Source organism: Arvicola amphibius, chromosome 3 (assembly GCF_903992535.2).
Source record: "Arvicola amphibius chromosome 3, mArvAmp1.2, whole genome shotgun sequence".
Classification (NCBI taxonomy): domain Eukaryota; kingdom Metazoa; phylum Chordata; class Mammalia; order Rodentia; family Cricetidae; genus Arvicola; species Arvicola amphibius.
Window position 1 is genome coordinate 35,519,005 of NC_052049.1, and position 71,802 is coordinate 35,590,806.

Sequence of the window (71,802 nt, forward strand, 5' to 3'; positions counted from 1 at the left end):
ATAAGAGACCAGAGAGATGCAGTGGGGTGGGGGGTGGAGGGAGGGAGGGTGCAAGGGAGGATGTCATCCTGTAAAGTACCATTCCGTTCCTGAAGTGGGAGCTGCTCTTCCCTCCGCCCACCAAAGAAACCCTCTCCAATTCTTTGCCTCGTCCCTGGTCTGTTTCTGGTAGGTGAGAATTCCTCTTGTGTCTGCAGCTCCAATGGTCAACTATATTCTCAGGCAAATCCACACACGGTACTTAGAAAACCACGATTTCTTGTAACCAGCCTCAGTGATGTCCAGCATCATTTCCCAGCTTATTGCTTGCGGCAGAGCAGAAAGACGTCTCTCCTGGAGCCACTTCACTGACCTAAAACCCCAATTTTTAGAGAGCTTTAAGAAGTTATAATTTTACAGATTATCAAGATTTTTTTTCTTTCTTGTAAGGGTGAGACCAACACTCTTTCCAACTTTCTAACTCCCAAACACAAATCAGGTCTGATTTATGTTTTAACCTATTTTACATTTCTCTCTCTCTCTCTCTCTCTCTCTCTCTCTCTGTGTGTGTGTGTGTGTGTGTGTGTGTGTGTGTGTGTGTGTGTGTGTACATAACATAACAGCATACATGTAGTTGTTTCTTTCCCTTTACCACATGGGTCCTAGGGGTAGAACTCAGGTCATCAGTCTTGACAGCAGGTATCTTTACCCATTGAGCAATCTCATCAGCCTTGATTTTTTTAAATGATCAAGAGCATCATCATTAATGGGCAGGGCAGGAGCAAAATAACCTTTAGCTATTTCAGCTTCTAAACAAAAGATGGAGGTGACGTGAACCAGTAATGCAGGAGCAAATAATATCACAAGTGATTTCGGTCTGAATGCATTTTTATGAAAATGAATGAGATTTCCAGATAGCTGGAATGTGTGTTTTCATTCCCAAAAGGATCACATAACACAAAATGAAATGGAGGTAACAAGAGAAAGGGCTCTTTGGACAGAAATCCAATGGTTTAATTTCAGAGATGTTATATTGGAACTATTTGGTAGACTTCTGGGTAGAAATGTCAAATAGGAATGAGGTCTATAGGGCTGGGGATATAACTAAGTTGACAGTCTTTACCTAGGATGCATGAAACTGGAAAATGAGTTTGTCCATATGCTCAGAAAAGAATAACACAAATATTAGCCAACATAAGCAGTAAGTGTCTGTGTGGCCTTGACAATATCAGTTTTGTGGAATGATGGAGCAAAACCCTGATTGGAATGGATTTAGGGGAGAACTAGAGTAGATAGATTGGAGTCAGGGAGCAAAATAGCATAAAGGAAAAATGCTAGCATAAAGAAGATGAGTTCACGGAATTGAGAGGCCAGGGCACTGCACAGTTACTGAATCACCTAAGACAAGACAGAAATAGTGTGTAAAATTCTAACTCAGGGTCTACAGTTTTTTATAAATGAAGGAGATCCTATAAAAACACTAAGTGGCGTGAATATATGGCCCAGCAATTTCCTCCTGCATGCACACAAAGAAAATAATGGCAGGGACCAAAACAGATTCTTGTCAAGTATTAGCTATATCCAGAAGGTGAGGACAACCCAACACCATTAGCAGGTGACTGGACACACAGCAGAGCATTATTCAGCCATAAGAGAGAGCGACATTCTCATACGTGCTATGACAAGAATGAGCCTTAAAGAGATTGCGCCAGGTGGAAGAAATCAGTCAAAAGGAAAAGTATATGATTCGGCTTATTTGAAATATTTAAATATGAAAACTCACTGGGACAGATTGATTGGAGGTTACCAGGTGCTGAGGGGAAGAGAGAATGGGAAGGCATTGCCTAACCATTATAGGGTTTCTGCTATGAAGTAATGAAAAAGATTTGAAATGTAGTAGTGAGAATTTAAAACATTATGTAATATTATTGAATTATATTACTAATACACCCGAAATAACATTTTTATAAAACATCCAGTATTTAGTAATCCTTTAATTACACGTTAAATGGGCAAATTGTTTGGTCTATGTCTTCATGCAGTGACTAAACAAATTTAGAAATGCATAACTGTCCCAGCAGGCAGAGCAGGTGAAGCAGCTTGCAAGGCAACTAGTGGTTTAGGTGGTGACTTGAAGAGACGTACTGAGGTGTGCTGGGAACCTGGGGAGGGCCGTCCATTACCTAGAAAACCCACCACACAGAAACTTTTGACCTAGACCACATCTAACCAAACTCTAACCAAATGAATTTGGTGAGAACCCCATCAAAGTCTGTTCTCATGTCAGGGTTCAATCTGAATCCCCCATTCAGAAGGTCAGTGAATTACAGTGGACTCTTTTCCCCTCTCCGTCCTTTATTGAAGGACAGAAAAGAGCAGCTCTAACCTCAGCTCTGGCAGAAGCACAGGGGTCCATGGCCTTGGGCATCCTCTCCTCCAGTCCATGCCTTCCTGACCTGCACTCCCTGCCCTCATCCTCCTTGCCTACTTTACGGAAAGTCATCATCACTAAGTAAATGTACTCTAACATCTGTAATATATTCCTTCCCGCTCTGTATTCAGGCGCTCTGTAAACTCAGACCCAAACAATACTTTCCTAACTGGTTATGTCTGTAGCTGGGAAGTTTGCAGCCTCTCCCCTAGTGTGAGTTTCTGCCCTCCATTTCAACAGGCATCCATCCTTAGCAAGTTTCCACTCTAGGTTAGAATTGAGTATTGTTATGAACATGCTACTCTGAGACCGTGTCTAACCTCCCTCACACCTTGAAGCAGATTTCTGCCCTTTAAATCTTGTATATGCAGACACTCTGGAGTTGCCACTGTCTCTATATTGCTGCCAGAAGAAATCCCTCTTTACCAAATACAGATCTTTTGCCTGTGAAAAACCTTAACTGACTGGTATTGACAATTACCTTTCTTCTCTGTAAGTGGGCAAAATACCTTCCAGCACTACAAATGCTAGCCAGTAGGGGTGAGGCTTCTAGTTGGGCACCTGCTCAATTTTTCCATGCTCAGTTACAGAAGTGACATCTTCAGCAATAGGGCGTAACCTTCAGGCTGTGGAGGGTAACCAAAGCCTTTGCAATAGCTTGTGATATTTAGGGAGTCTATAGGACCCCTTTGGCCAATGACTCAACAAGATTTCTAGCATAGGCATGGAGGACAGAGTGTACTTGGTTGCATTAGATATCTAGTTAGGGCATTTGTCTCCCCCATTACATGGTGACTCCACTTAAATTCATTCTTAATATGTATATATTTATGAAGTATATGTAATAGTAGGCTTCCATATAGATTTTCAAAAGGCCTTTAGTGTTAGTTGTTCCTCCACATATTCTTACCTTCAACCTGTCTTCCAATTTAATCCTCCTATTCTAGTTTCTCCTTTTATTTATCATAAAATGTTCTATCTCCTATTGGAGGAGGAAAGTAATCAACAAGATATACTGGTACAGTCGTAGCATAAATGTTAGGGAGTAAACAACTACTTTTTAAAAATTGGATTTAAAGTCCACTTTGTGAGATGGAACCCATATAACACTGCTGAAGTGGCCAAGAACCTGAATTGGATATATCATGGGACCTGGGGGGCACCTAATACTATTATTCTGCTAAAATAACGTAGCAATTAGATTATTCCTAATGATATGTTGCTATATTCATAGATCAGCGCATTTCTTGACCCTCATCAGAGAAACTTCTTATAGTAGATAATAATTAACACAGGGACCCAAAACTACACAACCTGCAGAAAGTGAGAAGTTTTGGAGCACTCAGCTCTAAATGGGATTTCTTTATCAAACACCTCCCCTCAAAGTTTGGAGGTCTTTGTGGAAGAGGAATCAAAAAGATTGTAAAAATCAGACGTAGATGACTCCAAAGAAATAGCATCTTCCAGAAACAACGGGGCTGATACACGTAATGATACAGAGACTTGACTGCACATGCAGGACTGGTACAAGTTCAAACCAGACAGAATCCCAGGGTGGAGATGGAGAAATAGACGCAAAGTCCCACCTCTGACCAAGAAGCTCTTGGGAATTACCTGCTGGGGAAGGGAAATACCCGCTTTCTGCAGTGCAGTGTCAGCCACACTCCAGGGTCCCCATGCCCAGGAATGACATGCCAGGCCAATACAAATTAACTTCATGGTTTTTGTGTACTTTTTGCTTTGCTTTGTCTTATTGGGTTTTTGCTTTGTTTTTATTTTTGTCTTAGTTTTTTTGAGAGATAGAAAGAAGATAAAGTTGGGTATGTAGGGAGGCAAGGGGGATTTATTGAGGGAGGGTAAAGATTATGATCAAAATATATGAAAAAAATTAAGTTTTTTTTTCTAAGCCATGGTCTCATTATCCTTGGCTAGCCTGGATGTGTGGAGCAGCCTGGCCATGAACTCACAAAGCTCTGCCTGCCTCTGCCTCTCAAGTACTGGGATTAAAGGTGTTCACCAAAACACCTGGATGATGCCTACATTCTAAAAGAAAGACTGGCAAAATAGAATAAATACCATTTAGAAAAAAAAATAGTCATTAATGTTTGGTTTAAACAATTTTTTTTATTTTAATAATAATTCTGTCCTTAGAAATTCACTACAAAATACTAAAAATATAATTTTGTAAATAATAAAATCGTTCATCTTCTGTAACTCTTTTTACTACCTGGAATTAAAATACATTCTTTTCTTTGTACATTTAGGTTTGTTTTTATTTGTTCTGTGTGTATGCAGGCCACAATGCACATATGAAGGTCAGATGTCCCACAGGAGTTGGCTTTCTTCTTCCCCAACGTGTGTCCCAGGGAACTGAACTTGTCACCAGGTTTGGAAACAAAGGGCTTAACTTGCTGAACCATCTCCCCAGCTCTAAAATATATTCTTATATTGTCACTTCTTGCATGCATTGCCTAACACAGATAAAACGAGAATACTGGAAAACGTTATTTTGGCAATGGCCTCTGCAAAAAAAGGGTCGCAGAAAAATCTCAGCTGCTACTGTGTTATTAGGTGGGGTGAGCCAGAGCAGCAAGGTAGAAACTCAAAGGGGTGAAGGCCAGTCTCTGCAGGGTTCACTGCCACCTCAGTCACCTCCAGAGGGGGTGGAGCTACTTTCTAGGTTCCTTTGCAAATCAGTTTTGCTTAATCTACGTGGGACAAGCAAAGGAGAAGTCTTACACTGGATCTGTGTGCATTGATCAGATTTTCCTCAGCAGGCATTTCCTGGCCTTATCCCTCGTTCTGGATCTTCCAAGAAAATCTTTCAACCTCTCACACCCAATGGCAATGGGAGTAGTCAGAAATGCAAGATGAGAAATACCTTGTGAGGGATTAAGTTAAGGGAATGTTGGGTGGATCTATGCAAAACTGCTCTCAGCCCGTGCAGAGCTGGTTACCATGGTAACAGCTGGGCGCAAAGGAGACATAAGCACAGGAGGCAGAGATTCCCTGAGGAATCTCACTGATGTATGATACAGGTTCTTAGCCAGGCCTCCCGTGATAAAGGGCCTCTACAATGCACATGGCGCCTCCATTTCTGTGTGTGAGAGAGATGAAGCTCCCCACAGGTACACATCTATTTAGGCAGGGTCCTCTCCAGCTTTGTGGGTGAACAATCTCTAAAGAGACTTGAGTAGGAAAAGTTACAGTCTCAACCACTACCAATCTCACGTTGAAATGTTTTCTCAGCTACACATTCCAGGGTTTTCCAGCATTGGCCAGCAGTTTGGTTGTCTTAGCTTATGGCTGAGTTGCCATGACTTTGAGTCTAAGTCCATCATTGCCTTGCGATTGTCAGGCCATGGTTACCACAACTGCTCCATAACCTCTGTCCTTGGGCACAAGGACAGACGATTCCAGGGCACCCCTGGGATCCACATATTCTTCCTCCCTCATCAGCTCGTGCTCCTCTAATTTCTTTGTAGCATGTGGACCAATTACTCTCATCCTGCCCTGTGCAGCTAATCTGTTCTTTGCTTGCTTGCTAAAAGGACTAAACAGACCCCATTCCCCCCCCCCATGCCCATTCATTGCAGTTCTTGCTATTTTACTTTAGAGACAAACCCGTCCTCTCCCTTCCTAAACCCTCCAGACCTACTAGCATAAGGATATGAGAAACAAATTGTGCACACCAGTCATGAGGAGTCTTTGTGGGAGGTACCATTGATTCGTTGATGAGCGATCCAGGTTTATTCCCTATCGTAGCATGTATGACTAGAGCTACCATAAGAATGGACATGTAACTATCCCTGGTTTTTTTAAGACTTTGATTTTTTTTAATTTATGAGCATATGTTTATATGTTTATGTGTATATGTCCACATGTATGTGCATATGCATTTGGGTATCCAAGGAAGCCAGGAGAAGACATCAGATCCCCAGGAGCTGGAGTCACAGGCAGTCATAAGCTGCCCCACATGGGCACCTAGGAATTGAAATCTAATCCTATGTAAGAGCAGCAAATGCTCTTAATCACTGAGCCATCTCTTTGGCCCCTATAAGTAGCTCTTTGATATAAGAATTTCATGAGGAGCAAAAGGAGGGAGATCATGAGCAAGAAAGTCAGGACCGTGAGGAGTGCGTTTACCCATTGAGACAGTGGGACAGATCTAACGGGAGACCACCAAGTCCAGTTGGAATGGGACTGATGGAACAGGGGACCAAACCGGACTCTCTGAATGTGGCTGACAGTGGAGGAGGACTGAGAAACCAAGGACAACGGCAATGAACGTGAACTCTACAGCATGGACAGGCTCACTATGAGCTTTGTCAGTTTGGTTGCTCACCTTCCTGGACTTAGGGGGAGCTGGGAGGACCTTGGACTTAACATAGTGAAGGGAACCCTGATGGCTCTTTGTCTTGGAGAGGGGTGGAGTGGGGGTATGGGTGGAAGGGACGGGAGGGAAGGGGGAGGCGGAGGGAAGGAGATGGAAATCTTTAATAAAAAAAATGAGGAAAAAAATACAAAAAAAAAGGAATTTCATCTCCTTTGGACATACACACTCAGCAGTGGGACTGCGGGATCCTATAATAGATCTGTTTTTAGTTTTAAGGGATCCCACACTGTTTCCACAAAGCCTGTTCTAATCTGCATTCCCATTAACAGAGACAAAAGTGACTCTAACATGTTATTCTTGATGACAGCCATTCTAATTGATTTACACTTCCCTGGTGATTCCTGCATCTGCTCCTTGGCTACCACAGACTTCTCTAAAGAAGTATCTCTTCAGATTTGGCCCATTTTTATTGGATGACTTCCTTTTAAGCACAGTTTTCTTTCTAATATTTTTTTTCTTAATTAGCATAGTCCCATGACTTCACATTTGCCCTTTTAGATAGGAAACACCTAACCCCAAAGGAAATAAATGCAGCTTATGAAACAAGTAAGTAACCACACCACAGGTAAAATAAGACTTAACTTTCCAGTAATAAAACACCAATAGCTTCTGCATAACACAGGGGAGAGAGGGCAGGAGCCGGTGGGAAAGAGCTCTGTGTCTTCTGTGTTACTGAAGCCAGCTCCTACAATAGCACTCTCCAGATGTAGATGGACACTGGAAGCAGCAGGATGCTTCCTGCCTCCTTCCTCCCCACGGCCATCATTTTCCTTCTCATTTCTGGAGGTAAGACATACTTTTGTATGCTTTTGTCCTTTTGCTCATGAGAAAATAGAACTCTATATTGATTTAAATTATGTTAAATGTTATATAAAAGGGGAAAGAAAATGATAATGCCCCAATCATTTTTAATGAACCCTTTGTCTTTGCTATCTAAAAGGCACACAGCTATAGATAGATAGATGATAGATGACAGACAGACAGACAGACAGACAGACAGATAGATAGACAGATAGACAGATAGATGTGTCCTAAGTGTCTGAGGCCATAATATGAAAGCATCAGCCACATCTAGTGACTCCTACGAATCCAGACCTCTACCAAGCAAGGTCTTTAAGTGAAAAACTGCCTTAAAGTGGGGATGTACAGGCTGTTTTCACTGGCCTGCCAATTATGTAAGTACAACTGAATGCTCTCAGGTTTAGGTTCAAGATTTTTGTTTGTAGCTGTGTTCATGCCCAGTAGTGGGATGATGAAGAAAATAACAGTATCAGTGTAAAATAATCTTAACTTTATACACACATGTATGCAAACATGCACACACACACATATGCACACATATGAATGCACATGAACAAATGCCTGTCCTTAATAAAACTCATTACAAAAAATAGCAGTATATTACCTGGCTCACAGACACTGGCTCATGAACACTACATTGGGCATCTAGTGTCTGTGATGTCGTCATCTCCATTTCACACTTGGGAAACCAAGACCAGAAAGGTTCCCAAATGACCTGAACACGCAGCTGGTTAGTAGAAGTGCTGGGCTTAAGCTCTGATTTCAGGTCCCATCACACCTGCAGAACTGGAACACCAGCACAGGATCTGAGCGAGTGTATTCAAGACCATGCTTAGACATCAGAAAGTCCGTGGCTGTCCCAACGTTATATGTAAAAATTTAAATTGCATGTGTATGTCTTTTTTCCTTTTTATTTATTTATTTATTTATTATGTATACAATATTCTGTCTGTGTGTATGCCTGGAGGCTAGAAGATGGCACCAGATCCCATTACAGATGGTTGTGAGCCACCATGTGGTTGCTGGGAATTGAACTCAGGACCTTTGGAAGAGCAGACAATGCTCTTAACCTCTGAGCCATCTCTCCAGCCCGCATGTGTATGTCTTGTTCCATTAGATTCTCATAACTTTGTAAAAAGAAAGAAAAGACTATGTAAGAAGCCACGACTGGAGAGGACTGTGCTTCACAGTGGGAAAATATGGGCTTGCACTATGTGGGACTGTGTTAGGACAATGCTTTGACATTATCAGTGGTGTGAACTTGGGTGTTTAAAGTTCATTCTTATCTTATCTACCTGGAAAAATACCCCCCATCTTCCATTGTAATTAACATTATGAGTCAGTTATGAATGTGTGCCTGAGAGTCATGGATGCTCCATTACTACTGTCACTATAGCTTCTGAATGTTTTCTTTACTTTTAATATGTTTACTAAAACTGCCATACAGTTAATAAACTTGTTATAATAGTGTGAGTTTTTAAGGCCAATACTCCAGTGCCCTACCTGTAGGGGGCGCCAACGCCCAGAAAAGAGACTTCCTCCCCACTCTAACCTCCCTGCACCCTGAGGTTCAGTTCCCACCACCCACATGGTGGCTCACTACCATCAAAACTCCAGTTCCTGGGGATCCGATGCTTTCTTCTGGCCTCCACGGACATACATGCAGGCTAAACACTCATACACATAAAGAAGTCTAACATGAGACTTAGAAAACTAAATCAGTGGGCTGAACGTCTTTATAGGCAGATTAACACAACAAATAACTTTTCCTGTCCAGGCATTAAAATGCTAAGGCTTTTTATTTGTTTGTTTGTTTGTTTTTACTTACATGGGTATGTATTTTACTAATAATAGATTTTTTTTAAATCTATGACAATTCAAGAAGGCTCTCTATATCTTTGCTTCTGCATAAGAGAGTAGGGAGTTAGTTTCCATGCAAACTGAGTAGCAGAAAGTCTGTTTGAGGCTAGAGCCAAGTCCTGGGAGGTTCAATCAAGGATGCTGCCAACTCAATCTTCCTTACTCCCTTCCAGCTCTCCAGCTTCTGGCCACTTGGTGATCTGGGATGTCTACCGTGTATCTAAAGACTCTCTGTGAGATGCCATCTGCTGGTGATAATAGGCCACAGCGTCACAATTAGGATCAGTCACTTCTTTCCTAGACACATCAACAGTCCTCTGCGGCTCAGGGGACCACCTGCATCAGAATCAAGATGCTTATTTAACACATAAGTTTCCTGGTCCCAAACCATCCCCTCAAGTGGGTCTATGGAATGTATCATTTAAATATGGGCTATAAGTTATTACCATGACAATAAAGTCTGACACCTATCACGCAGAAAGAAAGACATTCTACATATTTGTCATTTAATCATAATGAGAAAAAAGGATAATAAAAGAAGGGGCAAGAAAAAAAGGTAAAAAAGAATAAACGGGTACCAAGAAGTGGAAAGAAGAGAGACTAGGGTAGGGAGAAACAGGAGAGAGAGGGGAAAAAGAGACAGAGCGTATCAATTTAGGCACATGGCATAGAAAGTAAAAGTAGGGATGTTGGCTTATAATAAAAATTAAAGCTAAACTCAAGTCTGACGTGGTGCATGGCTGCAATCCTGGCATTTGTGGGGGAGCAAGGTGGGAGACAACCAAACAAGTTTGAGGCTAGCCTGGGTTACATGACTCAAACAAACAACTTAACAACAAAGCCAAGCACCCAGCTGAGTTTGAGCCAGTGCTGTCAGGCACGCGTGTGTGTGTGTGTGTGTGTGTGTGTGTGTGTGTGTGTGTGGTATGTGTGTATGTGTGTAAGTGTGTGTGTGGCTGGGAACACAGCCATGGGGCAGATGCTCCAGCAGCAAGCACTAGCCAAGCCTGGGAGCTTGACCCACTCTGTTCCCTGGCACAGGACACACAACTAAAAATTTGCAGTGTAATTTTTTTTTTCAGCCAAACTTTCCTGGGGCAAAGGATGATTACATAAGCAAGGATTTCACTCTCTATCAATCTATTAGTTTTTCCAGAATCCTGTAAGGGAATTATAGGAGGAAATGAGGTCCCATCCCACGCCAGACGCTATATGGCTCTCATCAAAGGACTGGAAATCTGCGCAGGGGCTTTGATCAATGAAAACTGGGTCCTGACCGCTGCTCACTGTGACCTGTAAGTCTTCCCAGCTCCTCTCACTCCCAGTGTTGACTCAGAGCTACCCAGTCCAAAGCCACAATTAGTGTGGAATGGAGAAAAAAGTGGGTACACATAACCAACACCGTATCCTGTTGTGATATTTGCCTCACAAACAAGGGCCAGATAGTATTAAGACTAAAATGCACAATACTAATATAAATAACAGGATTAGAACTGGAAAAGACAGGGACACAACAGCACCCAGTTAACTCACCCGGTCTGATCACCTCCACACAATCTCTGTCAGTATTCTGTTCCCTGTTCGGTTCATAAGCACCTTTACACAGTCAGTGTCAATCCCATTGAGTGTGTCCTATGGCTACGGCTGATTTGTTCCCTGTCGCTGGTCTTTCCCCACCTTAATAGGGGATTCTAGAGTGATCCCAGGAAATTACTACTCCTTGATTATGTGAAAAAAATACTAGTACCCTATAACGTTCACTAAAGGTTTGAGTCATTATTTTCAAGACAGAGCCATATTTATCACGAGGAACTACTGTTCTTTTACTGATACCTGTTGCTAATAAGCACTGCCTGATATGCCCTGATATTCAGGGACAAATTGCCTGCAGCAAAGGTTCAGCTTAAAATTATATATGAAGTTGTGCTGTGGTACGAAATAAAATTTGTCAAGTAAAAGCATCATCACAATTTATGCAAACGAGAAAGCTAGACACTGACAAATTCATTAATTGTCAGGACCAAATGATCACAAGTTGACCCAACAAGCTGGGATACAGTTTTTCTCATCTCTCATTGGTTCATGAACTAGATTAGGAGTTAGCTCCAGTTCTGTTTGTTTGTGTGTTTGTGTTTGGTTGGAGGAGGTGAGTCTCCGTGTGGGTCTATGTACATGTCCATATGTGAGGCAGCAGGGTCTAGGTGAAGAAAGGGTGGTGTGTGTGTGTGTGTGTGTGTGTGTGTGTGTGTGTGTGTGTGTGTGTGTTTATAGGAGGGCTGTCCATGTTCATCTGCATGTGGGTGTGAAATTCTTGATTTCACAGTTTCACTGAAAAAGCATCTCTTCCTTCCAGCTCCTAAAAGCAGGCCTTGGACCACCCTTCCTATTTTGAATACAACAGCAAAGTTCATTATTTTTTCTGGAGAACACAAAGTTAACCCCGTACTATGCCTTTGGGTTGGCTCTTTCCACTGGGTGTCATCCACCCAGAAGGCCACTACAGACTTTGCCGCACAAATCCGAAGCAGGTGAAAACACAAGAAGCTCCTCCTTTACTCCAGCAGAGCCCAGGTCCTCCAGCCCAGCTACCCAGGGCCATGGCGCCTGTCCAGGGATACCCTGCTCCCCACCTCTCCAGGCTATCCCAACTCAAGTTTATTTTTCCTAAGTCGGAGACTCCCTGGTTGCTTTCTCCTTGAAAACACATGGCAACTGGACTGCATCCTAACACATGTTGGGAGTCTTAGGTAGAAGACACCAAAACACCAAAAAGAGTTCTATAAGCCCTGGCCCCATTTTGTGCTTGTTTCTAACTCTGATGCCAGCTGCAAACACTGAGGACATTAAATCCGGAGCTGAGCTTTCTCTGTTCTCTTACTTAAATGTTGTATGATTTTCTTTTCAGGAGAGGCAAGCCTCAAGTTATCCTTGGTGCCCACTCTGTAGCTCAGAAAGAGAAACTTGAACAGATGTTTTCCATTAAGAGGGCAATTTCCTACCCGTGCTATGACCCTGAGACATTTCAAGGAGATCTGCAACTCCTTCAGGTAAATATGCTTGGATTTTTTTTGTCTTTCTCTTGTAACTTTTAGTAAACAGTGTAACCTGAAACCAACTTCTACATGAGAAAGTGTGAGCGCATGCACACACCACAAACCAGTCCTCACAAGTTGGATTCCAAGTGTGAGGATCCTCAGGAGGGCAGGGATGCAGCACTTGGCCACTGGTGTTCCTTCAACTCAGCAGTTTCTCATAAGTTGTTACCGTTGCAGCACCAGGTTGTCTACAGTGTTGATGCTCACCCACCAAAGGCCGCCAGGAGTCCCCCACAGTGAGACATGTCTGTGCTGACCCTCAACAGGGGAGATGGCCTCTCTGGGAAACTACCAGGGTAGACTCCCTGAGAGGACAAGCAGGAGGCCCTCCAGCTCGGCCTGGAAGCCTGGTAGAGCTCTGAAGAACTGAGAGTCTGCTCTGAATGGAGCACTGTCAGCAAGTGGGCTAGCTCCATGATGAAGTTTCTTTACAGTCTCACCTAGGAAGCAGAAGGGAAAGAGCCAGTGTTGTGATTGTAAGGACACGGCCACTGTGAATTTTAGCCAATGGTCTTTGGCCATTTTGGGAATGTGGACAATGACATCAGTTTTGTCCCTACTCAAACTTGACTACAGAGCCACCCTGTGATTGTTCCCTTCATTGGACCCGCCTTATCTGATACTGACAGTCTGTGAGGAAGCTGAGAGCTATCAGGAGGGTGGAGGCCCCCTGCTCAGTGGTGAGTGCAGTCTGCCTACCTCTTTTACAGAAGACACGTTGTAAGTGGGACTTCCCCTGAAGGCATTCAGTCCACAGAGAGGCAGACAGATAAATACTGGCTCTGAGCTGACAGTGTTCTGCTTATCCACAACCAAGACAACATGGGAGCACCAGGGAAGAGCAGATGGTCGGGGAAGCCTGCTGGGTACTAGGAAGAGCCTGGAGGAAGAGGAAAGAAAAGGAGTTAGGATGAGATTTGAAATTGAGGGGGAAAGTGGGACACAGACTACAAAGGTGGGCTTTGTGCGCCTTGGCTAGAATTCGAACATTTAGGGGAGTGATTTAAGCAGGATGTGGCCAGGCTCATTAAGAGTGATGTAGAATGTAGGATGAAGCAAGAAGGGACCAGAAAAGAGTGACAGGAGAAGGGGCTCACAGTTTCTCACAAAACTGCAAGCGTTGATGGTGAACTTCATAGCAAGAATAAGACTGAGCCCAGGGGTTCTGAATCCTCACCCCGGGGGTAAGGAGAGAGAGTCTCAAGCCTCTGACAGGACCTTCACCTTCCTTGTCCCCATTCTTCCAGCCTGATTCCTCTCGCTATTTTCCTAGAGATCACCAGCCCTGGCTTTCCCTGGGTCGCCTCTCAGCCCTATGCTAATTCCTGCCTTGCTTCCTGGATGGTGAAAAGTAGCTCCATCCCCACCCCTTGGTACTCAACCTCCTCGGTTACACTTCAGGTTGTGTTTCTTCCTCTGCCTGTGATGTTCGCGAGGCCATAAGCAACTCTGTGTTTTCAGCTGGATGGTAAAGCAGCTATCACCAAAGCGGTGGGAATCCTTCGCCTCCCGGCAAGAGGCGAGGATGTGAAACCCCACACCAAGTGTCATGTGGCTGGATGGGGGAGCACCAAAAGAGATTCTTGCAAGGTTTCCAACATCTTGAGAGAAGTCAATGTCACCGTGATCGACCGAAGAGTCTGCAACAACCCAAAGCATTACGCTTTCAAACAGTTGGTGGACAACAGCATGCTTTGTGCAGGCGGCAGGAAAGGGGAAGACGATTCGTGCAGTGTACGTAAATTAGAATATCTAACTGTCCTTTGACTCTGGGGAATGAAAGGTGTAGAGGGATCTTCTAGAAAGACCATTGTGAACAGTTGTCTTTCCCTTTTATGTCTAAGGACCCCTGCTTGTCCCTTGGGTGGTGGCACCATTCTCCATTCCTCGATAGACCCCCTCGGGGAGTGGTCTCTATTTTCTAATGGTCATTTTCAGTAAACAGCCAGAAATAAGGTGAAATGAGAACTTACAAATTCCCGGAAAAAAAAATAACCTAAACATTGTTTGAGATATCAAAACCTGCCCTTCTGTCTAAGATGACTTATCTAGTGTCCTCCTTAGAAAAGGGTATATTTGGGACCCCAGCTCAAGCTTTCTAATTGTCCCTACATGTTTTCCTCTGACATACTGGTCAAGGGAGAAAACATATAATTTTTAAAATTTCTTTTAAAGGGACAAGAATGTAAATCAGTGGTAAAGTGCTTGCTGCCACATCTGAATTTGATCCCCAGATTCCACATGGAAGAGAGAATCAACTCACACAAGTTGTCCTCTGACCTCCACACTGTGGCACAGGAACATATATACATATATACAGAGAGACGGGGACAGGGAGAGAGAGAGATGGATATAATAATTGTTGATTGTTATTAATTACTAATATCAATAATTATTATTATTTAATTTTAGAAGAGGGCACAAGCCAATGAAAGGAGACTTGCATTCTCTTCTTGTCTTACCGATAGAAGTGATTCTGCACTGCTGCAGAGTCGCTCTTCTCAAAGACAAGCAACCGGAAAACATAGAGGCCCGTGAACCAAAAAGCCCACGCGTGGATGTTAAGGGCTGACAAGAGAGGGAGAAGACTTTTGTTTTGTTTTTCAATTTGAGAATCTCTTCCACTTGATTTGTTTTCTCATTCTGGTGTGAAGAATAATGGGTTTTATCATGAAATTTTCATTCACACACAGATACGCACATGCACACACGTGTGTGCACACACACACACACCTACCTTGTATTAGCCATACATACTGTGTTGACCTCTCTGCTCTCCCCTACCTGCCTGCCATTCCCCTTCCTCTTTCAAACTCTCCTCTCCTTACCATCATGTTATTCTGTCCCTTCGATTTAGTTTTTGTTTCTAAGACAAGGACTTATATTGTAGCCCAGGCTAGCCTGAAACTCACAATAATCCTCCTGTCTCAGCCTCTCATTCTCAATTTTTAATCTAGTTTTTACATATAAGAAAAATGTGCTATTTGTCTTTCTGAGTCTTGTTTATCATTCCATGATTATTTCTAGTTAAAGGAAATTTAAAATTTGCTTTTAAATCAGGAAAGAGAAATAAAAGGGATGGATGGATGGATGGATGGATGGATGGATGGATGGATGGTTGGATGGATGGTTGGATGGATAAAATTATTAGTAAGTATCTTGGAAATGCATCATACTTAAAACACATGTCTTTCTGTTCCAGGGGGATTCTGGAAGTCCTCTAATATGTGATAACATTTTCAGGGGTGTCACTTCCTTTGGGAAATGTGGTGACCCCAAGAAGCCTGGTGTCTACATTCTTCTTACAAACAAATATCTCAACTGGATACAGAAAACCATTGCGGGAGTTATGTAACACCATGCCTTCAAAGCAAACCCCCGAGGTTACCACTGGAAGAGATCAAGCAAAAGGGTCTGGCTTCACTTATCCCAAGAAGCACTTCTTCCTAACTGTGCCAGCCATGGCCTGTCTGGTATGATCACCAGTCACCAGCTTGCACTGCCCTGTTAGTCACTAAGACTGCAGCTTAGCATTTAACTCTTTCTGTGGCAAGAGAGAGCCCTGAGAAAAGGGTCAGGCTGATGCTTTCTTTGTGTCAATTAAAAGAAACCAGTAGTCCTGAGGAAAACTAAAATATTCTTCACTCTCCCAAATACAACTCTCAAATACCTGTGGCATTTAGAGAATACCTGTGGTATGTGAGAGAGAGCTTTTATTGAAAATAGATTCTTCTCTCATACAACACACCCAACCAGAGTATCCCCTCCCTCCACTCATCCTAGCTCCTCCTCTCTCCCCAGACCCATACCCCCTCCACATCCTCTTCAGAAAAGAGCAGGCTTCCAAGAGACAACAGTTACATGGGACAAGAGCCCTCATATTTGGGCTGGACAAGGCAACCCAATAGGAGGAAAAGAGTCTCAAGAGCAGGCAAAAGAGTTAGAGACACACCCACTCCTGGTGTTAGAAATACCACAAGAACATCAAGCTAACAGCCACAGCATACACACAGAAGACCTGGTGTAGACCCACACGGGCCCTGTGATTGCCATTTCAGTCTCTGTGAGCCCAGATGCACTCTGCTTAGTTGATTCAGTGGGCCGTGTTTTCCTCGTGTCCTCGGTCCCCTCTGACTCCTAGTTTTTCCTCACCCTCTTCTGTGGTGTTCCCCAATCTCCTGGAGGAGGGGGGAAACACAATGGAATCTACCAATTTAGACTTTCTCTCCACATAATGTCTGGCTGCGGGTCTCCGCACCCGCTCCTATCTGTTGCCAGATCAAGCCTCTCTGATGATGACTGGACAAGGTCCTGATCTATGAGTATAGCAGAATATCATTAGAAATAATTTTATTGATTTTATATTTCATTTCATTTCATTTTTTGGTTCTGCCCTAGGTCTCTGGGCTATTCAGTCTCCAGTTTCTTGCCATCCAGGGATGGCATGGGCTCCCTCTAGGTGAAAGTTGTGGACAATGAACTCCCCCCTCATCAGTTTCAGAGGGCGATCGTCTGTCCCAGCACCAGCCTGGATTGTTTAGAGATCTCCATGGGACCTCCTTAGTCAATAACTTAATCAAATGTAACCCAGACCCACCACTGGAAGCCTTGCCAGGCTACAAAAGAGGGCCAGTTTCAGACTCTGTATCCACCATTACTAGGAGTCCTCACTAGGGTCACCCTCACAGATTCCTAGAACTTTCCACTGAACTTGGTCTTCACACTGCTCTCAAAAGCCCCCCAATTCCAGCTGTCTCTCTATACCACTCTCCCCCACCCCCCAAAATCTAGCCACTTCCCAACCTCAATTGAACATCAAGTAGCCCCTTCCCCTGGCCCAAGATCCTCCCTCTTAAATCTGTTTCAACCCTGGTTTTTCCATTTCTAGAAAACTCCCCTATTAAGCTAACATCATGGCTTAATATGCCCAGCCTCCTCCAAAATATTCTGTGATGTCAGTACACACCTCACCCTCATCCCCTCAGACAAATTTGCTGCCCCCTTACCTTGACCTGTATATGTATGTGTATGTTCTCTCTCTCTCTCTGTGTGTGTACACACACACACACACACACACACACACACACACACACATATCCTAGCCTGTTACCTTGGTGATAGTGTCTCTTCCCACTAGTGTATGAGTTCCATGAAGACAGGACAGGAACTGGTGTATTTTTCAGTATCTATATATTCAATACATGAATGAAATGGAGCTTAACTGCTGTCCTGTTAACAGAGGACTACATACCAAACTCTCTGAATATCTAATCACCTTTATCCAAAAAATAACCCTGACCCCAACTTCTAACATCAGAGTAAGAATTTTCCTAAGCATTGGGTGATGGTTGCCTTTGTATAACCACCCCTGCCAGGCATGCTGTTGCCTTTATATAACCACCCCTGCAATGCATGTCATCATCTTTGTATAACCACTCCTGCCATGCATGTTTTTGTGTGAATTGATTCTTTTTTGGAACAGTACATTTGTGAGATTCAACCATGATGTGACTATACCACCAGGTGCCTGTCCCATCTGTGTCTGCCAGTACTTGGAAAGTTTCAGCTTGGCATTGTTTCAAATTGGGGCTCCAGAATTGAACCCTTGCAGAAACAGTCTTGATTTCATAAGAAGGTGCTCCCAGGGTAATGGGGGTAAACTAGCAGTGCAGTTGGGAAAGTGAGGCACAAAAGGGCACAATTCACCTACAGTCCCAACAATGCCCCCTCTGGGGAACTGTGAAGTGTAAATGCGGAGTGAATGAGCCTTCATTCTCACCAGCTGAAGGACTTTCCTTAGTTCTTGTCTCCTAGAAGGCACAGATTCAGCCAAGATGCAGAGAGGCAGAAGCAGAAGCTAGTTATGAAATTAAAGAGGAAAACACACTCCAGACTCTCTTGAAAAGGACTTTGGCTGTCTCAATCAATCAGTATATCTCCCTCCCTCTTTTCCCCAACTCCACTCTCCCTTTCCCATCTTCATTTATTCAAAATATGACCATTGGTTTGGGTATCAGGGTAATTGTAGTAGCCTCACAAAAAGAGTTTGGCAATGTTTTGTTTCTAAAGAATTACAGAGCAATCTCGCTCATGAACATTGATGCAAAAATACTCAATAAAATACTGACAAATCAAATCTAAAAACACACAAAAAATTATCCACCATTATCAAGTAGGCTTCATTCATCCCAGAGATGCAGGGATGGTTCAACATATGAAAATCTGTCAACATAATTCATCACATAAACAAACTGAAAAATAAAAACCACATGATCATCTCATTAGATACTGAAAAGGCTTTCGACAAAATACAACGTCCCTTCATGATAAAGGTCTTGGAGAGAGGAGGGATACAAGGAACATACCTAAACATAATAAAGGCAATAAACAGCAAGCCAACATCAAACTAAATGGAGAGAAACTCAAAGCGATCCCACCGAAATTAAGAACAAGACAAAGTTGTCCACTCTCTCCATATCTATTCAATATAGTTCTTGAGGTCCTAGCTAGAGCAATAAGACAACAAAAAGATATCAAGGGGATACAAATTGGAAAAGAAGAAATCAAACTCTCACTATTTGCTCATGATATGGGTTCGATGGACTGGCTGGAAAAAAAACAAGCTTATGATAAGGGTCTCAGGGAGGGCCCAGTGTGGTCTCTGGCCACACAGATAGCACAATAGGGCAGAGGTCATCAGGCTAGAATGCATATCTGCTCCCAGCCTTCTGGATAGATAGCAAGTATATCGTTCCTTCCCTTGAAGGAACACTCCTGTGTGCTAACATCCCACATTCCCCTGGTGCATGTCTGTGGGCACAAGGACCTCCATGCCTCCTACAGTGTCGTGTATTCTAAACGAGTCTCTGACTGACATTTTAATTAAATCAAACTAATAAAAATCATTTTTATTAGCTGCTGAATAAAAAAGTTAAATTGAAATGAAAATAGCCATTGATTGAAAATAGATGAGACGCAGTGGAAACATGAAAATATATTTAGTAACTGCCTGACTCAGATTCAACATGGAAGACAAGGGCCTCATTCAGTCTCTCTCCAGAGGCAGACCAGGCTCTGATCCGGAAAGAGCGGATCTTGAGCAGAGTATCTCTTCACACTGAAGAGTATCTCTTCACTGTCTGGAGGACAGAGCAACCTTCACTCATGGAAACACAGCAGCTTGCAAAAGCCCATGCCAAAGGATGCCAAGTAGTCAAATGGCAGCTTCAGAACATCCTCAGAAAGCCCAGGGCTTTAGCTCCATCGCTGCATGGGGAATGCTGATGACTGATAAACTTCAGAAGCCTCAATTATCTGAAAATGGCCCCATCACTTGAAAGCATTTATGTAGTCAAACTATAAATGACAAAGGAGGAAACGCCCTGCAGCCCAACCAACAATACCTCATTTGCTGAGCCCTGTGCTGGGTGGGCATGGGCACCTGTTGTCATGTGACCCTGTAACAAACAGGTTATCAGTTTCCCCCTCAGGATTTTGGAAAAGATGGAAAGGTGGCAAAAACAAGGGTGGTAATAACAGCTTTTTTCTAGGGTTCTCTGAAACGCTATGAGATAATCCTTAAAAGAGACCTAGTAAATGCCAGTTTTCCTTCTCTTTCCCTTCTTGGGTAAAATTCCTTCTTAGGTAAACAGAGCATAGACCTCCCTGTGAATAGCCAATGAGTTAATGTCACAGGAAGGCAAGTTACGTGCACAGCCCCTTGGTCTGATTGTGGTTCCTGTTAAGCAGGAAGGGCAGAATGTGAGGTTATCTCTTCTCTATCCAACAGAAACTAGCTAAAGATACACCTTGTCTCTGCAGCCTGGGATGGAAGAGTGAGAAGCCACAGACTGGGCCCAGAAGTGCTGACTGCCTCCATCCCTGACTCTCTGTGGAACTCAGATGAGGCCATCCAAATTCCCTGAGCCCCATTGCCAAGTTCCCGCAAGTTGTCAGCGAGAGCGTAACCAGAAGTATCTTCCAATTTTAATTATTTCCCAAATAAGCCAGGCAGTCATTCCACTCACCTACACACACACACACACACACACACACACACACACACACACACACCAGGTTCCACCCCAGTGTGGGCTTTTGCACTCCCATACACAGCCACCACACAGATATGCACACAGGCATTCTCAACCCCACAGGCATACACTCGCCCACAAATTAGGGGCTTCTTTACATCCTGCAGGCAATTGCTCAGAAAATCCTCTTCTGGTCACCCTTTACCTCACATACCACTACTATTTTCCATTCTAGCACTCAACTGTTTTCTTTTATAATATTTAACAACTTAAAATTCTTACATATATATAAAACTTCTTCCTCACTAGGAGCTGGGAGCCATAATGGCAATGCTAAGTTTAACACTTTCGCTTCTTGTCCTTGACATCTAACATCGTATCTGACACATACACACGTTCAGTCAATACTTGTGTGACTGTTTAATCATTATTATTTTAATGACTTTCCCCAATAGTAAATTTACTACTCTGCTACAAGGAGTAGATCTGCATGTTCAAACACACATAGAAACATGCTCTGACATTGTGGAAAATATCAATTCACCGAGCTCTACATAGTTCCCAAAGGTTTCCCTACATGAAATTAAATTAAATTAAAGTTATTAATACCTCTACCATTCCATCAGGAGTCTTTGAGGGTTACAAAGATGTTAAAGTCCTGAATCACAGGCATGAGCTTTCGAGTCTTTCACATAAAAGGTCTAGTTTTAGCACTGGCTACGAAAATGGGCGAAACTGTTCTCTTTATGGAGGCAGGCTGCTCCTCTCACACTGTGCAATGGCCCCCTTGCATATCGTACTAAACAGGCATTCGCTACAGATTTATCCCTGAAGTTAAAATATCTTAGTGTTTCTACTGCTGAGCAAGGACATTCCTGAGAGAATTTGTTTGTAGTTGTTTGTGTTTCCTGAGAGTTCCTGGCAGTGAAGAATGTGGTAGTACCGGAGCAGTTTGGCTAACTGCACTGGTGTGTTCTAAAGCCCTGGAATTGTGAACCATCAATGATTTTGTACAATCAGTAAAGTTGTCAATGTAATAGCCAAAGGCCAACATCTTAGTATTATTATGAAAATAGCTTGGAGAGATTGCTCAGTGGTTACAGAGCTTGTAGCATAAGCATGAGGACCCAAGTCCAAGTCCCAGAAATTCCCATAAATGCCAGGTGGGTAATACGGCCCACTTGTAAGTCCAGCTTCAAAAGATGGAGACAGGGACTCCCTGAAGAAAACTGGTTTGTAGTCAGAGGCTACCCATTTGTTTCATGGCTGCCCAGACCCGAAATAATCACAAAAAAATGTACCGGCTGCCGGCGGTCGGAGGGGTTAGGAAATAACCAAGATAGTCCTTTTATAATAAATCAGTTTTAATAAAAGGGGAAATAAGGGAACTTACAGAACCTAGGGTCCAGCGGAGCAGCAGGTACACAGGGGAGAGCTAAAAACGGGCTCCTCCCGGCACCCCGATCCTATTTAAGGGGTATGCTACTCCGCTGGGGCAGCCACGCCCCTGAACGCAGGGATTGGGCCAGCTGCCCCAACATCTCCCCTTTTGTCTAAATAAGACAGATTTAGAAACCAAATACAACTATATACAATGGGAACAGATCATATAAAATTATAAGAAGTAAACAATATCAGGCGAGGAGTATATAACAAAGAAAATATTTTTAATCACTCTACTTTGGGAAGTCTAAATAATCTAGAAGGTAGCTACCATTATCTAATCTTTAACCCCATCAAAGATCTGAGAAGGAGAGTAAAATTACCAAAGCAACCAGGAAGCACAAACGAGAAACTTCCAAAATGTGCAACAGAAGACAGAGACAATTGACTACCTGGGCAACCACACGAAGTCTTGATAGCAATGTTGAGGCAACCAACTTTGGCTGAGGCCTGAAAAAACCTGACATACCATTATACAACGGCAAGGAACCTTTAGTAGAACAATCCTATCCTGTCTTGGCAAGATAAGACAATTTTGTTTTATCCACTTATGGATATTTTGTAGTTTAGTCAGTAATGGAGGTATGGGCTTTTTTTTTTTTTTTTTTTTTTTCTGCCAAGTAGAAGACAAACTCCCAGTGGAGTGTCTTTGGTGCTCAACGTTCTCTCGGGAGTAGAGCATTGTTGTCAGGAGTGATTGTGTCTCATAAATACAAAACTCTAGGTTAGATTAAAGGCCATGTTCTACAGCTCTTTAAAGAGGTTGAAGATTATGCTATCTATACTAAATACAACCTCTATGTGTCTAAAAAACCTGATTGTCCTAAATATAAATATGACCAACATATAATTATTAACACTTATGTAACTGTATGACTAATAGAATAGACAACTGTGCAATAAATGAAGACAATGATTTCCAAATGTAAACAGGGTCATTACATAAATAATATCTGAGGTGGAAATGTACATTGCAATATAGTAAACAATGTCATTACATAAATAGTATCAGAGGTAGAGATGTACATTGCAATATAATAAACAATGTCAATATAACAATTGTTTTAAACAGAGGTAGTATCATACTCTCATACAATGTTCAATATATCAATATACAAGAATCAACACTCATATAGTTTTTTAAAAAACAATAACTCAATTGCAATACTGTTTGGCCAATAGCTTAAGCTTATTTCTAGCTAGCTCTTACATCTTAAATTAACCCATTTCCATTATTTTATAGTTGACCACGAGGCTCATGGCCTACAGATAAGGTTCTGGCTGGCTGTCTCTGTAACATGAAGGCTGGGCTTGGTGGGGTTTCTGTCCTGCCCAGTTCCCACAGTAAATGGAAGCCCCTAAAATCTTGGGTTAGCGGATGACTTTTTAAATATGACATCCAAAACATAAGTGATAAAGAGGTCTGATTAGTGGAGCTTCACCACAATGTAAGAACTTTATGCTTCAAAGTGCAGCAGCAAGAAAGAGAAGAGACAGTGGATGTAGAGAAAATATTCACAAATCCTACTTACTATGAGGGACTTGTATTTGGAATATTTGAATGCTTCCTTCATTAATAAAAAAGTAATTTTAAAACAGGCAGAGGATGTAAATCGACATTTTGGCAAAGACATATGAATGACACATGAGAAGCTCAATATCACTAGTCAAAGGAGAAATGCAAATCAAAACCACAACGAGGTGCTATTTCACACCAACTACAAAAGAAATTATCAAAATAGTAACAATATTAGCAATGATGCAGATAAGTTAGAGCCCTTGTTGTTTTACTGGTGAAAGTCTAGCATGGTGCCTTCACTTCAGAAAAATCGCTTTAAAGTTCCTAAAAAGCTAAGCCCTCAGTTACTATGCAAGTATTCATTACTTAATAATGCACTAATGGGTAGATCCTCAAGAAGTGAAAATAGGAGTTCACATTTAAAAACTATACATGTGTTCACAGTCACAGAGTCAAGAGTAGGAAGAGCCAAGTAGCCATCAACTAATGAATAAATAAACAAATCCTGGTTTACCTATATAGTGTGAAATATTATTGACAATAAAAGACTGGCAGGCATTACAATATGAACTCTCAAAAGCATTGTACTAAGTGAAAACAATTAGTTGCAACAGCAACCCAAAAAAAACTTCTTTATGTTATATTATGATGCTTACCCGAAATGCCCAGAACAGACAAATCTATGGAGACAGAAAGTAGATTAGAGGGGACCTGATGGAGCATAAAGGGTTCTTGGGGAAAATAAAAATGTCTTACAGTCAGATTATAATGGTGACTATACAACTCTGGAAGGATACGTTAAATGAGGGGGAGTAACAGTACATGAATTACACCTTACCAGGCAATTAAAAGCCAAACTAAATGGAAAAACCACAACCACAGTTATTTAAAGTCAGGGACCAGCCCAGTCAAAAACCATTTCTCATACCGGAGTGGAGGTGTGGAAAGAAAACACAACTCACACGACTGTATCGGGAGGGAGTTTCAGTGATCCTTCAAGAAATCCTGAATTCACATCCTGAAAATCACCCGGTTTATTCTCCAAACAGCTTTTATATCAAAACATAAACTGAGGGGGAAGTTCATTAGTATTCTCTTTCCTAGGTAGCGGTTGGTGTGGGGGGGTGGGATTACTTAGGTCATGTCTTGCCTATCTATGCCTAGTCTGTCAGGTAGACTGAAAAAACCTCCTAAATAAAAGGAGCAGAATGACATTATCATATCCTAAGCACTTGCTTAGGGTGGCATCAGGCTGTCTCACTATCAAAAGGCTAGAAGACCACCTTCTGTGTGGCAGGCACAACTTATGACTTGAAGGTCACTCAGAATTCTGACCACCAGACAATGTAAGAATATAGGCCTGTATAATTCGGCTCCTACAATTTAGAAACAAAATTAACACTGTCTCCTTTATCATTTGGTGCAAGTGTGACTTTGAAAAAAAAAAAAAGTGAGAAGAGAACTCTTCGCCAAAACCAGAAAAATGGTGTCTCACTGCTGTTACTGAAAATGATAAACCCTGGTACACTCTGAGATCTGGGGAAAAGAACCACAGGTGTCTCAGCAGGGGTCCTTTCTAACATCACTGGCTGGGTCTGAAGTCACGAGGGTGTTAACTGTGGGGCTGTGTGGTTTAACACCAGTTGTCCTAGTAAAACATATGGCATGGGCCTCACTGTCAAGACCACTTCCTCAGCTCAGACTGAGAGCTCAAGACATTCTTCTAGAAACTGAGCCAGCACTGTCCTCCCAAGACTGGACATGTGTTCCGTCTGTTTTAGGAAAGCAACATATCCCAGTGTTGGGACGAAACAACCTAGCTTCTGCTTTCCTTTGAAATGGAGGCGGGAACCTTGTAAATCTTCCTCTGCACCTCCACTTAGGATTTTCTTATCAACCCTTAAAACCCAAGAAAATAGCTAAAAAGAAATGTGTCTGGTGATCAGTTTAAAAACTTTAAGAGTGTGTGTGTGTGTGTGTACGTGTGTGTGTGTGTGTGTGTGTGTGTGTGTGTGTGTGTGTGTGTGTGCATATATGTGAAGAGACGGGAGGTTGACCCTGGACATCTTCTGCAAGCACTTCCCATTATTCTTTGAGACAGGGTCTCTCACTAAACCTGCAACTAGATCTCCCTGTCTTGACTTTCCAGTTCTGGGATTACGGGCACCCACTGCTGCATCCAGATTGGGGGTCCATGCTTGAGTCCTCGTGTTTATATGACAAGTACTTGACCATCTGGTGTACCTCCCCAACACCTAAAACTCCAATCAGCCTCCTCCCCACCATGCTCCCCTTCCAGTCCCTCTCACCCATTCCCCTCCTCCCACCCCGCATTCCCCTCCACTTCAGCCTCCATCCAGAAAAGGGCAGGTCTCCTATGAGTGTCAATAAAATGTAGCATATCAAGTTGCAGTAAGACAAAGCACCTCCCCTTAAGGCTGGACCTATTAAGGCTGGACAAGGAGATCCAGTGTGAGAAGGGTCCCAAAAGCCAGCAAAAGAGTCAGAGACGGCCCCTGCTCCTACCATTAGGAGTTGCACAAGAGGACCAAACTGCACAGCTGTAGCACATATACAGAGGGCCTAGGTCAGTCTCATGCATGCTCCCTGGTTGTGGTTCAGTCTCTGGGAGCCCCTATGAGCCCAGGTTAGTTGATTGTGTGTGAGCCTTACCATGGTGTCCTTGACCCATCTGGATGCTACACTCCTTTCTCCTTCTCCTCCACAAGGATTCCTGAAGTCCACCTAATGTTTGCCTGTAGGTCTCTCTGTACCTGCCTCTATCAGTTGCTAGATGAGGCCTCTCTGATGGCAATCTGGTCACAGGAGAGGCTAGTTCAGGCTACTTATCCACTATTTCTAGGTGTCTAAACTGGGGTCCTCCCCATAGACTCCTGGAAGATTCCCCTGAGCCAGGCCTCCGTCCAACCCCAAAATGCCCCCTCTCAGTACATCCCCCCCATCCCAGTGCCTCCCTTATCTGATTGCTCATGTAAAACTCTGATTTTGAAGTTTTCAAAGGACTTCTACTAATGGATACCAACAATAATACCGCTGGTGATGAGAATATTCCAACAGAGTCATTTCTAGTCCCTTCCTATGAACTATATTCTAACGGCAACAAGGTTCCCTTTCCTCAGCTATCAGGTAGGAGGACAGGGCCTTCTCCACCCCTCAGCACTCACGCAGTCAAACACGCACACCCTCTTCCCCATCCCCCAGCCTCCCCCACCCCTGATGAGGGATCACGTCTGCTTTCCTCTTGTTTAGTTTCATTTTCCAACTCTACAACTAGAAATTTGAAAGAGAAGAATGAAACCACATCCTTTGTACTCTCATATATATAGTGGAAAGAAACAAATTCAGAGCTCCCTGTTGATTGATGTGGGGAGAGCCGCAATGAAGACCTTCTGTGCTCCCTGGGTGTCTTCTCTCGCTACTATCATTTCCCTTCTGCTAATTCCTGAAGGTAAGACAGGCTCAAACCATTTCCATCATAACCATTATAGAGTGGATTTTTGTGATGTTTTAACAATGATGCCTTATTTATAATATTATTATAATAGTTATTTATAGAATACCCAAAGCTTGGGGGTGGTTAGCATTTGCCTTACAATCAAATTCATTTTAGAAGAAAAAAAATGTTTATTTGTGATTTCTTTCCAAAGATTAACAAAACCACCAATTGGTGGTGGCTGCCAATTTATAGCTTGAATTTTGCTTTAAAAGATAATGAGAAAATGAGCAAACAAATGATTGACATGCCCTTGAGTTGGAAAATCAAGCTCTACCTTTCAAGAAAGGAGGTAGTGGTAGGGCTTATGTTCTTTCTCCAATATTATACAGACAGCTTTGAAAAGCTAAGCTGAGTCAGAGTTAGACATTGGCAGAAGCCAATGAGGACTGGTAGATAGTTTCTCACTAGTTCTCTTTGTTAGTGTTTGCCTGACAAGTCTTCCGGACTCTGGGGAATACCTCTCACTGATTCCTCAGGAGAACTGTAGTATTTTCTCTGGCTGTTCCTTCCACTTAGTAAGTAGGAACCAATATTCCTGTCTGAGTGGACGCACCATGCACCCATGCAGACACCATCACATCTCTTGCCCTGACACTGGGAGAACTTCTCCAGGTTCCCTGAAGAACCCACTAGGAGAAAATGGGGGTAAAAAGTGGGAAATGGCTGGCAAACACAGAGGCAGCCATGATTTCTCCTAGGACCCATAAGCTTTTAGGGGTAGAAGTGGTGGGCAGGAATTCGAAAAGAAGTTCCAGAGGCAGCCTTATACCCAGCAATGAAGAGAATTTTTAAAAAAGGCTGAAAATGTTTGGTAACAAAACTGGTCACAAGGCTAGCACAGCACAACCCCAGTCAGGGCACTCAGTCATGTCAAATCACCCAAACCATGAGATTAAAACAGATATTCTTTTTCTTTATTTCTTTCTAATCGAATTTTGTCTTTTTAAATCCAATTATATATATTCTGCAAGGGAAAGCATAAAAGCAGCTTTTTCCTATTACACTTTGTTTTCTGTGTTCAGAAAGAGCTGTGTACCAAAAAGGTAAGAAACAAGAAAGCAATGCTTCGTATTTGGGACTAGTCGGAATAATCTGGAAGACTTTTTAAACACAGAGTCTGAACATTACAGAGCTCCTGCCTCGGGCATTCTCCTAAATCTGGTTCTAAATGGGGGCGCTTTGGTAGTCTTTAAACTCTTCCCCCTGCTCTCATTCTTACCACAAACCTTTTCAAGACTGGTTCATGGCAGACCTGGCCTTGTGGTCAGGTGTGTACTCAGACACAGAGCTTTACCAAAGAGAATGTTCTCTAGTTCATGATCCCTGGTGTCCACAGACACTCCTTTGTAATCTAACTTTGTAAGAGTCACCCCCCAAGCCGGGCGGTGGTGGCGCACGCCTTTAATCCCAGCACTCGGGAGGCAGAGGCAGGTGGATCTCTGTGAGTTCGAGACCAGCCTGGTCTACAAGAGCTAGTTCCAGGACAGGCTCTAGAAACTACAGGGAAACCCTGTCTCGAAAAACCAAAAAAAAAAAAAAAAAAAAAAAAGAAGAAGAAGAAGCTCCGGGCCTATCACTGATACTTGTGAATTTGGCAATTAGTTTGACTGATTTGTAGAATAAGAAGTGTTGATCCCTACTCAAGAAACCATAACTCGTGGCCAACAGTCAGAAGGGTTTTAGGAGAATGCACGGATATCTTGTGTAGAAGTTGAAAAAAACGGAAACTCTGCCACAAGGACACAAGAGCCTCTCCACTGTCATGCGCACTCGTCTTGTGCCTATGTGTGTCTCTGTCTTCTAACCATGTCTATCATCCTGGTCCAGCTCATGCAAGTTTGAATAAGGTAGATTATATAGCTATAGCACCTCTACTCCTTTTCTCTCTACTCATTATAGCTCATTTGGGAAGGGTTTAAACTAAAGCATGTTTTGTCTGAGGATTGAAGCAGAACCTCAGGTGTGACCAGTGTTGTTCGCTCCACTGGTGAATGAGAGTAATGCTCTTCATACCTGAAATCTCACCAAATGAGCCAAGTCTTCATGGGTACAATGGGTCTCCGATACAAGGCAGTAGCATCAATTTGTATACTGTGTTTTTGCAAGGTCTCTGAGTAGAAGGGGAAAGTGGCAGGCTTCTACAATCCATTCCCATTCCTCTTCTCTAGTTGATACTCATCCAGAAGGAAGTAGGGACAGTGAGGGCTACATCGACGCCAGCAGCTCCCCCAGAACTGCTAGCGCTATTGACCACTGCACAGCTCTCTGCCCTTGGCAAAGCCTGAGCTCTGAAGCTATGATTGTAACAGATTTCCAGCAGAATAGTTTCTGGAACACCAGTGATGGACCTCTATGGATGTGACAGCAGGGACTTCTCAGGAGCACCAAAGGGCCAAGACATAGGGTCAGACATCGGAAGGTCTGCATAGAGGAAAAGAGGAAGGTAAACATGGGTGATACCAAATTTCCACCAAATTCAAAAGGCATGCCTTGTCCCAGAAATATGGCTTTCCTGGGGAGCTATTTGGAGTGGGCACTGACCTGAGTTTTCTATTGACCAGGTGGCTGTGTAAGAATCATTGGAGGAAATACAGTGGTTCCTCATTCAAGACCTTACATGGTCCTACTTAAACTTGGTCAAAATGGCATCTGTGCTGGCGCTTTGGTTGCAAAAGACTGGGTGTTGACTGCTGCCCATTGTACCACGTAAGTTTTTTGGGTTAAAGTTTTGTAGGAATATTCTAATGAAGAGAAACAATAACAATAAAGGCCACATCTCGCTAATACGTGGGAAAGCCATTAATTTTGTCATATATAAGTGAAGTCTTTGGCAAGTCGCATTGATCTGAGAGGAAGTGAAGCCCAGATTTGTCACAAGGAGCCAAGTGAATGAGAACATAGTGTCTGAGAGCTCTGTCTGAAGGTCCCCACTAGAAAGGAAAAAGAAAAACAGAGATCATAGGCTTGGAGGGCAGAGGAAGGTAGAAGTGGACCTGGGAGGAAGTAGGGCGAGGAACAGGAATGAATGCATATGATCAAAATACATCACATAAGAGATATTTTTAAAGAAAAGAAAGATAATAAGTGGGTTTGTTAAGTGGAACTAAAATCACTTTGGCTATTTTATAAAGGGAAGAGCACTCCCAAGAATTAATAAGCTAGTGAACTGGGATACGGCAAAAATACCAGTGGGCCACTAGACCCCTGACCCTATGAGGGTCATTACACAGTGCCCATCTCTCCAGCTTTTCTAGAGCATATTCCATTTGCTGGGTGAAGCCCATGTGGAGAAGGGTTTCCGGTCCTTCCCTGCCAAATGGCTTCTTTCATCTGTCATCATGACGGCCTTCCAGTGCCTATGCTCCTGCCACAACGCTACATGGGCAACATGAGTTCCATCTAATTGAAGCTAACTAAAATTACAAATTTACTTCTTTGGTCATGCACCAAAGTCCTAGCAGCTACATGTTGCTTGTGGCTATTGGCCGTGAAATTTATAGAGCATGGTATTATCAGAGCATGCTCTGGGATGTACAGTCATGATGTCTTACGTGAGAACAGCCTCAGCTGGTACTGTGGAGAAAAGACGATGTGAGGATTGCTCAGTTTGGTGTATAATGGGCTGTGAATGACAAGAACCATAAGCATAAACACATTGGGAAATACCTGCACCCTGTGTGGCATACAGGTGGGATTCCTGGCTAAGTTCTCTGCTTAGGAAGCTTTCCTATCTGAGATTGCTCTCTTACAAAGAGATCTGCCAGGAACTGCTTCCCAGCCACCAGCTGCCTTTGTTTCCTGCCTCTGGATCTCCTGGGAGCTTTGCTTTTCAGGGGTTTGCAGCCTAATCCTCTACCACAGCTAATCTGGGAGAGGAAAGAGTGGAAACAAACCCAAGATTTGGATTTGCTGCCATGAACTTCTCTCATTTGATTTTTCCATAAACCTCAGTTATCTTGTTATAAATAAGCTGTTGGAGATAACAAATGTGATGGTTCAAACGCCATTTGTCCCCTCAAAAGTTCATTTGTTGGAAGTTTGGTCCTTAGGATAACCACACTGAGAGGTGGTTGGAACCCTTCATAGATCATGGGGGTTCCATTTTGGTAACAGGGTGAATGTAGGCTTCAGAGTTGGTCAGTTGCATGAAGGGTAGCTTGCTATAAATCAAGCTCAGTTTCTGGTCACTCTTACTTCCTCTGTCACCCAGTTGATCCTCTTCACACATCCTCATCCCTCCCACTTTTCCACTATGAGCTGACATGTCCTAAGTCCCTCATGAGAAGCCCAACAGATGCTTACACCGAGCTCTTGAACTCCAAAACTGTGAGCCAAAGGCAACCTCTGTTATTATAACACATCCAGCCCTGGATGTTTTGTTAAAGTTTCACATATATAAGACAGAAATGATAACAGATTCATAAACATCTTACCCTACAAGGCAGTCATATTCTTCCAAGCTACAAAATTTTTCCAAAATCAGCATTTACATCAATGGCATATTGAAACTGTTCAACACATATTACAACCAGTTTCTGATTAAACTAATAGCTAATATTGTATCTATTACAGGAACAGGGGTTCTCAGGTCATTCTTGGAGCTCACTCAAAAGACAAGGATGAGCCAGAAAAACAGATATTATCCGTCAAGGAAGCATTTCCGTATCCATGCTTTGACAGCTCTACACATGAGGGTGATCTGCAGCTTTTGCGGGTATGTACCTTTGGTGGTCTGTTTCAGTCACAGAACCTTCGAAAGTCTCGCCACTTATATGAACGTATGTTCCTAGTTCCCCACCTGGTACAAACTAGGGAGCCCCACAGAGAGAGCTAAGTTCAAACATTAATATTCATTGCAGTCAACATTTTCATTGGGCCACTAACCAGCTCCCAAATAAAGACATGGAGACTTATTATTAATTATGAATGCTCAGCCTTAGCTTATGCTTGTCCCACTAGCTCTTCTAAATTAATTTAATCTGTTTTTCTTCATCTACATTTTGCCTCAGGGCTTTTTTACCTTTCTTTCATTCTGTATTCCTACTTTCCTGCTTCTTCTATGTCTGTATGGCTGACCTCTGGCATCTCCCTGGTGTCTCTTTTCTTTTTCACTAGAGCCCAAATTCCTTCTCCTACTCAGAAGTCCCACCTATCCCTCCTCCCTCACTGTTGGCTGCTCAGCTTTTTATTAGACCAATCGGGTGTGTTAGGCAGGCAAGGTAAAACAGCAACACATCTTTGCATAGCTAAACAAGTATTCTGCAACAACTTATCTCATACTCTTAACTGTTTATGTTTGTCTTCCTACAGCTAAACAAAAAAGCAACCATTAACAAAAATGTGGCTATCCTTGCCCTGCCTGAAAACGGGGATGATGTGAAACCAGGAACCAGATGCCAAGTTGCAGGATGGGGGAAAGTTAATAATAGATCACCTCCCTCTGACACTCTGAGAGAAGTCAACATTACTGTCATAGACAGAAAAATCTGCAATGATAAAAAGCACTATAATTATAATCCTGTAATTGGACTAAATATGATTTGTGCAGGAAACCTCCGTGGTGGAAAGGACTCATGCCAAGTAAGTGAGAGTGTGTTAGCTATTGGAGCATGGCACATGAGTGTAAGTGGTGTGAGGTTAAGCTTAGTCTCCTCAGGGCATTGGCTTCTACAGTTTCCTACTCTGTTGAGACAGGGAGTCTCACTATATAGCTCTGGCTGTCCTGGAACTCACTACATAGATCAGGCTGGACTGGAACGCGCAGAGATCCGCCTGCCGAAATTAAAGGCCTATAGCACCACATCCAGCCTTCTACTTTCTGTAGAAGTGCTGTGCTTTCTGAAACTGGATAAGATCTAGGTGAATACAATCCCAGAGAACCTAGACAACAATGAGGACCCTAAGATCCATGGATCTAATCTACATGGGAAGTAGAAAAAGACAAAATCTCCTAAGTAAATTTGGATCATGGGGACCATGGGAGAGGGTTGAAGGGGAGGGGAGGAGCAGGGAGAAGAGTGGAGAAAAATGTAGAGCTCAATAAAATCAATTAAAAAAAGATCTAAGTGAATAAAATAATACACTCAACTCCAAAGAGTCAGTAAAAGTAATAATCCACTACTAGAAAAGGACCATGGGTGACCTACTACATTGACTTTGTTTCATAGATTAAGAAATAAAACAAACAAAACACTTAGAAGAAATGGTGGGGATATTTCTCAGTCTTCATACTACCATACACAGAGACTAACAAGATACGTAAAGTTCTAAAGAGCTGTCTTTCTTACTTCACCACAACCCCAAAAAAGATCAACTACCTTTGAAGTAGTTTAAATGTTTAAAATATCAGCCACTCCCAAACCTGGCCAGGAACCTGGGACTAGAGTAAACAATTCCAGGCATGACCCTCACCAGAGACTGTATAAGCCTTCCTCCCAGTGTCCCAAAAAACATGAGGGACAGGGCCTGATTAAAGACAAGAATTAAAAAGAATACTTTGCAAATTTTTGAACCCTCAGTTCTAACTTGTTGGTTCTTGCCTTTCCCCAAGACTCCAAAGAATCTTCCGAGGTGAGAACAGTGTGTCTATCATCAGGGTAGGAGTCAGAGAAGCTAAGCCTTGTCTTCAAGACTGTGGTTGGCCAAATGCCATGAAGAAATGGCATCTGTCCTTAACACTTTTCTTCCTTTTACTTGATCCTCCCCTACTCATTGCCTCCCACACCCTCCACTTAAGGCACCCAGGAACCTGACTTTTCCTCTTGGGAATCTCATACAACACCCTGTGGCCACAGCAGCATCCCAGGACGCCCCTCTCCTGGGATCAGGGCCTGTACCCACAGAGGCTCGGCAGTGTTTCCCTGTTTTCTCAGTGCCCTAGGCTGGCTGCTGAGAAATCCAGTCTACGGGACTGAATCTACACATTCCAGGTGCTATAACAGGGAATGTATCTCAGCAGAGATGGCTACAGTTCTCATGTGATCCATTATTTCATACAGATATCCAAACCAGCCTTTCTCTGAAAGGAGGAATTCGGTTTTCTTTCTTTGGGAAAATAGTTATCTGTGAAAGGAACCAGAAAACATGACAGTTACTCTTTACCTAAATGTATCATCTATGCTTGCCTGTTTCACTCTTTGTTGAAAAATTGATCAAGAGGGATGGCTTTCCGGGAAAAGGCAACTAATCTTAAAATCTGTAGCTGAAATATATAATACAACTTTCATTTCAGTTTTCAATAATCTATAAATATTAAAATATTACTAAGTGTCCTGGTGTTTTAAGCAATAATTTTCAGTGAAGTCTGGGCTCTTCATACTAAGCGCTACAGAACTTCTTCATAACCAAAAGCTAATCTCACCTCATTCCGTCCTCTTCTTTCCCCAGGGAGATTCTGGAAGCCCTTTACTGTGTGATGGTATTTTCCGAGGCATCACAGCCTTTGGCCTTCCTGGGAAATGTGGAGTTCGCCAAGGGCCTGGCATCTATACTTCTCTCTCAAAGAAGCATCTCTCGTGGATAAAGAAGACTATGAAGGGCGCAGTTTAGATGCATGAATTTCATTTCATCTGCTGTCAGTTCTGCATCTAGTCACAAATAAAATCAATTGAATGATTGCATGCTCTTCTCTCTTGCAGTGCTGTTGGTCAGCTCTCCATCTGCAAAACCAAGAGTCAGAAGGCAATGGCATAGATAATGCAGGAGGAAGATTAGAAATCCAGGGCCACTGGTGTCCTCTGTGTGTCCAGGGACAGGGTACTTTCTCCCTGGAGAACGCACTTTGCTCTCAGCAGCTCTGTCTGACAGCAAGCATTGAAGGGTTCAGGCATTCTGAACTGCTCCAGCATGTGGGAATGAGAAGGAAAAAGCCTAGCTCCCACTGCTACACCTCCACACCACTATTCTTGTTTATATGCAAGAACCGCAGGGACGGATATCAGAAATGACTCAAGGGTGGATTCCCTAGGCAGATGTGCTTTGCTTCTTGGCCTTTCAGCTAAGATGAAACATAACACCAAAGGCTGAAGTTGAACAGAATTAGAGTTCTAGGTGATATAAATGAAATGCCTGGCCAGCCAAGAAAAAGACATAGCAGAAAGTCAGCCTGCTTCTTGGTAGTTTTCATTTCAGCCTTAGATTATCTGCATGATCTTTTGATTCCCTTGTCGATGATCTCTTGATTCCCCTTGTCTGTGAGTCTTGTCTGTCACCAACATGGCGGTCACAGTGTTTGCCATGTTCTCATAGAGTAGTGAACTGTGATCAAAACATTTTCTTGAAAAACAAAATGCCCCATGTTTGCTTGGCATTTTTAATTTAGTGGACAGTCATCATCCCAGTGGCCATATTGAGGTGGGATCATGAGAATAAATTCCTTCAATTTCCACTAGAAATATTTATTTGTATGTAATTATGCAAGTATTTATGTATTCAGATACATATACAGTTCCTGTCCAATCTAAAAACATATGCTAAGAGTCAACTCTTGAAGCCAATGAAGAAGCAAAACTCAAGCTGATTAAAAAACTAGTCACAGGCTTTCAGGGACGGTAGCCCAGCAGACCCACCAGCCTATCCAAAATCACCATTGCCCAGGACCCCGCTTCTAGAGAGTCAATTAATATTGATGAAACCCAGAACATGGGATTCCTTACATTAGCACCCAAATAAGGTTGATAACACCCAAGGAACAGACTTCCTGAACTACAAAGTGAGGTTTCTAGTAGAGGGGTTCTGAGCTGATACTTTTGACATGTAATAATTTAATATGGATTTAGGATTTTAATTACAAATAAATAGACTATTCTCTACTGAACTCCATTTTTTTGAAACCAGACCATTTATTTTATGACTGCTTGAAGTCCCTAAGATGAATTTGATGCTGTAACAGCTGCCCTCTTGGGTTAGCTGTTTTTTAATCTTCATACAATCCATGTCTGAATCTTCAATAGACAATCTTTAGGTGCCTCATCCACCCAGTTCCAATAGTGTTTCTTCTCTTAGCCTGGGATAGTGTGCCAGCTATACTTTCTGTTGCTCTTGGACGGGTAGCCACAGTTGCCATAGGTAAACTTCTGCACAGCGGCAGCACAGCGTGTGCATCTTATTGAGACACTTTCCAACGGATGGCGTTCCTTTCATTGTCTTGCTTCTGCTGCCGAGGCCAAACAGACAGGAAAACCTATGTTCCATTTTTTAAATTGTTGACTCAAATGTTCATGCTAGTTGAAGAACAGATGTGCCTTTCTTCTTGCAAAAGTTGCTAGTATCTATTGGAGATGAATCTGTTTATATTTTATAATCTAGCAATTCCACTCAAGTATATACCAAACTAAAATGAGTGTTTTGTCCACCAAAGATATATTCAGTAATGTACATACCAGATTAAGTCTAAAACCCAAAACTGTAAATAATGTAAATATCCATTTCTGATAAGATAAACAAGTGTATATTCATATGGCAAGATAGACAGCAGTGAAAAGAACACTGTAGTCTCATGTAACACACATGTTATTGCATAATTCCACCTAGCTGAAGACAGGCACAAGTAAAAACCAGTCCATCATGACATAAATCAGAATATAGAGGCTGTTCGCTGACAGTAGGCAACCAGGAATGTTCATACCTTAAACTGAATAGAGCTTACTGTTATCTATTCATGAACTAAAAAATTATCCAGCTATCCAATAAGGATTGATATACATGAAGATTTGTGTTACAAAAACCAGTTGTAATCAAAGGTTCTTTTTTTTTGTATGTTATATAGAATTTTTGTGATTTCTTTATAAAAACCGTATCCCAAACTTTCTGCTAAAATTGTTATAGATATACATTGACATTTTTCTCAAATGAGGCCCCTTTGCTCACATACCAATATTAATTGTAAAAATGACCTTTGATCATGGCAGTGTCATGAGACAGTTAAAACAGAAAACCTGAAATAGAATTACAGAGGACACTTGAAACTGTCTAATATGTATATGAGAGAGAAAGAGAGAGAGACAGAGAGACAGAGAGAGAGAGAGAGAGAGAGAGAGAGAGAGAGAGAGAGAGAGAGAGAGAAGCAAACAAACATTATGTGTAGAAAAAAATCGGAAGAAAAGATCAAGAATTCCAAAGGGCCAGCAAAGCTCCAGCATGGGAGCCATACAACAGATGTGCAGAGATTGCCTGAGGCTGTTTACTGGCTTGCTGCCTGGCTTGCTCAGTCTGCTTTCCTATAAAACCAGGCCCAGAAGTGGTGACACCATAGTGAGCTGGTCCCCCCCCCCAACAGTCATCAATCAAGACAGGCTTGCCTACAGGACAATCTCCTCAAATAAGGCTCCTCTCCTCAAGATGACTCTAGCTTGTGTAAGTTCACACACACACACAACACACACACACAAACCCAGCACAACGACTTGCTATAAGTGACCTCCTGTTTCTGTCTTGGCCTCTTGTGTCTCCTGCCCTTTCTGTCTTTTGCACAGTGGAAAAATCCTGATTCAGTGCCAGGACACCAGCTCCCACACCATGAGCTAAATAAATGTTCAGTTTTCTAAGTTACTCTGTCCTGGGTATTCTGTTACAGCAACAGAAAACAGGTTAAGACTGGAGGAAAGAGGGTCCGACTAGAGAGCTAATTTTGAGAAAAAGTATTATACATGCTTATTACAGCACACAGCATATGGCAGGAGGTGAGGGGGCTTTTTTGGATACCTAAGTTCTACCTTGAGTGTACTGAGTTTGAACTAATGACAGGAAAGGAACTCACAAAGGAGAAATGGGAAAGGCAGTCAGAAATATGACAGGAGGCCTTAGAAAAGCCAGGTAGAAAAGAACAGTCTAGAACTCATTTTTATTAAAAGAGTGGAAAATGAATCTTGGAAGAGGAAAAGGCAAAGAAGGCAGAAGATGTTAGAGCTGCAGATTCCTGGCCCCTTGACTTTCTTTGCTTGCTTTAGACCCTTTGCCTTCTGGAGTGAACTGAGCAGAACCCCTGTGCCTGCAGCTGCTCTGAGCCTGATGAGTCTGCAGCTCAAAGATCCCAAGAGCTGGGCGTGGCTGACGATCCCTATATAACCTGCCCCTGAGCACAATAAACTTGGCATTCTTGTATCAAGGATGACCCATGTCCTTGTCTCTCCCTCTGTCTATGTGTTTTTAAGTCTCCAGCTTAGTTCCCAGCTTGCGTACCATCTTGTAATGGCACGGGTGCTACAGGGCCATTCGGCTTTTCACAAGAAGAGGGGAAAAGGAAGGAGGAAGAGGACAGAAGGAGAGGAAGACTGAAGAAGATCAGACCATCTCTGGGCTGTGGGGTAGGACGACGTGCAGAGATGGCAGCCTGAGGAGAATCAGGCAAAGAAGAGTCAACATCATAACTTCAGATCCCAGTGACCTGGGACATCACAACTTCCCATCCAGTGACCTAGGACATCACAATTTCTGATCCCAATGACCTAATGGAGAAGTTCTCAGTTATGACCGGTGGCCCTTCCACACACAAGCGGCCTCATCTGTGACAGCAGAATACAAGAGGGTGTCTTCTGAACTCAGAACCCGGGGCGGCACTCTGCCTTGGTGACATGTAGGAGAAAGATGATGCATCTGGCACCAAGTTACAAGGATGGCTACTCAGAACTCAGGTAACATGAGATAGGATCAGCCTTCCTCCCAGGGTACAGGATTTCCTATACCAGCCTAGTTCACCAGCGAGACCATACAGGCCCTTCACCCAGTGCCTGAGGCCTTTCTTCTCCAGTACTTGCCGAACCTTCACACTACCCCTTCCCACCCCTACCCTCACTCACCCCTACCCCCACTCACCCCTACCCCCACTCACCCCTACCCCCACTCACCCCTACCCCCATTCACCCCTACCCCCACTCACCCCTACCCTCACTCACCCCTACCCCCACTCACCCCTACCCCCCACTCACCCCTACCCCCACTCACCCCTACCCCCATCACCCCTACCCCCACTCACCCCTACCCCCCCTCACCCCTACCCCCACTCACCCCCACCCCCCACTCACCCCTACCCCCATCACCCCTACCCTCACTCAACCCCCCACCCAACCCTATCAACCCCACTCCCATCCCCACCCCAACCAGTGCCTTGTGGCCATCCTAACAAATGACCACAAGTTGGGTGGTTATGCACCAAAAACTGACTCTCCCACAGTCTGAGACTGAAGTGTGAAGTTGAGGGTGGGTAAGATGGCATGCCCCAAGAGTCTCAGCCTTGCCACTTCCAGTTCCTGCAGCTACAGCCATTCTTCTGTACCGGCACCATGCCAGCCTGCCTGCCTCTGTGAGCACTCTGGCTTCTCTGTGTCTCTGGTTTTCGTACAAGTCACAGGATACTTGACATTGGATTAGGCCTGCCTACACAACCCAGGACAGCTCCTGCCACGAACCTGAAACTCAGCACATTATGAAAAACCCTTTGCCCATAGAAGGTCACATTGACAGCCTACAGAGATGTCACTCCAGTATCTTTGAGAAACTGTGCTTCAGCCGACACCACCGGTGACTCTTGCTCCACTATCTTTAGCTTTATCTTCTGCAGTCTCCGATTCCCAGGGAACATCATTGCAGTATTCACCCAAAAGCCAATCCCTTTGGGATAGATTTCAAGAAACAGTTCATAAAAACAGATGCAGCTTAAAGCAAAGAGTCCAAAACCTCTTCCACAATGCAAGTACAAGATGTGTGTACAGGATTCTGCTCTTTTATTCATTATTCCCAAAGAATATTCTCAGTTATAATTGCTTTATACAAGGTTAATAGATACTAAATGAAAATAGCATTAAATGGTCACATTAGTTGGGAAACTCTGAGTTAATGTTAAAGTCAGCTCTTTATTTCAGAGCTCATTGTATTTTAGGGCTGCTCCATGCACCGGAGCTGTATGCACCGGAGCTGCATGCAGCGGAGCTGTATGCACCGGAGGATGAGGCTATAGTAGGTAGAATATCTCAACCTCACCTGACTGCACAGTCCTTTTGACTTTAGCGGAACAAGCCACTCACTAGTGTCACCTGGGAAATGCTTCGTAAAACCTAGCCTAACCCAACAGTGGCCTTACAAATCAAAACGCTGGGCCAAAATAAACCAAGATAACTCCATGAATAGAGGCTAGGGACAGAAGGATATGAAAGTTAACAAGGCCAGATAAACGTTGGGTGGGGAGTATTGGTGATGTAACTGAAGCCAAACTCGGGGAAGGGGGGTCACCTTTTCACAGAAACGGGATTTCTTACAGCTCAGCTGAGAGCAGGACTCACACCTTCACACAGGCACACCCACCCACAGATGCTCGAACATAATCAAAAGTAAAGCATTTTTAAGTGATTTCCTTTTTAAACCATGGAATGATAGTCTCTCTCTCATAGTTTTTCAAGTATTCTTGCTGCTATCCTTCCTCACATCCTGGACAGAAAGTTCTTATAAGAAGAAATATTAAATAGTTGTGGTGTCAGGTACATACATAAAATTGTCACTTAGAGAACTCCCTTGTCAAAAAGTTAGACATCCCCATTGATTTCTGCCACAAAATTCCAGGCACACGCCTTTAAATGTGCACTTCGAACTTAAAATAATGCTTTTTTTAATTTTTTTTTAAAAATATTTTATTTATTTATTTATTTATTTATTATGTATACAACATTCCTTCCATGTATGGTTGCATGCCAGATGAGGGCACCAGATCTCATTATAGATGGCTGTGAGCCACCATGTGGTTGCTGGGAATTGAACTCAGGACCTCTGGAAGAACAGTCAGTGCTCTTAACCTCTGAGCCATCTCTCCAGCCCAAAATAATGCTTTTTAATCCACACTCAGGATAATGTCTTTATTATATTCAATAGCGACAATGAGCAATTAAAAATGCCCCTTTACCCACTATGTGTTAAAAAGAAAAAGGAAAAAAAGGAAAAAGAATGGAATGGACTAGCAAACAGGGGAAAGCCCAAATATTTTCAACAGCAAGGTTTGGAAGCTCGGTGTAAGCTGAACAGATGTTAACAGATGTTCCTGGAGAAAGGCACCTGGAACGAAAGCGACAGTGTTCTTGAGGCCCTTTCGGAACACATCAGAGACAGCCCTAATTTACGAGACAGTGGGAAATCACACCTTACAGGGGAGTCTGTGGCTTCAAATTCTAAGAATACTGTTGCAGGGAGTGGTTTAAGTTTTGTTTTATGCCTGCAAGGGTCATCAATGGCACTACATATTGACCCTTTGCTAAGGACCAAGAAAGTCATGTCAAAGGCAGGCCTCACCGCAAACTAGAAAGTTACCTACACACTGTTGTCATTTTAATGTAAAAAAAAACTATTTGAGAATTTAAACAGTGTATCTGGATTATACTCACCTCCCCACTCCTCCCCTCACCCCTCAGATCATCCCTCACCTCCTCACCCCAGCCTTCACCCCCTCAGATCATCTCTCACCTCCCCACCCCAGCCCTCACCCCCTCGGATCATCTCTCACCTCCCCACCCCAGCCCTCATCCCCTCGGATCATCTCTCACCTCCCCACCCCAGCCCTCACCCCCTCAGATCATCTCTCACCTTCCCACTTCCTCCCAACTTCCTGTCGCCTTTTTCCCCCCACTCAGTCCAATTCATGCTGCGCTTATACTTATGAGCATGGGATCATCCATGGGACCTTGCTCACCACATCCTTAAAAAAAACAAAAAACAAAAAATGGACTCTATCTCCCCCAGGAGCTAAGTCTGTCAGTAGTGCTCCGCTGGCTTGACCTTCTGCGGGTATTGTTCAGGCAGCCACAGCTGCTGTGAGTTCCTGAGCACAGCGTGTCTGTTGTGTCCCGGAGACAGCTTCTCTGCGGAAACTGACTAAAACGCACACACATTCAAGGAAGAGGAACCTGGACAGCTTCAAGAGACAAACAAGTGTGATCAAACCTAGAAGCATTTCTCTCTATGTTCCAAGAAGGGGTGGCTCTAGGATTTTGCCCTCTGTTGAGGTTGAAATCAAAGAGCCAGTCTTTCATCAGAGCTTTCCCACTTGGTGGCAGCACACTTTGCCATGGCATGTGGCATGTACTCACCAAAGAACCCACTGGACCTGAAGAGGGTGGGGCAGGTCCACAGAGCCGCATCCTTCTTGGGAGCACCTTGGCTGTTGCAATCTCCTTTGTCTTCGGTAGCCGGATGAGGGAGCAAAACTATAAAGAGGACCTCAAAATACTGAATGCTAGCAACTTCTGGTGCGTGAAGAATGTGCCTAAGTTGAGTCTAGACTCTATGTTCTGTTCACTCTTCCTCAAGCCACAGTGAGGACTGGGTATTTTTAGAAATGATATCCACCCTGAGAAAGTTCATCCCAAGTCGTCCAAGGACCAAGAAAACAAATGGACTCCGGTGCAATGAAGCAGGGAATTTAAATCGTGACCACTGGCCAGGGATAACCAGGCTACTCCCAAGTTTCAAAGTCAAACTGTGATGAGAAAAAAAAATGCAGAGATGGAAGACATGGAGGGAGAGAGAGAAAGTGAGGAGAACAAACATAAATTAGATCAACTTTGAACTAATTGAGAGATTTTACAAAAAAAAATTCATAAGAATTGGAATTCCTTTTGAACTCAGAAGATAAGGAAGGTAGGATCCTACATTCTATGCTAAATTGTTTTCAGATGTTCTTGATGTGGGGTGAAGATGAAGCCTACCTGAGAGTGTGTGTTTGAAGTCTGAATGCACTTCCCGATATTTACATTGAAAACATGTAGGCGTCCATCCTTCATTCCTCCTCCAACAGCAAGGACCTCAGATTGCCAGGGAGACCACTCCATGCCCTACAAAGTTCAAAATAAGAAAACGGAAGTGAGCCCTGAAGAAAGCAAGCTCACCAGGGTAATGTACATGGAAGTCTGTAGCTGCAGCAGCTCTCCCAGGTGAGGGCAGATAAACCCCTCAGAAATTATCCAGGGGCGAGAAACCACTGCTGAAAGAGAAGATGCCCAATAGAAGAGTTCCCTAAATTATGCTAACAATTCTCAGTATTTTTAGTATAGAAAAAAAAAACACCAAGCCGGGCGGTGGTGGCGCACGCCTTTAATCCCAGCACTCGGGAGGCAGAGGCAGGCGGATCTCTGAGTTCGAGGCCAGCCTGGTCTACAAGAGCTAGTTCCAGGACAGGCTCTAGAAACTACAGGGAAACCCTGTCTCGAAAAACCAAAAAAAAAAAAAAAAAAAAAAAAAAAAAAAAAAAAAAAACCTACAAAACCACACAATGGAAAAATTACATGCAACACACCCATAAGGCAGAACTCTGAGGCTGGAGAAGCCTCTGGCTCTTCTGGGCTCTGTGCTGAGGGGCACCCCCTGCTTTATGGCCTGAGTCCTTTTCTTCCAGATAACAGTACATTAAAGAAAACTATGCATGATCACCTGTAAATTCATATCTCAGGTGTCTCAAATCCTAATACACTTCAGAAGATCAACTTATTTGCAAATAACTCCAGTCAACTGAAAATCAGTATTACTGTCTCATGTCTGTACTGATAACTGGAATGGCTAGCAACTTCAAAGACCATTCTAAGGATGATTTCTGTTGCATTCATCTGCCAAATCTAGTCCATCATCCCAGGAACTAACCTCACTCTTGCGTATTATCTTTCATGAATCAAATGTTTTAGAGTAACAGAGTTTATACTGATTTGTTATCCCACTGGTTGTTGTATAAAGCACACTTTACATCGTCCCCATTTTAGTGGTCTTAACATTTATTTATGCATATGCGTGTTTGTGCACACGTGTGTAAGAGGACCTGAGGAGGCCAGAAGAAGGTGCTGGATCTCCTGGAACTAAAGTTACGAGAGTCGTGAGCTCTATTGTGGGTTCTTTGCAAGAGAAGCAAGTGCTCTTAACTGCCAGGCCCCTTAATTATCATTTTCACTAATCTCTTTATAATCCATCAGGTTTTGTTATCCTTATGCTGGATTTGTCATTGTTTGTTATGGGAACATGTCCATTACGATGGAATACCTAGAGCAACAAATATAAATACACAATACGGAAATCAATTAAGGTAGGACAGAAGTAGAAAATTTGCAAGAAGTGGGCCTTGGACACACTAACATTTAGAGCATGGAGAGGTAGAAGAGGATGAGGGACCAGCCAAAGGATCAGAGCAGAGTGCTTATAAAGCCAGGAGGCTTATGTGTCCATTTTAAAGACACATATAGCAGGCAACCCAAAAGAGCCATGAAAGAGGGGTCAGCGGCCTCAGGTTGGAGGGTTTTAGAAGGGCAGTTTTAATGAACAGAATGGTGAGGTTTAGAATCCCACAGCAGTGGGCGCATGACAACCTGAAAAGAGACAGATGCTGTCAATATGAGCATCTCTGGCCATTTTACTGTTGAGGAGAGGAAAGAAAAGATCTATGACTTGAAGAAAAAGTGAGCACGAAAGTTGCCTTTTAGTATGAGTGTTTTGAGTTTTTAATATTTCATGAGAAATTTATATCATGATAAATTTATATCCCTTAATCGATCGTGACGATAAGTTCTCTGGGAGAAAGTGCCATGAAGAGTGACGAAGGGAACTGCTTACCTCTGCTCATTCCTTGTGGATGTTCCCCCTCCCTCTTCTGCTCCCTCCCCTGCCAGAAGAGTTCACCTTGGCCCTTGCTCTCAAGCTAATCATCCACCCTACCTGCCAGTTCATCCTTTATTTCAGCCACTAATGTCACTGTCAGTGATCCATCAAAGCTCCTCCATGTCACACTAACTCCTTCAATGAAGAATTTGAAGCAGTTTTCTCTCCCCAGACTGTTTTCCCAATGGTGCTGCTCTCCTGCTTCAAAACTTGTAATAACACAAAATTCATCCTTTATTCTTTGGTGGCTATCTCCTAAAAAAAAAAAAAAAAAAAAAAAAGATGTGTTCTGTATTTTATGCATATATAGCATACGCACATGCACCTACACACATACACACATACACACGTACACACACACATACACACTGTAAACTGTCTCCATTCTTTTGATATTTCTCTTAGTCAATAAATCTCAAATTAAATGTCTACAGCCGACTCTTTTTCCCCATGAACTGCACTTACCTACCAGTGGCTCAGTCCCAGTATGTCCTTTATGCTATGTTACCAATAATTTTCAACATAATGCCTTTGCTCATGCAACAGCAAAAATGTTCTCATCTCCCCTCTACCCTTACAGGTCTTACCCATCTCCCTTGATGCAGCTTAAGTCTGGGTATCTCTAGAATATTTCTGAGCTCACTGAGATCCAAATAAGTGACTTACTTAAAGTCACTATTTGCATCCTACATTGGCATGTTGGCAGTCAGACCTGTGTAGTTAGCGCTGTCTTCCAAACTAGATTGTAAGAGCTACTTACTAAACCCAATGTAACTGTTTAACTGATTAGACATACTCACACTTAAAATTCAAGTATAAGAGTAGGTCAACATCAGTCCAGTTCATTCTAATATAATAAAATAAAAATGTGTTAGTGAATAACAATGCTCATGTCTTACCACCAACAATACCCATTCCTAAAGCTTAAGGAGTGCCCAAAGCATGATAGTTACCTTAACTATAGTTGCATGGCACATCATATGGGCATGGAACATATGGATACTTCAGGTTTATGGCAGAGCATTGGCTGCATCTTGTTACTTCAGCTGCTCAACTGGCAATCTAAGCAGTGACTTACAGTAGTCATTTCAAAGACTCATGAGATGAAGCGCCGCCTCCAGGTGGCATATGGAATGGCGGGCGCTGCTGAACCTCCTAAGGTGGAAGGATTCATCTCTGACTCCATCTCTACAACCTGCAGGAAACAGTTCTACAGATCTCTAAGATCATATAAATACAATATTTCTTCCGTGAGTATCAAAGAGATTACCGAGTAAGAAAGAAAGCAGTTTCTCTGATAAAACTGAAACACAAAGAAGACAGAAATAAGAAAAGAAAAAAGTTCAGTGTTGACTTCAGGTAAGAGTGAAAAATTACTCAATGGCATTTTTCAGCAAAGAATATATGGCGGACATAAATGTAGACAAATGGCCTCATGAGGGATACACAGAGTACCACATCATGCTTTGAATATTTATTCTGTCATTTGAGACTTTTTTTTAAAAAGTGAACTTTGTATGCCTGCATATCCATCCCAGTGATGCCTACCTTGCAGACTTAAGCTCTACTCTTTGTTCATAAATAGTTGTTGAGTTGTTGGTTTTAACTTTTAATCTTACAGTACCAAAACAAAGCTACTAATTTTTGGCTAATTTTACCCTTGACTATTTGGGTTCATGATTCTATCATTTGTTCTAAGTTTTCATCAAAAGACCCAACTAAGTCCAAACCACTGGCCACTGTCTTTTCATCTCTAGCCCTCAATTCATGATCAAACTGATAGTGATACATCAACAGGAAACAAGGTCACTCAAGAGACTTGTGGTGTCTTCTGATAAAAGCCTGAAGGTTTCACAGTGTTGTGCCAAAAAAGCCAATTGTTACTCATAAATGCTTATCTTGAGGTTCACTTTGAATACTTGCAACTGTCAGAACTTCAAGTTTACTGGAAACATTCAGGCCTGCTAATAAAAGGTCACAAAGTTATTTTTTAACAAAATCAATACCCAAAGCATTAATACCCAAAGTATTAACAACAGAGATAAGGATGTAGTTTCATATAGAGTTCTTGCTTAGCATGTACAATGACTCGGACTCAAGTCCTAGCACCATACACACACAACACACACACACACACACACACAAGCACACACAAATCAATCAATCACTAAATCAACAACAAGAAGAACCCAAAATATAAGATCTTATAACTAATGAGTGATGGGTGATTATACTAAAGTTGCAGGATATAAAGTTAACATATGAAAGTCAATTGCATTCTTATATGCCATCAATACACAACTGGAATTTAAAATTCAAAACAAATAGTATTTATATTATTAACCAAATTTTTAAATGCTTAAGTGTGTATTTATAAAAGCATGTGAAATGTTCATATGAAAAATAAAAAGAATATCTATAAGGGAGGTATTTGTATATACAAGAGTAAGAAGACTCATTATGTCCACATGCAATTCCCCCAAACTGATCAACAGATTTAATATAATCACAACCAAACTCTCAGCAAGTTATTTTATGGATATTGATAAGGTAAGTCTAACAGGCCTATAGAGATACAAAAAGCAAAAGTAGTTGACGCATATTGAAGGGTAAGAACAAAGTGAAAAGACTAGCATTATCCAACTTCAAGACTTATAAACAAGTCTGGTAGTCGGGACAGTATAATATTGACAGAAGAACCAACCAGTTCAATGGAATGGGAAGGGGAGCCTAGGAATAAACACGAACTTATATCCTCATCTAGCTATTGAGAAAGAAACAAAGACAACATAATGTGAAGCACTATTAAATGAAAACTCAGGGTCAAAAATTGGGGTTCAGCCTGAAGATTCAAAAAGCAATACAGGGGGCTGGAGAGATGGCTCGGAGGTCAAGAGCATTGCCTGCTCTTCCAAAGGTCCTGAGTTCAATTCCCAGCAACCACATGGTGGCTCACAATCATCTGTAATGGGATCTGGTGCCCTCTTCTGGTCTGCAGGCATACACACAAACACAATATTATATACATAATAAATAAATAAATAAATATTTTTTAAGAAAGCAAAACAGCCAAGCACTGGCTCTTACCTCAACCTCAGTCTGAAATGGCAATCCTACCTCCTGGAATCTCAGAAGTAGACTGCATCTGAGAGCTTTCTCACCCCATTTTATATTCCTCTCTGGGCTGGGTTCAAAGGCATGCACCATTGAGATTAAAGACATGCACCACCCAATTTCTATGGCAACAAGGGTGACTACTGGGATTAAATGTGTGTGTGTGTGTTATTGTGGCTACTGGGATTAAAGGTGTGTGTGTGTTACCACAATCTGATCTGTAAGGCTGACCAGTGGGACTGTTTTACTCTCAGATCTTCAGGCAGTCTTTATTTTTTAAAATTCATTTGAAATGCCACTACATTTTCCCATTTTGTCTAAAAAAAAAAAAGGCCATCACTAATATAAGAAAACTATATACAGTAAGTATAATGACTATATACAATATATACAGACAATAAATACATCAACAATGGCTAGTCTATTTGCATTTGACAAACTCAGAGAAAATATTTTGTATCTATCTTATCTTGGTGAGTCCAAAGTCTTATACCTAATTTATTTTCTATCATAACTTGCTTTGATAAACTATAGCTGTCTAATCTTCAACTCCCTCAGAGACCCAAGAAGGAAATAATATTAACTGAGTAAGCAGAACTGCAAGCGATTTCCAAAAAATGTGAATAATGGCAGAAACAGCTGACTGCTAAACTGTCATCCAAAGGTCCTCTGCAATGTTGGGGCATCCATCTTTAGCCTACAGACCTAGCATATTCAACAAACTTTTCTGTGAAGCAGGATATTTTTTGTCCTCCTTGTCTAATTAGGACAGCATAATGTCAACAGTTGAGGCATGGGCATTTTCTTGACCAGTGTCTTACTTTTGCCACAAAGAAAGTAAACTCCATGTGGAATTTCTTTGATGCCTATTATTTTCTCTGAAGTAGATTGGTGCTGCCAAGAGCAGACATGTCTCATTGTCATCAAAAAGAAGGACCTAGGTTATTAAAACATCTAAAATGTCATATTCTGTATATCTCTGATGTGTTTGAAGACGGCCTATCTATCTAAATTATATCATTGTTTAACCTTCAAAACATACCTAATGTGGCTACAAGGTCAATTATACTAGGTGATTATATTAACCAATATTTCTTTATTATCCTAAACAGTAGCACAGACAATGAGAGAAACAGTTAATAACAGAGCCTTCTGAAACTAAGACGCTTCTGTGTTTTGTCAATAAGACAAAACAGTAGCCTACAGAATGGGAGAAGATCTTCACCAAACCCACATTGGACAGAGAGCTGATCTTCAAAATATACAAAGAACTCAAGAAATTGGTCATCAAAAGAACAAATAATCCAGTTTAAAAATGGGGTGCAGACCTAAACAGAGAACTCTCAACAGAGAAATCTAAAATGGCTGAAAAACACATAAGGACATGTTCAACATCCTTAGGCATCAGAGAAATGCAAATCAAAATAACTCTGAGATCCCATCTTATACCTGTAAGAATGGCCAAAATCAAAAACACTGATGACAACTTATGCTGGAGAGGTTGTGGGGTAAAGCGAACACTTCTGCACTGCTGATAGGAGTGTACACTGGTCCAGCCCCTCTGGATATCAATATGGGGATTTCTCAGAAAATTAGGAAACAACCTTCCTCAAGACCCAGCAATACCACTTTGGGGTATATACTCAAAGGATGCTCAATTGTGCCACAAGGACATGTGCTCAACTATGTTCATAGCAGCATTGTTTGTCATAGTCAGAACCTGGAAACAACTTAAATACCCCTCCACTGAAGAATGGATAAAGAAATGTGGTACATTTACACAATAGAGTACTACGCAGCAGAAAAAAAAATTACATCTTGAAATTTGCAGGCAAATGGATGGATCTAGAAAAGATAATATTAAATGAGGTAACCCAGACTCAGAAAGACAAACATCATATGTATTCACTCATAAGTGGCTTTTAGACATAAAGCAAAAAAAAAATCAGCCTACACCTCACAATCCCAGAGAACCTAGACAACAAAGAGGACCCTAAGAGAAATACATAGATTTAATCTAGGTGGGAAGTAGAAAAGACATGATTTCCTGAGTAAATTTGGAGCATGGGGATCATAGAAGAGGTAGGAGAGGAAGGGAGGGGAGAGGAGAAAAATATAGATTAATATAAACAATTTTTTTTAAAAAAATCAGAAGCCCATATCTTGTCGGACTCCAGGGAACAACTGGTCATGGAGTGTTCAGCTACAGTGAATACATCTTGCACCTAAGGCTCAAGGAAGATTGCAAATGAGAGTGTAGAAAGATTGCAAGAGTCAGAGAGCCAGGAAATCTGCAAGATTTTTGTCTCCTAGAAATGACAGAGAAGCTTTACCCACTAAACCTTAACAATATGGCTACCTAAGAGACAAGAGAGTATGACACCAATAGTAATACAATGAGTACAATACCAATACCTACATGGAAGAGGGAAATCTTATTGAGCACTACTCTTAACAAAGATCTACAGGCAACTAAAGAATCCTGGGAATGAGAGATAATCTTCCTCAAGGAGTCCCTTAACTGGTTAATACCAATTGGTCAGTCCTGAAATCTAATATCACTAAATTGACTCAACGAGCTGTATCTATACACTTATACATATATGTAGCAATAACAATTAAAGAAAAAGAGGTCATGGAAAAAAAGAATCACAGAACATTTTATTTGAAGACAGAAAATGTGGGTTCTTATCCTGTGTTGACTTTTGCCTCAAGTAGCTAATTGACTTTGGCTAAACAAATGAAAATGAGAAAAGATTTTTCCTCTTGAAGTAATTAAATAGCATATACCTTATTGTCTCTCATGCAATTAGTGGACAGCAGACATGGAGGAGTGACATACTTGGGCATGAAGACCTTTTTTAAAAAAAACATAAGAAGGAAAATAAAGTGTGCCTTTGATTTAGATTCTAGATTTGACTGTAGGTGAATTGGGCCAACTCATTGTACCTAGTTTTAGGCTAGTAGTTTCCTAAAGAGAAGTCTATGTCTGCTGTGGTTTTCTATAGTAAGGACCTATGGAAAGCATTCTTCTTTGGGTGTAGAGTTAATACAGGTAAAAGCATAGACATGCAACTAGGAGCAGCAGCCACCGTGCTGATAATTGACTTGATGTTTTCTATATTTGTGTTCTTCGTCCTTTGTCTTTGTAAGAACTGTAGCATCAATACATCTGCCTTTCAGTTCAAATATCATGATTGACAGGCAACATAGGCTCCAAAACCATCTATTTTCTGGGTCATTTACTTGATTATCAGCTAAGATCTTGTGGTACAAGATGAGCATGCCAGAAGCATTTCTTTACATCAGTTTCATAATTTGAATATGTTACTATATGACTTTGAGATAAGAATGCCCATACATGTCTTTGCTTTTACATTGTGACCATGTTCAGAAGTGGACTTGTTAATTTAATATGCTTAGAAACATCAGAGCTCTATATGAATGTGTCCAGACTCCCTAAATAAAACCCCCAAGCTTCCCTTGCTTAGAAAAAGCATTGCTTTAGAAACGACTCCCAATTTCTCCTTGTCTCCTGCAGGTAAGAAATTGTTATCAGTTCTTCTGTCTTGGCTGTTGTGATGCTATTCTTGCTAGTCAAAAAGACTACCTCTGGAATTAATTGAAACCCAGAGAATTGTATACACCTGTGAGGGATTTTTCTTAATTAAAGGTTTTGAAACGGGAAAAAAAAAACGAGTAGGTAGAAATAGTTCAGTAGCTTGAAGGATGCTGCAAGGAGCATTTTCCCAAGCTATCCATCACTGTATCACCCTGCTCAGACATCACTGTAGTATGATTGTGTTTCCAGTCACTGGCCTTCCCCACATGACCTTTAGGGTACCACTTTGCCACTATTCCTTCCTGTTATAGAAAGCTGTGTAAAGGCAGTTGGCAATAGCAATGGTGAAATGCTGTCTAAGAAACAGAAGTCAATTTTATTTACATCGATATTTTTCATGTTTCCTGTGGTGGTCAGCTTCAGCTGTCAACTGGTCACAGTCTAGAGTCACCTGGGAAGAGCGTTTCAATGAGGGATGGTCTGTGGGTGGCACGTGCTGTGCCTGTAGAAGACCGCCTTAATTAAGTTAATTGGTGAGGGGATACCCAGCCCACTGTGGGTGGCACCACTCACTAGGCAGGGATTCTGAACTGTGTATGGGTAGAGAAATTGAACCAAGAACAAGAAAACAAGCAAGTAGGCATGCATGTTTGCATTTATTCCCTCTCTGCCCTTGGATGTGGTGTGACTAGATGCCTCAAGTCCCTGCCTTGTTTTACCCAAAATGATGGAGTTGTAAGCCAAATAAACTACTCCTCCCCTGAGTTGTTTTCAAGCAACATAAATGAAACTAGAACATATTCTCTTATCAAGATTAAGAAAGTCCTTTGCCAGATTTTTTGCTTCTGTGGAATACCTGTCAAGCCACCCACAAATACTAGATATCTACCAGGTATATCAAAATCTAAATATCCATTATATATATATATATATATGTATATGTATATATTGTGTTATATATGTATTATATAATATAGTTTATGTGTATATATGCATATATGATTGATATTTTAGTTTTATATTTATAGTGGATATATATAATCTGGGTCAAGGGACCTGTAGAAAAGCTTGACCTTTTGACATGTAACAAATCCTTTCTGCATTTGGACAACTATGAGCTTGAAGGACTGTCATGTTCTTATAGCCTGGAACCCCAGTTCCCAGGGGTCAAAATATAAGAGATGGACACTAATTGAAGGGAGGAGAGAGGATGTAAACATGAAATGTGTCTTTTTGTTTAATTGCCTCAAATTACTGGTCGATTTTTTAGAAGAATATAGAGAGAAGGTGAGGCCTCAGACCCTCAAATGACAAAGACAAAGTGTGTGGCTTGGATGCAAATGACCCCACAGGCCCATAGCAGCAGCATATTAGGTGTGGCCTTGTGAGAGTTAGTGTGGCTTTGTTGGAAGAAGTGTGTCACTAGGATGGACTTTGGGTGAGTGTCATTCTCCCTTCCTGCTGTCTGCTGGTCCCGAGATAGAACTCTGCCTATGTGCCACCATGCTTCCTGCCATGATGATAATGAACTAAACCTCTGAACTCCACGTCAGTCCCGATTAAATGCTTTCTGTGGTCATGGCATTTCTTCAGAGCAGCAGAAACCTTGACTAAGACAAAAAGCCATGCTCAAAGCCAACAAGATGGTTCTGTGGGTAAAGAAGAAGCCTGACAACCTGAGTTCAATCCCTAGGACTCACATAAGGCGGAAGGAAAGAAGCAACTCCACGAAGTTGTTCCCTAGCCCCCATATGCATACCATGATAGGTGGTCTCACACACACACACACATACACACACACACACACACACACACACAGAGAGAGAGAGAGAGAGAGAGGGAGAGAGAGAGAGAGAGAGAGAGAGATTTTAAAAATTGCTCAGCACCGACTGTTCTTCTATAGGACCCAGGTTTAAGTCCCAGCACCCACATGGCGGCTTACAACTGACTATAACTCCAGTTCCAGATGACTGACACACTCAAACAGACATACATGAAGGCAAAGCACTAATGTTTATAAAATGAATAAATTTAAAAGAAAAAGAAAAAAGCAGAGGCTGCACTTGGAGGCTGTTGGTCTCCAGCCTGAGGAAACAGGAGATGACAATTTTGTGCACAGAGCACAGCTACAAATGAACCCCTCTGCAGATAGAGCAGATCGATGTCTCTGCAGATGGCATGGGAGCACCTTCCAAATTTGCTCCTCTGAAATAAAATGAAACACCTCCAGCAAAATGTCTAGAATCCGTGTATTTGGTTTTATGCCTCAGTATCAGCTGAAGGAGATAGCGGAATGGGCTCTTGTAAACTCCTTTTGATTTGCAATCTGTTCAAATTTTTCACACACTGCTTTATTAAGAAACAAATGGTGAGTTCATTTCAAGCTCAGAAGGAGCCAGGAAGCCCCTAATTTTAGCAAGAATTTTCCTAAAACAATGACCATCTAAACTTCCTCAATTAGAGGGAATACAAAAGATTTCCTATGCTCCTGAGTCTCCCCCTGCCACTGTCAGGTAAATTCTAGTGTTGCTGCTTGTCCTGATGTGGGAAACCCCTCAGCTTATGAAGATTTGGGTCCCTTTGCAGTCTTCAGAATCACAGTATCTCAGAAAGAAGCTGGTACCACTGTCAACATCTGTCTTAACAAGCATGCTGAGCTGGGCACAGTGGTTCATATTTGCCATCTCAGCCCTTGGAAGGCTGAGGTAGGAGAATTGTGCAAAGTTTGAGGCCTGCCTGAACTACATAGTGACTTCCATGCCAGCCAGGACTACCTAGCAAGACCTATCTCAAAAGAAAAGGGATTTGGGGGATCAGAAGAAAGAAAGAAAGAAAGAAAGAAAGAAAGAAAGAAAGAAAGAAAGAGAGAGAGAGAGAGAGAGGGAGAGAGAGGGGGGGAGGGGGGGAGGGAGGGAAGGAGGGAGGGGGAGAGGGAGAGGCAGAGGGAGAGGGAGGGAGGGAGGGAGGGAGGAAGGAAGGAAGGGAGAGAGAGAGAGAGAGAGAGAGAGAGAGAGAGAGAGAGAGAGAGAGAGAGAGGGCGGGCATGAGGGAGGGTGGAGAAAGGGGGAGAGGATAGGGAGGGGAAAAAGAGGGAAAACAGGAAAGATGCTAAGTCTCAAGATCACGTTGCATGGGACCTTTAAAGAGTAGAGCAGGAACTAAACCATTAGATAACTCATGGATAACTTTGTTTCTGAAGAATGGAAATCATAATATATATATTTTGTTTTGTTTTTTTGTTTTTCGAGACAGGGTTTCTCTGCAGCTTTTTTAGAGCCTGTCCTGGAACTAGCTCTTGTAGACCAGGCTGGCCTCGAACTCACAGAGATCTGCCTGCCTCTGCCTCCCAAGTGCTGGGATTAAAGGCGTGCGCCACCACCGCCCGGCTAATATATATATTTTTTCAGACTTTCATGTCTAGGAACCTTACCAAAGTCATCAATATTCTTGAGCAGCGTTTCTCAGCACGTGAGCTGTGACCCCTTGGGTATTGCACATCGGATATTTACATTGTGACTCATAATAGTAGCAAAGCTACAGCAGTGGTTATGAAGTACCAAGAAAATAATTTTACAATTGGGGGTCACCACAGCATGAGGAGCTGTATTAAAGAATCTGAGCATTAGAAAGGTTGAGAACCAATGTTCTAGAGTCTTCAAAGCAAAAAGCATATTCATATAGTGCAGAAATACACACATATACAAGTATATATGCATATGCACGTGCACACACACATATATATATGCATATAGTCTCTGAACATATTTAAAGCATAAAACATGTATGAACATGACAACCACTACACTACAGAAAGGGCAGACACAGCGTGGTCTGTGGGAGCCCCTGCACTTGGACTTTTCTCATAAGGAACAGCAACTTATCTTAGTGTGCAAACTCACTGAAATCCTCAACCTGGGTTCACTGAGCCTTAGGGTGTCTGCTGCTGGTGCCATCTTCAGCACTGATGAAGATTCAGGAATGTCTGAGGGAGAGAGAACCTTCCTATGCAGAGGAACAGGCTTCCTGGCCCCCGCTGGGCTTGGCTGCCATCTGGTGGTGATGGGGCTGCTGGCCACAGGAATCTCGGCAGACAGCCTCTTCGCGAAGTTGCTCTTGAAGGTGCCAAGTCAAAAACCTATTGAACACCAATACAAGCTGTGAGTTCCAGTGGGCTCGAAGAGGCAGAGGTAAAATTCTTTCTACTGGAATTCCATAGTATTTATCTAGGAAAACACTGTATGTGAGCTTGAGAGTTAACGTTTGTGAACCTGAAAATTTTTTTTCCTATTTTTTTAAAACATTTGAACATCATTTCATAATCACAGCTTCCACCCACGGTCTTTAGATATACTGAAACAGTTTAGAGAGTGAACCTAAGGACTTATCAGTCATTACACATCAGCATAAAACAGAACATATGAGTTGGAGAGATGGTTCAGAGGTTAAGAGCACTTCCAGAGGTACTGAGTTCAATTCCCAGCAGCCACAACCATCGGTAATGAGATCTGGTGCCCTCTTCTGGTGTGCAAGCATACACTCAGGCAGAGCACTGTACACATAATAAATAAGACTTAAAAAAAACAGGGCATATGAAGCAACACTGTGTGCTGAACACTGTCAATTCCCTCTCCATTTTTTTTTGTCACTAGAAGTCCAATGTGTTACCCATTGTGCCACAGAGCCACCTTTCAACTTTCTTGCTGGCTCTAAAGTTGAGAACTTTGCAGACAAAGCAAGCAATGTCAGTGGGCTATGTCCAGACAATGTGTGCACTCCCAACAATGCCATCTAAGACTTGTGGAGACTAAGAAAGGAGGGGCTGCCATATTAGAGAGAAGACAAACACTCTTGTTCAAATTTTCCTTGGTTTTCTAGAATTTAAATATGAATTTCAAGACAAAATAATATTGAACTTAAAGGGAGGAGAGCAAATCTGATGGTACATCTGGAAAGTGATCGATAAACTTCACACTGATAATCACACTGTGCCTTGGTGTGTCTGTGTTCCTCTGACTTGGCAACTGCCATTCTGTCCATCCCGAAGAAGTCCTACTTGGAATCTTGCCCAGGACTTTCTTCCAAGGTAACCACTGGCTCACAGTCCCAGCTGAGTTTACCAACAACTCCTTCAGGGATTTGTCTGGAACATAGCTTCACTCTGTGCCATACTAGGTTGGCAGCCTATTGAGGCCAAGTAACAGTCCCCAGTGTTCCAGATTCTAATCCCTGCCATCTATCAACATCATCATCCATGGCAAAGAGGCTTCGCACATGAAGTACCCACGTACAGCACAAAGCTGTGGATTAATTTACCTGAGTTGGGGATTCTACCCCTATCATCCTCTCGAGGCCTTAATACCATCATTTGTCCTGTTAAGAAGATTGGTCTAGACCGAGAGCAGACAGCACTACGCCCACAAAGCAGAGGTGCAGCAATAACGCTCACAACCCAGAAAATACCGACAGCCACAAGAACTAAGAAAGACAGGGCACCGCTGCTCCAGGCGAGCCTCAAGAGAAAGCAAAGCCTGCTGACACGTTCCTCTGCCTGGAGAAACTGGCCTCCGGCCTCCATATTTGCAAGACTCTACACTCTGGTGATTTCTTTCAGCAGCTGCAGGAAGCTGGTACACAGCTCTCAATGGCCTTGAAGAGCCCCAACAGAGTGCCAGCAGGCTGAGTTAATAGTAACACGTACAGTGCCCAGTAGTCAGACATGTGAACTAGATAGCGCGTCTCATCACCACCTTCTCAAGGAGGCACTAATGAAAGTTAATGGAGCTGAGTCATTTAAGCAAAGCATTAAGTGAATGGATCACTTTCCCTAAAAGCAAATCACATTCAGAGGGCAGAAGGGACTGAAGAAAGAGTCCAGAGGGTCGGAACCGATCGTTAGGAGTGAGATTCATTGGGTAAGATGAAACAAAGGTTTTCCACATAAACTAGAGCATTGTGCAAAAGTCCCAGTAAGAATGCTAGAAGGTCAGACAAACACAAGTGCCCAGAGACAAATAAGGGGCACCCCAGAATACAGATGACACATCCAAACTCATCAGTGAGCTATTAAAACACACAAGGAAATGTTCCCCCAGAAAAATGTTCTTTTTTTTTTTTTTTTTTTTTTCTTTCTCAACAACAAGAACAAGTAAGTGCCTTCGTCCAGGGTAGTGAGATGGAAGAGCATCCTGGTCTCCAGGGTGACCGCAGTGAGTGAGGGCTGGAGCTGGGCGGGAAAGTCGAGGATGGACAGAGGTGCTTGAAGCACAGGGACTAGAGATTGTCAGAGCTCAGACCACGCCGGGGTTGCTCTGGCTGGCTGTGAGGGATGTGCCCTGCGGAGTCCAGATGTGCCACTCTTACAGACATCAAGGGGCAAGAGCATCAGTGGGGTTAACAGTGTGATGGAACTCAAAAATCAGTACACTCTTAGGGCCTGTTAGTTTAGAGTGAGCCCTGCTCTCACAGAAGACCCGAGTGCAGTTCCCAGCACCCACGTTGGAAGGGTCACAACCACCTGCGACTTCGGTTCCAACGGATCTGATGTCCTCTTCTGGTATTCAAGGGCAATTTCACAAATGGGAGATTTAAAATTTTAAGAAGGGGGCTGGTCACCAGGAAAATGGGCACATTGATACACTTATAAAATAGGATACTATAAAATAAGCATGAACTGCAGCTCTATCCAAGGAACAGCACAAGGCTTATCAAACAGAAAGAAGAGCCAGGAAGCAGACAGTATAATTTCATTTAAGCAAAGTGCAAGGACAGGAGAACCAAAAGTCTATTTCAGGACGTATACAGGTGCTGCCACCAGAAACAGAGAGGAGGGAAGCATCAGAAACCCAAGGTGGAGTAGGTGTATTCTAGTTCTTGGCCTGGAAGATGCTCCCAATCTTTTGACATTGTGACATGACATTGCCATCTACAATTTTCATTCTTGAAAAGCATGCAATCAAATTGGGGAGTGAGCCACGTCAAAAAAATCACACAGTGGCTTAAATAATCTTAGAAACTTGTTAGTCCACTTTCATGGTTACTCTGGGCTGCAGGTTGGACATGATGGGTAGAATATCTGCTTTGGGGGGAAGGAAGGGAGGAAGCAGGTTCTCGTTATATAGTCTGGCCAGCCTTGAACTCCAGGTCCTCCTGCCTCTGTCTTCCCAAGCCTGGATTACAGGAGGGCTTCATGGCACTTGGCCAGAACATTCTCCCCTAATTGTTTTTTCAAGCTGTCTATTCACATTATGTACTTTTCAGAATGTCTTAATATTTCAAAATAAAAAATATGAGATGAGAAAAGAAGAGGAAAAGAGGGAAGAAAAGGGTGAAAGGGGAAAAACATGGGTATAAGCAAGGATTCAAAGCCAAGTTCAGTGAGAGGACAGGGCCCATGACGAAGAAGGCTAAGATGAGCGTCTAAGCACCCCAGTATGTACCAGGCTCCCATTATGTGGATCAAGGGAAACCAGAGTGCTGATCCAGATAAAGAAGACACAAAAGAAACTGTCTCGGGCTGGAGAGATAGAGAGGTTAAGAGCACTGGCTTATCTTCCAGAGGTCCTGGGTTCAATGCCCAGCAACCCCATGGTGGCTCACAGCCATCGGTAATGAGATCTGGTGCCCTCTTCTGGCGTGCGGGCATCCAAGAAGGCTGAACAGCTGAACACTGTGTACACAATAAATAAATAAATCTTTAAAAATAAAAAAGGAAACTGTCTCCAAATATTTAAAGAAATGCAAGTTATGAAAAGAAAGCTCATTTTATATTGTCCACATAACAAAACCTGGCCAAGGAAAGGAAGAGGCAAATTTTTATTGAATACAGTGATCTTCCTAAGAAAAGCACAATCGGTCTAAAATTCAATTCTCAGTCAGTCCTACCATTGGGAATAGAGTGAAATATTTCAATGTAACCCTTTAATGGTTTTAGTCTTTCGGCATTAATATAAATCCATACAAAAATTAATTCAAGTAAGGTAAGTGAATGTATTTACATTAAAATATGGAGGTGATAACAAACGATAGGCAAATATAGACAAGACGGAGGTGGCACGTAGACAGCCGGCCGCGGGCCGCACTATTTCATCTTTGATGTGTGGAAGCTTTTGTTCTGGGATCTATCCACTGCTAAGGAAATGCCTGTCGCATAGTTCTCAGTGACTCAAGTATTTATTAATAGAGAGGAAGAGGAAGATAAGAAAAGACAAAGGAGGGAAAGGGATGAAGCCCATCAGCTCAGCTTGTCCACCTTGAGTGGTCACATGGTGGTGACATGATACAGAGAGGCATCCGGAGCCCAAGATAAATAAAAGGGAACCTAGAAAGGTTAAAAAACAAGGTCAGGAAGTCACAGGATGAAGCTACCAAGAAAACAGAAACAAACAGGTCTGGTGATAAATGATCTGACACGCAGCTATCCGGTGGGTGGAGAAAAGCCTGTGGGGTCCAGAAAGGGCATCTGGTGATGGAGTTTTGCAAGCATCTTGCGATAGGGCAGATGGACCGGCTCAACAGGTAAAATCACTTGCCACCAAATCCGACCAACTGAGTTCGATCCCCAGGACCCACCTCGTAGGAGAGGACTGATCCCTGGAAGTCATCCTCTGGTCTCCACAAGTGCACGACAGCATGCACCCATACATACACATGCACAAGTGGATGAATGGATGAATGAACAATTGCAATTTTTAAAAGAAATAAAGAGAGAGAGAGAGAGAGAGAGAGAGAGAGAGAGAGAGAGAGAGAGAGAAGAGAGAGACTCTCATGCCAAAGACAGGAATAACAAAGATTGTCCCACAGCTCTAGGGCAGGCCCCACCACAGCCCTAACACAGTCCCGACACACTCCCAGCCCCACCCAGTGAAGCGGCATTCTGACCACAGGACACTTCAAAATCAGAGTCTCAATAGTATTTCAAAATAGATATAAACACAAAATTTGAGCTGGTGAGATGATTCCGTGGGTGAGGAGCTCGCCGTACAAGCCTGCTGACCTGAGTTCGGTCCCCAGAACCCACACGAAGGTGGGCAAAGAGAAACAATTCCGCAAAGTTGCTCTCTGACCTCCACCTGCAGGATGCAATGGCACAAATTTCCACAAACATGCATCACGAACACACACTAATTTTTCAAAAACTAAAAGATTTTAAAACTCCCCATGTCTTCACATTCTAGTGGGGAATACAACCCAAACTGAAACTGTCAATAGTCTATTGATTAAATCTTTTTTTAAAAGTATTTTATATTTCTTTTACCACAAATGATATTTAAAAGATAGGCATGTATAACATGAATCAAATATCATACAATATATTTGTTTATTAAAACATCACTTAGTACCCTATAAATATGTGCAATTTAATGTTTTTATGTATCAAATTTTTAATGTTTAAATCAAAATTATCTGTCCCTTTTCCACTAGGAATTATGTTGTTCTCAATCACCCATGCCTGCTGCTGTCGAGCCAAGCATCCTCAGCCTCCATCCGCCCCTCCCTCAAGGCCCTTCTATCACACTTGAAAGTGCTGCTTTCTTGAAGACTCTGCCTTATCTAAACTTCCTGCTCTGCAGACTCCCTGTGACTCCTTCCAGGTGGCTTCAAGACACGTGGATGTGCTTTCTTGTTTGTCTACACTCCCAGGCTCTTTCAGCCCTTATGACAACTTCTCATAAAACTAAAGGTCTCCTGATGAATAGAACTCCTTCACCGGACTGCTGGAGCAATCTCGACTCCTATATTGACTTCTAAACAAATGTGTTTTAACTGTTACAAAGAAATGGTGCCATGCAGATGAAATAATTCAGTTATGAAGCTGAAAGTGCTAATCCCTATTCTCCGTTACTGCATTCACTATTTCTTGGATCTTAGCTGACTTGTTAGGACCTTCCTGGTATGTGTGGTGTGTGTGTGTGTGTGTGTGTGTGTGTGTGTGTGTGTGTGTAGACTGCATATGTAACACAGTTCATCAGCAAAAACTATTTTCTCTATAAAATGTAGCATGACACAGGTGACTGATTTAGAGCCAAGCTCCTCGCTGCCTTCAATTTCCATTTCCTGGTGCCCCATGACTCCATAACTGATTTTCAGTCTTCCCATGGCTGGCTGCCCACTTGCCCTTTATTCACATCCTGTGCCAAGACCGAGGTGGTCAATTAATCACATCAGTCGCTTTATCCCGTGTTGTCTGGGTAGTTTCTCCAGCTGATGGTCATCTCAGTGAGCCTTCCCACTTAGATAACCTTCCTTAACACATTGAAAGAATGCTGCTGGGCTTTCTGGACTATTCTCCCTCTGCAAAGGAGGGGGTAAGGTGACACACATGCTGTCTGACACTAGTCTGGAATAGGCAGAATGTGTCTGCTATAATGACAAACCTCAGGAGCTGAGAAATGATATCAGGGCATGCACAAGAGAAAGTATGTAGGAGGTTGTGTGTGTGTGTGTGTGTGTGTGTGTGTGTGTGTGTGTGTGTGTATGAGGATATGTTGTGTGGGTGTGTGTATATGTGTAGCATAAATTCTAATTGGTCTTAATAATAAAAAACTTGCGATCAGCTATCAGGGGTGAACACTGAAGGATCGGAGAAGCAGAGCAGTCAACCACTAAAGAGTTCTTGCTCTACCAATGCTCAGACCAAAGGGGCGAATCTCAGACTTCCTGCTGTCTCTATGACTGCATGCTCAGACTGAATTCTTATACTGCATCTGAGCTCCTGTCTCCTCCCAACTTCTATTCCTCTCTCTGCCCAGCCATATCACTCCTGTCTCCACCTCCCTAATGCTGAGGCGTGGGATCCCAAATGCTGAGATCACTTTGTGTGAGATCTGTTTCTCTTTTAGGGTGGATCAATTTCATGTAGCCTATGGTGGCCTTGAACTCACAGAGATCCATCTGCCTCTGTCTCTGAGTGCTGGGATTAGAGGTGTGTACCACCACTGCCTGGCCTCTGTGACTAACTAGTGGCTTAGCTCTGTACTCTGATCTTCAGGCAAGCTTTATTTGTTAGATTACAAACAAAATGCCACTCTAGATGTGTGTACCTGTGTATGTGTGTGTGCCTGCATATGTGCATATGTATGCCTGTGTGTGTGTTGTGTGTGTGTGTGTGTGTCTCTGTGTGTGTAGTTATGTTATAAAGTATATATCTTAGCAATGGTGGTGACAAAGCTATAAAGAAAAAGGCTGCCATAGTTTCTGGAAGAGAAGCGATGTTGGTTTTGCCTTTCTTTATCTTAAAATATTATTTATTTATTTATTTGTTTGTTTGTTTGTTTGTTTATTATGTATACAATATTCTGTCTGTGTGTATGCCTGCAGATGGTTGTGAGCCACCATGTGCTTGCTGGGAATTGAACTCAGGACCTTTGGAAGAGCAGGCAATGCTCTTAACCGCTGAGCCATCTCTCCAGCCCCCTTGGTTTAGCCTTTCTGACTTTCTATTTTTGCTGTATTCTCCTGGCATCTGGTTGCCTTCACTAGATGAAGTCAGAATAAATAAAATGGCCTTTTCAGAGCTTCATTGCTCTATAGTAAATTCCTTATATTCCCATAATACGGTAAATAAACACATAATTATTTCAGTTCTTTGGGGTCACACCTCATATTAACAGACCACATTAATCTACACTCTAACTATTCCTAGTATTATTCTGTCCTCTACAGCCAATACTTTGCTCTGTGAGCACACAGGATGCTGAGTTGGGCATTAAGCACTCATTTCCAAGTTACAAGAGCACCACCTTCTGGTGAAATGTTTACCTAGCAAGGGGAGTGTTAAGGATCCACTAAGACGATACCAGTTTTTCTAGTCTAAAAATGGTTAAATTGAAACCACATTACAAATATATTGAAAATTTGCCGCGTTTCTAACTTCATTTTGATTCTTCTGGGGAGGGTTCTCGATTATTTAGCAGCCAAAGGACTGTAAGCCCTTCCGGCTCTCCTTTAAGCTCCGCGGGGTTTCAAGTTTCAGCCCCTCCTCGAATTCCAGCCTGCTGAGACTCCCGAAATCATCCAAAATGGAGCCCTTCGCTGCCTACCCACTGAAAAGTTCCGGGTCCAAAGTGAAGGTATTTGCCGTTTTGCTGTCTATGGTTCTGTGCACCGTGACGCTTTTTCTCCTACAATTAAAATTCCTGAAACCGAGAATCAACAGCTTCTATTCCTTTGAAGTGAAGGATGCCAAAGGGAAGATCGTGTCTCTGGAAAAGTTCAAAGGCAAAGTAAGTCTTCGGATTTTTATTTCTGTTGTTCCTCGGCATTGATACTTCTTCTCACCGTAGTGTAGGGTTCGTTACAGTCGTAAATTGGAAAGTAGTCTTCAAAGCAATGTCGTTAGATGTCCTTTTAGGTATCAGAGTTCTAGAAACTTTTCACTTCCAACCGGTTAAGCGACTGTTTTTCTCGAAAATTGCTTTCATTTTCGTGCGGACCTGATGCTGTGATCTGGAAGATGCTGTGTGGCTAGGGCGAGACCCACTACTAAGAATATTACGTAATCTAAGTATAGAGGGTTAGCCCCTTTATCTGGGTTATGATTTTTAATGAAATTGGATCTGTCTGAAAATACGGAGTCTTATCAGAGGTTGTATTCTTCCAAAATGGTTTGGGATTTTAATTGCCTGAAGGATTTTTTTTTTTTTTTAATCTTTTGCTTCTCTTTCCGGTGGGGTTTTTTTCTTTTTCCGGGAGGCTTCCCTAGTTGTAAACGTGGCTAGTGCCTGCCGGTACACGGACAGAAGTTACTCGGCCCTCAAGGAGCTGCACAAGGAGTTTGGGCCCTATCACTTCAACGTCCTGGCTTTCCCATGCAATCAGTTTGGAGAATCGGAGCCCATGTCCAGCCTGGAGATAGAATCTTTTGCAAGACAAAACTACGGAGTCACATTCCCCATCTTCCACAAGATTAAGATCTTAGGGCCAGAAGCAGAACCTGCGTTTAGATTTCTTGTTGGTAAATATCTACTCTCCCTCAGTGTTGTCCATCCCTTTCTATTTCATTACTATACATACATACAGTAGAAAAAGATAGATAGATTAGGACCATAGTTCCTATTTCATTTAAAATATTTTATTGAGAAAATTTCATAAAACTGTCAGAGATCCAGAACCTTATCCTTTGAAACGTTCTAGAAGTTATACATCCCTGAAATCAGTGTTTTGACTTCTTAGATGGTAAAGAATTCTACCTTGGTATGTTTTTATTCCTTCTGACCATCATGTTGAAGATTGAATGCGAGGCGTGGCCACCACTGCTTTCCCTAAGTATTTGAGCTCTTCCCTCAGCTGCTAGCCTTTCCGTTGTTGCCACCCCTGACTAAAGCTTTATGAATATATGTGGCCAAGCACCGTTAACTGAGTATATCTTTATGTTTAGTTTTATGGTGGTGGTCTTTCCATCTGAGACATTAGCCTCAAGGCTGGCTTGACATTTTACCAGGGTTTTGCTGAAATTCAAAGCAAAATAACTCGCTTATTTTCAGAAGTCAGTCATATGAGACTTCCTCTATAACTAAACTCGCCGCAGCCATCTACTTAAAGGGTGCATAACACAGTGGACAGGAACCGTGGCTTTTCTTTCTGGGGCATACTGAAGAAAAGGTAGAGCCGAGCCCTTGAACTAAGTATTCGAATATATTCTAATGAGGACTCTGTCAAAAACAAACAAACAAACAAACAAAACCTGTGAAGCTCAACTCTCCTCACAGAACCAAAACTGCCACACAGACAGTGTGTGATGTTAGACAGGGAAGGCAGGAGAACCCAGAGGTAAAGTCCACCAGTTCTGGAAGGAGATGCAGATAGCAACTCTGCCTCTACCTTTGGCTGGCCACTCAGTATCAAGTTCAGGCCTCCATTTTTCTCATATGCAAAATGCTAAAGATAGTAACACCCATTTCTTGGGGTTGCCTGACTCCACTTGAACCCTGAAGTAGGCACAGAGTGAGGACTTGATTTAGTTGCTGTATCTTTCCTATGAAAGACATTTGTTTTTATGTGTATGAGTGTTTTCCCTGCATGTATGTGTTTGTCCATGTGTGCCTGGTGCCCAAGGAGGCCAGAAGAGGGAGGGCATCAAACCACCTAAAACTGAAGTCACACAGCTGTGAGCCACCATGTGGGTGCTGGGAATCGAACCCGGGGCCTCTGCAAGACCAGTACTCACTCTTAACCAATGAACCATCTCTCCAAACCCTACCTATTATATCTTTTTCTCATATTCATTAATATTAGGGACAAAGATTCAGAATAACAAAAGTAAAAAAATTCACATTTATTACAAAAATTAAGATTTAGCAAAAGAATGCCATAATTTCTCCAAGTAATCATTTCAAATCCCTTGCCATTTTGCTATATAATCAATAACAATATTTGAAAGATTATTACATTAAATATGAAAAAAATCAATGTGTACCTTCCTTTTACCAAAAAAAAAAATTTAGAACGTTTTACATTTTGAAAAGTTGAGAACAAACTAGATATGGTGGCAAACACCTATAATCCCAGTTTTGGAAAGGTGGAGGCTTGGAGGATTAAGAGTTCAAGGTTAGCTTTGGCCAAGAGTTCAAAGTTAGCCTAAGATATGTAGTGACTCTCAGGCCAGCCTAGGCTACATAAACATTAAATATTAAACTGGTCTTGCTGGGCCTGGTGACATTCACCCACCTGTTAATCCCAGAATCTAAAAGTCTGAGTCAGAAGGGCCACCAGTTCAAATCCAATTTAGGCTACAATGCAAAAGAAAACAAAAAAAAGAAAATGGGTTTAGAGCAACAAATCTAAAATATGTAACTTGGTTTCACGTCCTGACTCTAGATCAGTACAGTCATCTATGAAATCAAGAATACTGAAGTCTAGTTACTGAAGCCTTGAGCTCTACTTTGTGGGGGTGTTTTATTTTGTTCTTAATAGTATGACAATCCTAGAACCTGGTTCTAAAATTGCCACATATATAGATGTAATAAAACTAAAAGCCTTGACAAAGAATAAAATCATGCTCATGAAAATTTATTCTGAACATTATAGATTCTTCCAAGAAGGAACCAATGTGGAACTTTTGGAAGTATCTGGTCAACCCCGAGGGACAAGTTGTGAAGTTCTGGAGGCCAGAAGAACCCCTTGAAGCCATCAGACCTCACGTATCACAAATGATTGGGCAAATGATTCTTAAAAAGAAAGAGGACCTATGAAAGCATCACAGTCAGTCCAGCACAGCTGGACAGAGAATGACCTTGAAGGATTCAGCCTCCTTTTAGATTTTGACAACTATGGTACTGAAAGATTTTCTAAGGCCGTCTTACCACTCAGTTGCAATGGATGTCCCCAAAATAGAAATGTTACCCAAAGAGGAAAAAAGGGGGTGCAGGTAGCCAAAGAATCATGATGAAGTATATTACTTATCTGTCCAGAAGGAAAACTGTAGAAAGCTCAGTCACCAGTATGCTTCTGTTTCCGGTTATAACTTTCTCTAGGGTTGACCCTTACGGGACCACTACGTGAAATGAAGAACACCGTGTGGGTGACATTTTTGAAGTAACTAACTAACTGTAAGTGGGTACACAGGTGTAATAAAGGATAAAGTGAATGCTGCAAACTATAAAGTGCTTTTCTTTTAACTTTTTTGAGAAAAAGTGTCGAGGATCACCCTCAACAAAAAATACCACTCACCAGGTTAGGGGTATGGAGATTTAGAAATATTTGTAATGAATATGATGATGTGAAAATAAAAAAAAAAAAACAGAAAAACATAGAATAGTACCGGGAGGGAGTTCCAGTGAATACTGAAATTGCCCACATTTAATTTTCAATTGCTTAAAATACCCCTGACCCCAAAAGGTAGAACGAAGACAAAAAACTGCATTAACATGATACAAGGAAATGAACAGACCAATTGAAGGTTGTGGGCTATATCTATAGTTAAACATTCTATTGCTAGAACAAAACAAGTCACGCTCACAGCCTAGACAAAACATTCTATAGGCAAACCACTCCCTGGGTGGAATTCAATGTGAGCTCCCTAAAGGAACTGGAACCTTAGTTGGATCCTGCCAGGTTCTTTGGCAGAAAGAGCAGACCCACCAGACTCTCCTGGGGCTGAGCAGGGTGGTGAGTGTCGAACAACCCAGCCCTCTCCTTGGCCATGGGGAGAATACACACTGAGTAGGGAGTCTGTCAAAGAAGGAACTCATTTAATGGTATCAGGCAGGGACTTATATAGGGTTGTGATGGGGGTGGAGAAGCTTGGGATGGGTTGAGGGCCAATAAAGGAATAAGGGCTAATAAAATTCTGCCACGCTAACAGTGGCTGGGAAGAGGTGGGTCTAGGTCAGGTAGCCAAAATTCTAGTTCCAAACTATAGCTAGGCTCAGGAAGTTACACTAGGCTTCACCAAACTCAAGTTAGGCTCAGGAAGTTACACTGGGCCTCATGCCTGGGCTTCATGAGGCCCAACAGGATCCTTAGACTTTTGTTTGAGGTAGAGACATATCTACTTCTCTATTCCTGAAATACAAAGTCTGGCTATTAGTCACACCTGTTGACAATAACCTTGAGAGCAGAACTCTCTGATCTGAATCTAGGTGGAACCTTTGTTTGAGGTAGAAACACAATAACCTTGAATAGAGGTAAGTTCCAACTCTCTGACCTTTCGTCAACATGGAAATAGGCTCACATTTTTGGGCCTCCACAGCAGGGTTTCTCTGTGTGACTCTGGCTATCCTGGAACTCATTCAGTAGACCAGGCTGACCTCGAATTCAGAGATCTTCCTGCCTCTGCCTCCTGAGTGCTAGGATTAGAAGTGTGAGCCACCACACCCTGCAAAGTCTGGATTTTCAGATCATTACCTCTGTTTCACACACAGGTTTTTATTTGGTGTTTCTTTAATATAGGTTTAAATGTTTTATTGAATCTGGACAGATTGTCACTTTTAAATGATTTGAAAACAGCATCATTTTCAGCCCCTCTATGTAATTCTTTTAGGTTCAATTTAAATTACATAACTAGGATATTAGAATTGAGGTTAGTCTTTAATTTTGAATAAAAATCATCAAGTAGGGGCTGGAGAGATGGCTCAGTGGTTAAGAGCATTGCCTGCTCTTCCAAAGGTCCTGAGTTCAATTCCCAGCAACCACATGGTGGCTCACAACCATCTGTAATGAGGTCTGGTGCCCTCTTCTGGCCTTCAGGCATACACACAGACAGAATATTGTATACATAATATTTTTTTAAAAATCATCAAGTATAGGAAAAGGCACATAAGTATATGATCATTTCAATTGATGTCTTACAAATCATTTTTGACTGCTAATAGACTAGTCATTTGGGGAGAACTCAATTCTGTGTCACTCTGATACTCAAAACTGTAAACATTGTCTTCAGAGAGTCAAATTCCAACGTAAAGTTTGTGATAGTAATCATGTAAGTCCTCAAAATCAAAACCTGGACCTTTTTGCAGAGATATTTGCACCTTTCTCCCAAAGCCATGATCTTTGTGTGTTGTCAGCCTTGTAACTAACAAAGTGACCTGCCCAGTTGGCAAAGATGAATTACTACACTGTGAAATGCAATGTTATTGCATAAAAGAATTACATTGAAGACTGATATTTTGTGTGGGAATACCATTTTTACAGTTCGGCAAAGGAGGAAGGGCCAATGTTAGTGGCCTGTGGCTGACTCTGTTTAGACCTGAAGAAGACAGTGAAGGCATCTTCGTGGTGAGTTTGGTGATACCAACACACTATACTAACAGTCTCAGAGAAACAAAACACATTCCCTGTGGCACTGCCTTCTGCTTCAAAGTGTATTTCCAGCCACGTGGCTACTGATGTGTTTAGCAAGTTCTCTGGACCAGGTGGAAGTGCGGTGCCCCCTTAGAGGTGGCAAGTCTTGCAAGGATAGCCTTGGGAATGCTGGATTTATGTGCCAGCACACCTAGGGACATCTCATCAGCTGCATGACTTCTGGCAGGTCACTAACTACCATTAACATCAGTCCCCTTCCCTGTAAAGTGGAGGTCAAATGGGGAAAAAAAAAAACCCTCCTAATTCTGTCAACTGGCATACTCACCAGGGAAGCAACTAGAATTGACCTGGATTGTTGTCAGTAAAAGAGAATTTATTCAAGTCTACCTGCCTTTTGTAATTTTACCCCACAGCCTATTAGCAATCTAAATTCTGGGTCTCTAGTACAATTTTGACCAGAATCCACCCCTCCAAGTGTTGCTTCCCAGGCATGATTGCCATGTTCTCCAACTCGTGACTTCTGACTGTAGACTGGCTTCAAACAATTTGTCCTGTAGCCAAGGCTACCCCTAAACGCCTGTTCCTCCAGCCTCCACCTCCTGAGATTGGGATTACAGGTGTGGTCTGCCATGTTTGGTCTTTTTTTTTTTAATGTATTTCTTCATTTTTCTCACTATCTTATACTGATTTCACTCCTTTCCTTTCTTATGCTCTCAGTAATGCAGAACTAAAGGACAGCTTTAAATAGATGTGCTAGGTTACATCCCCGCACTCCAAAACATCTACATGCTTACTGAGTACAAATATGGGTGTTTTTAATCCTTGCTCTTGAATTTAAGAATAAATAAAGCACAAAGAAAAGCCTTCTAAATTTAGTAGATTTTATTTTTATTGACAGGTTTGTAACAAAAGAAAAAACATGCTGAAATTTAACCTTTTTTTAAAGATGAAAACAAAGTGCGAGAATAAGTGGGGCATTTATATGACATTTATATGCATTATATATTATATATTATATATGCACAGCATATATTATATAAGCACATATATACACATACATACACACACTCACACATGGCTCAAGGAACATTGTAGAAGGCAGAGGGGGCAGAAAGAATGTAAGCCATAGGATAAGAAAGAGTACTGAGAAATGCTGTCTTTGCTCCACAAGTCAAATGACCTCCCACAGAATGTGGAAGTATATTAAATGATGTTTGTGGTCAGTTCTTCTCTCTTCATGAACTAGACCTCATCTTCTTCCAATTATTGTAAACCAACATGTAGTATTCTACACAAAATAGGAGAATTGAGTTGTCCTCCAAATAATTCAGCCCAACCCCCCCATACCCAAAATATTCCAAATTTTCTAGATACTTCAAGTAAAATGCTTTAGTCCATGGCTCATTTTGAAAATTAGCCCAATTCTCCCTCCACTTGATGTGAACACGAGGTCACAGAGACCAACCTTACTGCCATATTATGAAACTGAAGAATGTCAAAGTGTCAAAGATTTTAGCTGAAAACTTGGAGAGAATACATGAAGCTTTCCATTAGATTCTAAATCTTGTGTTCAAAATACAAACATTATAACTTTATAAATGCCTTATCAAGTCAGGACTCCAAAGCTATTGAATTTTAAAAGTAGTTATAGCACTTTCATTACTATAAATCTTCCATTGTACTGTAACTAAATCATCCAAGAATAAAAATAACTTATCATAAACAGTGCCCTTCTTCATGGCAAAGCATACACATGATTATAACAGCATTCTTATGTTGACTGTATGTGCAATAGGATAGCAGTTGCATGTTAGCTGGTGCCATACACATACTCAACCAGCTAACAATACACTGCCAGCCCATCACACACAGGTAAGTCAGTGCACTTTAATGGGAAGAAGTAAGTAGCAGGGTAGCTGTGACTGCTGACTTGACCCAAAGCAACCAACTTGCCATACACTGCCTACCTGATTCTGGCCAATGCTGGTATTCATGAAGTCACTGCGGCTAAGTTTTTCATGGAAAACGCAGCTGCAGAACTGCTGGGGTGTAGTGGCATAAATGCAAAGGGCGAAGGATAACGAGGGATTCTCTCCTTCCACCTTCTGAATGCTAGGGATCAAACTCAGGTGGATAGGATTAACCGCACGTGCCTTTACCAACTGAGCCTTCTTGCCAGCCAGGGCTCTAATCTTAGCAGCTACACTGAAGAGAATTCATAGAGAAACCTTGTTTAGTTTTTCCTATACTATTAGAAATAAAGTTTGTATTTTCAAGCAACAAGCATATAAAAAACTTTTAATAACACTTAAATTGTTTTAGAGATAGGGTTTTCCTGGGTAGCCCTGGCTGTCCTGGAACATGCTTTGTAGACCAGGCTGCCCTCGAACTCAGAGATCCAACTGCTTCTGCCTCCAAGTGCTGGGATTAAAGGCGTGCACCACCACTGCCCAGCTAAGGACTCTGAATTCTTATACTTAGGTTTTCCAAATTAAAAGTTTAAATATAGATGTTATTATAGTAAAAAATAATAAAAGTTCAATTGAATTTGGCATTAAAGTATCTAGAAGGTAAAACAATCCGGGCAAGGCATGTAGCTGGAGAAATGTGCGTGGCAGTTCAGTTGTGTTTAAAGAATGTAAGAACTTTTCAATGTCATTTCTCTCCCATTATAGGTAACATTAGTCACTGCAACTTTAA

General features: G+C 42.2%; 3 protein-coding genes across 4 annotated transcripts; all 3 read left to right on the top strand.

Moving 5' to 3' along the window:
* The first annotated feature begins 10,203 nt into the window (after positions 1-10,203).
* Gzma (granzyme A) lies at positions 10,204-15,917 on the top strand. Its single transcript, XM_042054677.1, has 5 exons — positions 10,204-10,339; positions 10,615-10,762; positions 12,373-12,514; positions 14,024-14,296; positions 15,765-15,917. The coding sequence occupies exons 1-5, from the start codon at positions 10,204-10,206 to the stop codon at positions 15,915-15,917; spliced, it is 852 nt and encodes a 283-aa protein (XP_041910611.1).
* A 10,995-nt stretch (positions 15,918-26,912) lies between these two features.
* LOC119809811 (granzyme A-like) lies at positions 26,913-34,693 on the top strand. Its single transcript, XM_038322957.1, has 5 exons — positions 26,913-27,026; positions 29,636-29,780; positions 31,647-31,788; positions 32,385-32,654; positions 34,461-34,693. The coding sequence occupies exons 1-5, from the start codon at positions 26,957-26,959 to the stop codon at positions 34,620-34,622; spliced, it is 789 nt and encodes a 262-aa protein (XP_038178885.1). The 5' UTR covers positions 26,913-26,956; the 3' UTR covers positions 34,623-34,693.
* Positions 34,694-63,157: 28,464 nt separating this feature from the next.
* Gpx8 (glutathione peroxidase 8 (putative)) lies at positions 63,158-66,962 on the top strand. Of its 2 annotated transcripts, XM_038323563.1 has the most exons (3): positions 63,159-63,584; positions 64,054-64,315; positions 66,388-66,962. In XM_038323563.1, the coding sequence occupies exons 1-3, from the start codon at positions 63,381-63,383 to the stop codon at positions 66,549-66,551; spliced, it is 630 nt and encodes a 209-aa protein (XP_038179491.1). In that variant the 5' UTR covers positions 63,159-63,380; the 3' UTR covers positions 66,552-66,962. The 2 variants fall into 2 exon arrangements, with proteins under 2 accessions (XP_038179492.1, XP_038179491.1); XM_038323564.1 differs by lacking the exon at positions 64,054-64,315 and having other exon boundaries at positions 63,158-63,584.
* The last annotated feature ends 4,840 nt before the right edge of the window (positions 66,963-71,802 follow it).

What these genes read in the sequence shown, in the direction of transcription:
- LOC119809811 (XM_038322957.1), top strand. Translation starts at nt 26,957, where the DNA reads ATGAAGACCTTCTGTGCTCCCTGGGTGTCTTCTCTCGCTACTATCATT. An exon ending in ACTGCTGCCCATTGTACCAC is followed by an intron (nt 29,781 to 31,646) that starts GTAAGTTTTTTG and finishes TATCTATTACAG; the next exon opens with GAACAGGGGTTCTCAGGTCA. An exon ending in GTGGAAAGGACTCATGCCAA is followed by an intron (nt 32,655 to 34,460) that starts GTAAGTGAGAGT and finishes TTCTTTCCCCAG; the next exon opens with GGAGATTCTGGAAGCCCTTT.
- Gpx8 (XM_038323563.1), top strand. Translation starts at nt 63,381, where the DNA reads ATGGAGCCCTTCGCTGCCTACCCACTGAAAAGTTCCGGGTCCAAAGTG. An exon ending in TGGAAAAGTTCAAAGGCAAA is followed by an intron (nt 63,585 to 64,053) that starts GTAAGTCTTCGG and finishes TTTTTCCGGGAG; the next exon opens with GCTTCCCTAGTTGTAAACGT. An exon ending in TGCGTTTAGATTTCTTGTTG is followed by an intron (nt 64,316 to 66,387) that starts GTAAATATCTAC and finishes TGAACATTATAG; the next exon opens with ATTCTTCCAAGAAGGAACCA.
- Gzma (XM_042054677.1), top strand. Translation starts at nt 10,204, where the DNA reads ATGGCTGCAATCCTGGCATTTGTGGGGGAGCAAGGTGGGAGACAACCA. An exon ending in GCTGAGTTTGAGCCAGTGCT is followed by an intron (nt 10,340 to 10,614) that starts GTCAGGCACGCG and finishes TCAATCTATTAG; the next exon opens with TTTTTCCAGAATCCTGTAAG. An exon ending in GGGAAGACGATTCGTGCAGT is followed by an intron (nt 14,297 to 15,764) that starts GTACGTAAATTA and finishes TTTCTGTTCCAG; the next exon opens with GGGGATTCTGGAAGTCCTCT.